The following is a 72,089-nucleotide window of genomic DNA, read 5'->3' as shown; positions in this document are numbered from 1 at the left end:
TTCAAAGGGTCTGCGGCCTGAAATCCGCATAAAGATGTGTTGTGCTAGCATTCCCAATTATGCTGAGCTAGTGAACATGTCCCTGTGAGCCGAGCAAGATGGAGACAGACTATCTCAGACCGTATGCCCATGGGCCCGAGACCTCGACTTGATTTGTCAAACCGACCATTCCCCGGTAAAAGGCCACGTACAGATTCGCTCCCTAGGCTTATGGCTGCACCAACCCAGCCGAGGTGATTAGATTTGTGATGCACCTACTGTAAGAAGATAGGCCATACAGACACTTATTGTTTTACCAAGATGAAGGACAACGGCTTGATTAACCGCCAGCTGTCACAAGCTATCTCGGCTCCACCTCTACGATCAGCACCACCAGCACAGCCTTTTTATAGACCGAATGTACCTCGAAATAGGCCACCTCAATGACCTATGGCAGTGCAACCAAATTGCCCTCAACAAGCTCATGTGCACTCACTTGTAGCTGAAGCATCTGAGACATAACCAAAGCACCATCGGCTTTCAAAGTCACAACACATATCCAAGGTACAGCAGTCTTCTTGTTGGTAGACACTGGGTCAACTATTTCGATAATATCGTGTTCTATAGTCAAGTGATTAGGGTTAAGCACTACCCTTATGGTTGGAGAGAGAGTCCTTACCGCGACAGGGACTTTCTTCGACGCTACCAAGCTTTGTAAAGATTGCCTGATACACTTAAGGAGCAGAACAGTGCGCATTGACCTAATTGTCAACCCGCTGTATCATTAACATCATCCTTAGTATGGATTGGCTCACCGAGATGAAGGCAGAAATTGATTGCGATACCAAATTGGTGACAGCTCATGCACCTAAGGGCACATCCTTTACTTTTCCAGTTCAGGTTAGTTGGCCTTGCCACATAAGTTGTTATGCTTCTTTATTGGAGAATGTTGATGGTCTGACACTTGGGGACATGCCCGTAGTCTAAGATTTCACAGATGTGTTTAGGATGATACCTGGATTACCTCCTCGGTGCAAGATCGACTTTACTATTGACCTTGTGCCTTGTGCGACACCCATTTCACTACCAACATATTGCATGCCTCCATGTGAAATGGAGGAATTAAGGAGACAGATCGATGATCTGTTAGATTCAGGTTTCATATGACCAAGCATATCTCCTTGGGGAGCGCCTTTATTGTTTGTAAAGAAGAAAGATGGATCACTGCGATTGTGTATTAATTATTATAGGTTGAACCAAGTGACAGTGAAGAACAAGTATCCTTTGCCTATGATAAATGATCTATTTGACCAGTTGAAAGGGGCATGTATTTCTCAAAAATCGACTTGCAGTCAGGGTATCATCAGTTGCGCGTCAGGGATGAAGATGTGCAGAAAAAGACATTCAGAACCAGTTTTGGGCACTATGAATTTCTTGTGATGTCGTTTGGACTTACAAATGCACCGGCTGTATTCATGAACCTCATGAACAGGGTATTTCGGTCATATCTGTACCGATTTGTCATCGTGTTTATAGATGACATTTTAATATACTCCATAAGCCGAAAGGATCACTAAAAACACATGCGAGCAGTCTTTGATACTCTCAGGAAGAATCAATTGTTTGCTCAGTACTGAAAATGCGACTTCTAGAAGGAAGAGGTAAAGTTTCTGGGACATGTAGTGTCCAAGGAAGGTATCATTGTGGACCTTGCTAAGGTGACCGTAGTTCAGGACTGGGAGCAGCCCGGTTCGGTTACAGAAGTGAGGAGTTTCCTCAGCCTTGCAGGCTACTATCGTCGATTTATTAAAGAATTTTCTAACATAGCCATACCGTTGTCTCAGCTCACTTGAAAAGATCTTAAGTTCACCTGGAACGAGAAAGCAGAAGCAGCTTTTCAGGAACTGAAGGACAATTTGACATTCGCATCCGTGGTAGTATTGCTAGAGCAAGGGGTTAGATATACAATATACACTGACACGTCTCATGTTGGTTTGGGTTGTGTTCTTATACAAAAGGACAGAGTGATTGCCTATGCATTGCGACAGTTGAGGAAACATGAAGAAAACTATAACGCCTCGAATTTTGAGGGTCAAGTGAAGGCCCAACTCCTGAGATCCATTACATTACTTATGCAACATAGATAATGATGATTAAATGTTGTCTGTATTAGTGCATTAAACATGAACGGGATTACACTAAATCAGCATATCATACTCCAGAAACAATTAGATTACGCAAGCGGAAGATTATGATAATATATAAAACACATAAGTGGTTGTAAGTCCCCAGAGTATGAACATGTCACTAGGCTAAATAATTACATGTATAGTTTCAAAATTTGCAAAATGATAAAATGTAATGGTCGTCTAATCCATATCCCTATAATCCTGGCGACGTAACTCTAGGTCTACATAGACCCGCCAGCATGTAGGAGAACTCCTCCTCGTTGTCATAAAAGTCAAGCTCCACCTTATAATCCTCGCCATCACCTTCATCTACAACAGAGTCTAGTTGGTGTTTTAAAACACCGTCCCAGAGTGGGAGTGAGTGATTAACTCAGTGGAGCTATAAGGCAAAGGTTAACATTTTATCAATTCAGTCAAGCAGTAATGATAAGGCAATACAACAATCATATCCTAAGTAATCTTATTAATGCAAGAATGGTATGCAATAATGATGCATGCCCTTACCTGCACTCCCTCAGTGACATCATCTCACGATTGCGCATGCACTACTCCGGACGTGCGCTTCCTCGCCAAAGCACATACAATGCAGTGCATGGTCGTGTTAAGTAATATTTAATTAGGCTTATTCATACAGTAGATTTGGGAAGTTAAGGTACCTCCCGTTATATCATTTACTCAAATAATGATCTATCTAGGGTCATTAATCCTAATTAATCACATACGATAGGCAAGTTATAAGGCAATATCACCCTTAATTGAAAAGCAGTGGATAGGCAAGTTGAAGTCGCTATGGAGAGGCTCGTCACCTCAACGTAGGCCTAATTTATACTCAGGGTCACTACGGAAAGGCTCATCACCTTAGCGTAGGCCGACAGCTCGAATACAGTGTCCCATACTATCGTATTTGGCTTACGAGTTTGGGTTGCTCAGTGGACACTACCCGGAGGCTCGTCACCCCAGCGTAGGCCGACAGCTCAACCTCGGTGTCCCGTACCACCATGCCCAGCTCATGAGTCTTAACGAATCGTGGTACCAAGGTTAAACGGGCTTTTCACTGATAAGTGGTACTTTAGATTCAAGCAGTAGCATCCATACATGGTGAACATACATTAGGCTAATCGGGTTACTTGATAGCTCGACTGGTACGAGCGCACGTTAAATTAATCGACATGGAGCGCATACGCACTCCTCGTGGCCCAACCACTGTCGATGATCACCGTATGACTCGGATTCATCGAATGTATTCGTTGTGGAGAAACTAGTTCGGCCACTGATCATAAACCGTTACCGATTGCCTGGATTATGTATTAGTCCCAATCATACTCAAATACAATAAGCATTCATATGTCATAGTAAAAAAAACATGTGACAACCAATTCAAATATAAATCTCATTTGAGCATTTTAACAAATACATAGTGCACATGTTATCATATATAGGCATTTCATCCATAAATCACGTAGTAGCGAGATAGGTTACATGAAGGAAACTGTAACTATAGATACAATAATTGACAATCCTATCTCAACGCCCTTATTAAATACATTTCAACAAGCAACTTCTAATTCAGACATTTTATCAAACACTTAGACTACACATATTAACATACATGTAATAAATTAGTTATAACATATCTTATAGCAAATCCTTTCACAAAGGAGTTGTCACACATACAACAATCATGTATTCTCAATTAATAATCATGGCAAGCACAAATCATAATTCCATCTTCATTCAAACATTTCAACAAACACACGGAATGCATTATATTCAACATAGTTTGTATATATGTGTAATACATGAAAAACATCGCATCTAAGTACATGTGACAGCAATCAAGTTAGTCATAAATCATTAACTGACATTGAAAGCCTTGAAAACCATAACTTAAACGTTTATAGTCCGCACCTTTCGTCGGTTTACTCGTTATGAACTCGATTCGTACACTACGTCTTTGTCTATGGCACAATGGCTACCTAAACATTGAAATGGGTTGGCTATTTCACTGATTCCTCTATTTGGATTCCAAGAACGAGATTAGGGTTAGTATTTCTTACCCAATTTGTACCTGGAATCGTCGGTGTAGCGATGGTGGGGAGGTGATTCAGTACGTGAAGTCGTGGGAGTGAATATCAGCAACGATCTCCCTCTCTCTCTCTCTCTTTTCCTCACTTTTTCCCCCTCTTTTATCTCTTCTCTCTCCTAGGGTTAGAGAATTCGTATGAAATAAGAGAGGGGTAGGTTTAGGGCATTATATAGGCCAAGAAGTGATGTCATTGGCGCTAAGGCCACGGTATACTTAGGATATAGCCAAAAGCATCTGTTTCGGGCCAATGCAGCTCATCTAAAGGTCCATTACCTACATACGGTCCAGAGAAAGTTTCCTAACAATGGATCTATGTCAGGTTAATATTTTAGTCCAATAGGATTTGTGGATCAACCGTGGAGGACCAGTTTCAGTTCAACGACTATCGTCACTCGATCAAGGCCACAAGTACAATGTCATGTGTAGGGAAATTTTCCTAATCCAAGGGTGTAGTTGCATCAGAATTTGACGGTCCGAAACCTTAATTTGGCCTACAAGTGAACGGCCCAAATCACTTAAGTTTGAGTTCATTTTCTAAAGATATTTGCGTTTCTCACACACTTCGCTACGAGTTTAAGTTGTGCGTTTCTGGATACTATTTGGATTTGATTCCCATAATGGTTATCAAGCCCAGTAAGGCAGTCATAATCGTATAGTTTCGCGGTAGTCAGACTTTCGACGCGCGGTCCAAGTCCGATACGGAGTTTCAATGTGCTCCCGAGAGCAACTGGGTTTTGAGACTGGTCCTAGGTTTCTTGGTAATGTTGGGCTAGTGATTCTAATGGTTTTGTGTCTCGCAGTTCGTATAGAAAGTAGTTCAAGATAATCCTCCGATTTATTTAGTTTAGTACTTAATTAATTCTTCACTTAATTTCTACAGAATTCGATCCTTAGCGATTTCTACCTGAGGTGGTACTCGGGTCTTTGTATGCATTTTTTTGAAACGTTACAATATACCCCCCTTAAAGAAAAATTTTAACCTCGAAATTAGTACCTTTTCATACTCCTCGAGAATCTGAGGGTAGTTTTTACGGACCTCAGCTTCTATTTCCCAAGTAGTCTCTTCCTTAGTGTGGTGTGTCCACAGTACCTTAACAAGTGGAATCACTTTACTGCACAACACTTGTTCCTTCCTGTCTAGAATACGCGCCGGTCGCAGTATATAAGTAGCATCTTCACTCAACTGTACCTACTCCCATTTGATAATGTGGGAAAGATCAGGAACGTATTTCTTCAGCATCGATATGTGAAATATGTTGTGCACGTCTGCGAGTGGGGTGGGTAAAGCAAGGCGGTATGCTACCACACCCACTCAATCTATAATCTGTAACAGACCAATAAATCAAGGTGTGAGTTTCCCCTTCTTACCAAATCGAAGGACTCTCTTCATAGGAAAAACCTTAAGAAACACATGGTCCTCGACCTCAAACTCTAGTTGTCGTCATCTCATATCGGCGTAGCTCTTCTGTCTACTCTGTGCTGCAAGAAATTAACACCTGATAATGTCGATCTTCTCTAAGGTTGCTTGTACTAACTCTAGGCCAATCAAAATCTTCTCACCAACCTCTGCTGTAACGCCCTGAAATTCGGGGGTCGAGCATAACTCAGCTCTCGAGTTTCAAAACATCACTTATGCAACATATTTAATGATGGATGTATGTTGTCTGTAAGAGTACATAAAACATGGAATAGATTAAGCCAAACTACAAACATAATTCAGGGATAAGTGAAGGACGCAAGCGGAAGACTTAAAGAAATATATGTGTATAGGTGTAAGTCCCTGAAATACGTATACATGCCAGGTCATACTTACAAGTGTTGCTATCAAAAATACAAGCATCAAATGACATTATCTATTCCAAAAGAAAACCCAGAATTCCCGCACATCAGGACTTGGCTCACAAGAACCCGCCTGAGAACTGCATAAAAGAAAATGCGGCCTCATCATCCTCAAACTCCTGCTCTGCCTCAGGGGTCGCATCAAGATCTGCATCTAAGACAGAGTCTGGTTGGTGTTTAAACACCGTCCCAGAACATGGGAGTGAGTGATCAACTCAGTGGAACAATAAAGCAAAGGTTAACATGTTATCAATTCAATCAAGCAGTAATGATAAAGCAGAACAATCAAACATATCCTAATTACTCTTGTTAGTGTAAGGATGTATGTATAAATGATGCATGCCCTCGCCTTACTCCCTCGGTGTCTTCATCTCACGTTACGCATGACATCCTCCCGTAGTGCCAACGACTTCCACGCACATGCAAATGCGGTGCATGAACATGATTACAAGTTGTTATTAGTCCTTTTCATACAGCAGGATTGGGAAGCTAAGGTACCTTCCTCATATCAATTTCCACACAGTGATCCATTCTAGGGTCGTCAGTCCTAGGCCATCTCATACGATCATATGGTTTTAGGTCACTGCAAAGGGCTCGTCACCAATCAATGCACGCTTATCATACCTCCATTACTACTCTAAGACTCGTCACCTTAATGCAGTATCAAGGTATGCTCGAGGTCACTACAAAGGGCTCATCACCAATCAATGTAGGCCGACAACACGAATATAGTGTCCCATACCACCATAATGGGCTTACGAGTCTGGTGTGCTCACTGGTCACTACGGGGAGGCTCGTCACCCCAGCATAGGTCGACAGCTCGACCACGGTGTCCCATACCACCATGTCCGGCTCATGAGTCTTAGCGGATCAAGGTACCACGGTTAACGGGATTTCATCGGTAAGTTTGGTACCCTAGATTCAAACAATAGTGTCCATACATGGTGAACATACATCGGACAATCGGGTTACTTGACGAACTCGACTAGCAAGAGCGCACGTTGGGTTGAACAAAATAAAGTGTGCAAACACTCAGTGTGGCCAAACCACTGCCGACAACTCTAATACGACTCGGGTTCGTCAAATCACGTCCTTTGTGGCGAAAGCAACCTCAGCCACGAACTCAAGGCCGATTACCGATTTCCTGGACTATTTCATAGTCCCAAACACATTCCATTATAACAGATATGCACATACAATCTAGAACAGTAATGGAACAATAATTCAAGTCACACAGTATGTGAGCCTTTGAAGAATATCACTTAACATGGATTTCAACATAAGTAGTACTTGAAATTAAACAACAGAGAATGTGACTTGCATGTAGGAAATCATACACACCAATAGGAGAGTTGAGAATCGCTTCTCAACGCCCGCAAATAGGATAATATATTACACATTAGCCCATTCAAACATTTCTACAAACACTTAGACTACATAGTTCAAATACATGACGTATGTTGGAATACACGCATTTGGACAATTCCTTTTGCCAAGGAGTTGACACACATACAAGTAGCACAAGTACACGACAAATAATCATGGCAAGTACATGTTCATATTTTATACGTATACGATACTTCCTACATATACATAGAATACACAAATCTCAATATAACACATACATATCAGGAACGCAAAATAAACATAGCATTTGGCATGCGAAATTGCACCCACAACAAGAACAAACCATTATCTAACATTGAAAGCCTTGAAAACCATAACCTATACGAATATAGTCCGCACCTTAAACCAGAAAAAGAACACCGAACTAATTCAGACGATATGTCTTCGTCAACGACGACAAGATAACCTACGGCAAGAATAGAAATGAGCTACAACAACACATAGACTATTCTAAGCTCTAAAACATATTAGGGTTAGATTAACTTACCCAAGAAGGAACTTAGAATCGCCGGAATAACGATTCAAAAGTGATGGTTTAAGGATGTAGAGTAACAGGAAAGAATCTTAAGATGATTCACCAACTTCTCTCTCACTTTCTCTCTCTTTTCCTCTCTCTTTCTTAGCTAGGGTTAGGAAATTCGTATGGAAAAGAGAGTGAGGGTTTTAAGGTCTATATATAGGCCTAACATTGATGAAAATAGCCCCAGGGCCAAGGTATACTTAGGTTATAACCAAATCAGGCCTCTCTCGATCCAACGGAACACTTCTGGTGGTCCCTTCTCCACGTGCGATCGGACTTAAGCTCACTGACCATGGATCTAGGTCAGGCTGAGTTTTCGTACATATCGGATTTACAGATCAGTCATGGCGGACCACACTCAATTCAACGGTTACCGAAACTCGATCAGGTCCACAAGCATGATGACATGCCTGGGCCATCTTCCCTGATCCGAGGGTAAAATTGGGTTAGAATCCAACGATCAGATTGCTTAAAATCATCGCGCAAGCGACACGACTCAGATTTCATAAAATTATATTTAATTTCTCACCGTTCTCACACTCTTTACTCCGGACCCACGACATCATCTGGACTTGATTTTTGAGGTGATGGTCAAGTCCAACATGGTGACCATAATTGTCTAAGATCATCGCTTTCGAACTTTCGACACGCGGTCCAGGTCCGATCTAAAGCTTCTAAAAATTCCCAAGAGCAACTAGATTTAGCGTTGAATCCCAGATTTCAGAGCAACATAGCGCTAACGATTCTGCAGGTTTTGAGCCCTGTAGATTAAATTTAAAGTGATTGATGCTCATTTCACAAGCAATCGAGTTTAGCACTAATTAACCCACAAATAATTTCTATGGAAAATAGAGGTAGTACTTGGGTCTTGGCACGAAATTTTCTGTTCATTACAATCTACCCCCCATTAAAGAAAAATTTCGTCCTCGAAATTCATACCTTTTCATATTCCTCAAGGATCTGAGGGTAGCTTTTTCTGACCTCAGCTTCAGTCTCCCAAGTAGCCTCTTCTTCACTATGATGCGTCCATAGTACTTTCACAAGAGGGATGACCTTGCTACGCAATACCTGCTCCTTCCTGTCTAGGATACGTGTCGGTCGCAGTACATACGTGACATCCTTGCTCAACTGCACCTGCTCCCAACTAATAATATGTGAAAGATCAGGAATGTACTTCTTCAGCATAGAAACATGAAATACGTTATGCACGCCCGCAAGTGGTGTGGGCAAAGCAAGGCGGTATACTACCGCTCCCACTCGATCCAGAATTTAAAATGGACCAATAAATCTCGGCGTGCTCTTTCCCTTCTTACCGAACCGCAGAATTCCTTTCATAGGGGAAACCTTAAGAAATACATGGTCTCCAACCTCAAACTCAAGCGGTCGCCGCCTGGTATCAACGTAAGTCTTCTGCCTGCTCTGGGCTGTCAGAAGTCGACGTCAAATAATGTCAACTTTCTCTAAAGTCGCCTACACCAACTCCGGGCCAATCAAACTACTCTCGCCAACTTCTGCTCAGCAATGCGGTGCTCTGCGGGTGACCATACAATGCCTCATAGGGAGCCATGCCGATACTCGCCTGGAAACTGTTATTATACACGAATTCTGCATAAGGGAGACAATCATCCCAACTGTCCTTGAAATTCAAAACACAAGCTCGCAGCATGTCTTCCAGAATTTGATTCACATGTTCCGTCTGCCCATCTGTCTGCGGATGAAACGCGGTGCTAAACTTCAATTTCACACCCATCGCTTCTTGGATACGAGTCCAGAAGATAGATGTGAAACGTGTGTCTTTGTCAGACACAATCTCCAAGGGAACTCCATACAGACGTACAATCTCCTTGATGTACAATCTAGCCAACTTGTCTGCAGAGTTTGTGACTCTGATCGATAAGAAATGAGCTGACTTCGTCAATCGGTCGACGATCACCCAAATAGAGTCATGTCACTTCCTCGTTCTCGGCAACCCTGAAATAAAATCCATAGAGATGAAGTCCCACTTCCATTCTGCTATGGGCATGGGCTGAAGCAGCCCAGGAGGTCGGCGATGCTTTGCCTTGACCTGCTGGCACGTGAGACAACGAGATACAAACTCAGCAATGTGAACCTTCATATTCTCCCACCAATAAGATCTTCTCATATCCTGATACATCTTCGTGCTACCAGGATGCATCGCAAGCTTAAAAGTATGGGCTGACTCGAGAACCTCCCGTCACATAGCCGGCCACGAAATCGTAGGCCCCCATCTTAACTAACACTCTACTCGGAGTTCTCATCTGTATCAACCCGCTCTCTCATCTTCGCCAAAAGTTCATCATCTGCCTGAGCTGCAACGATTCTCTCGTCAATGAGGGGTTGTACACGAATGTGTGCGATAACCTCATACAGCTCTTCCACTGTAAGTTTCTGCTCAAAGTCTTGCACAAACTCCAACATGTCCCACTCTGCTATCATTAGCGGAGCCACAAACTCTATAGCCTTCTTGCGACTCAACACGTCTGCCATTAGGTTCGCCTTGCCCGGATGGTAAGAAACATTGAACTTAAAGTCTTTCAATGTTTCCATCCATCGACGTTGCCTCATATTCAAGTCACGCTGCGTGAAAACATACTTAAGGCTCTTGTGGTTGCAAAAGAGCTCGAACTCCTCTCCATAGAGGTAATGTCTCCAGAGCTTTAATGCAAAAATGACACTTGCCAACTCCAGGTCGTGTGTAGGGTAATTCTCTTCGTGTTTCCTCAACTATCTCGAAGCATATGCAATCACCCTATCCTTCTGTATAAGGACACAACCCAGACTAATGCGAGAGGCGTCAGTATATATCGTATACTTAACCCCTTACTCTGGCAATACTAGCACAGGGGCGGACGTCAGCTTGTCCTTCAGTTCATGAAAAGCTTCTCCGCCCTCTCATTCCAAGTAAACTTCAAATCTTTTTGTGTCAACTGAGACAACGGTTTAGCTATCTTCGAGAAGTCTCGTATGAAGCATCAATAATAGCCTGCTAGACCCAGAAAGCTTCTCACCTCAGTAACTGAACAAGGCTGCTTCCAGTCCTGAACTGCAGCTACCTTAGCAAAATCGACAGCTATCCCTTCCTTGGACACCACATGTCCCAGGAACTTGACTTCCTCTTTCCAGAAATTGCATTTCTTGAACTACGCAAAAAGCTGATTCTTCCTGAGAGTATCCAAGACCACTCTTAAGTGCTCCTTGTGCTCTTCCCGACTCGCAGAATATATCAGAATGTCATTGATAAAGACAATGAGGAATCGGAACAAGAATGGCCGAAACACCCTGTTCATCAGATCCACGAACACGGCTGGTGCGTTCGTAAGACAGAACGACATCACAAGGAACTCATAATGGCCAAAACTAGTCCTGAAGGCGGTCTTCTGCACGACCTCATTCTTGACGCATAACTGGTGATACACTGACTGCAGATCAACCTTTGAAAAGTACCGCGCCCCCTTCAACTGATCAAATAAATCATCGATCCTACGCAAAGGGTACTTGTTCTTCATAGTCACCAGATTCAACCTGCGATAATCAATACATAATCGCAAGGAACCATCTTTCTTCTTAACAAACAGGACAGGTGCTCCCCAAGGAGACACATTAGGCCGAATAAAGCCCAAATTCAATAAGACATCTATCTGCTTTCTCAATTCATCCATTTCACTCGGAGGCATATGATAGGTGGGCAAAGAAATGAGTGCCGCACCAGGCATGAGATCGATAGTAAAATCAATCTCGCGCTGAGGGGGTAATCCAGGAATCGACTCGAACACATCTTCAAACTCCCGAACTACAGGCGTGCTTTCAAACGTCGATCAAGAAATACTCTCCAACAGAGAAGTATAATAACCAAGACGAAAAGGGTAACTGACCTAAACTGGGAAAGTAACTGTCTCGCCCTCAGGTCCATGGATTATCACTGACCTAGTTTCACAATCAATCTCTGCCCGCATCCTCGTGAGCCAATCCATACCCATAACGACATCATAATGATAAAGAGGTGCGACAAAAAGGTCAACAAGAATCGATCCACTCCCAAGATTAATCAAACAATCCATACAACGCTTGTTCATAGCAGAGGAGATCCCTGTAGCGGTAGTGAGCGTCACTCCCTTCATAGTGACAGTGCCCAAATTCAGACGCCTAACTGCCGCATATGATATAAGAGAGGTAGTGGACCCTATATCCACCAACATAGAAACGGGAATACCTTGGATGTGAGCAGTAACCTCGAAGGATCTCGGTACCAAGTCAGCCATAGGCGCTTCAGCTGAGAGCGGGTGAACTCGAGCCTACTGCTGACGATTCGGCGGAGGAACCATGGGCCGCTGAGGTGCCCTGAAGCTAGGTACAGAAGGTCTGAAGGATGGATGAACTGGCACTGAACGAAGAGGTGGAGGTGATATAACCTGAGGCATCGGACGGCTGATCCTCTGTGATGGAGTAAATCCACTATCCCGCATACGCGAAAAACAAGTACGATCCGAATGCCCCATCTTCCTGCAATACGAATAGTGAAAATCAGCTCGCACCTGCTGAGCAGGGGGTGCTGAACGCCTCGGAGGAGAATCTTCCCGCGGCCTCTTGCCAAGAGATGGTGCACTCTGAAAGTCAGGTGGTGGTCTGGGAACCATAGGTGTTCGCATACTGGATGACCTGTCCCCGTCCTGCTCAGCTCGCAGGGACATGCTCACCAACTCCGCATAGGAAGATATGCTAGCACAACACATCTTTAATCGGATCTTAGGCCTCAACCCCTCAGAAAAATGCCGCATCCGCATCGGCTGATCACTCAAAATCAAAGGAGCATAGCGACCTAGCTCAGTAAACCAGTTCTCAACTCCGTCACCGACATCCCTCCCTGACAGAGGCGAAGGAACTCACTCTCTTTCTCATGTCAGTACGTAACCGGAAAATACTTCTCGTGGAAGCGTGCCTCAAATGCCTGCCACGACTACTCATACCCTTCCTCAACAGTATGAAGAACACTGTCCCACCATAAACTGGCCTCCTTCTCAAACATGAAGGAGACAAGCTCGACCTGCTCGACCTCAGAACAGTGCAGCGGTCTCAGCATCTTAGAGATGCGATCAATCCAGTACTCGGCCTCCTCGGGTTTATGAGAACCCACAAATGTGGGATGCCGTAAGCGCTGGAATCACTCAAATGTGCCGCTCGCACTAGCGCTCCCAGATGGGTGCATAGGTGAACCAGGTGGAGTTGCCCCCACCGACTGAGCAAAGATGTCAGCCATGGAAGATAGAAATTGTTGCTGCTACTACTGCTACTGAATCTGCTGCTGCTGCATTAACAGCATCATCTGGTCAAACCTATCAGGAGGCGGAGCAGACGAAGATGCATATGGCATCGACGTAGATGCACGGTTCGGCTCAGGAATCGAAGGCGTGACTGGAGGAGCCATAGGTGAAATCACAAGTGTCGGCCCAGCATCAGTATGAGACGGGCCCGACTATGGATCCGTCTGGCTATTGCTCAGGGGAGAAACCCCGACGAGCGACCGACCAAAGAGAGACGGGCCGAAGTCTTCGAACCCTTAGGAGGCATACCCTACATTCAACAGAGGATGCAACCTGTAAGATTCAACATCCACATAATCCACCCACACAACATTCACAGCACAACTTCAACGATAAACAACATGCATTTCATTTAACAAAATTATCGTAATACAAGAAGTGCAACATTACATGAATTGTGACAAAGAAAGCATGTGAACTAAAACATCTAAAACTTCAAACAACAAACAACTTCCAACTACAATGCCAACAATGACAAACAACAAAATAAAGCAAAGAACAACTACAACTGCAGCTACTCGTCAAAATCAGGAGATGGAGGCGGGGCACCCTTATCCTACAAACAGCACAGGATAGACTTCAGGGTTCGAGTCACCTTCTTAAACTTATGCTTCACAAGGCCTCGAAGATCCATGATATCCTGGTAACCTTCCTCAAGCCGAGTGATACGGGCATCCCTGGCAGCCTGATCTGTGCTCTGCTCTGGTGCCACAGGAGGAGAACTCTCACTCGTATCCTGTGCCTCTACCTCTTCCTCGTCCTGCTCTTCTCCTTCTTCAATCTCAGCTCCACCCTTGCCATAACTCTCTTCCTCATCGTTCTCTGTCTCATCCTCACTTTCTGAGGCTTGTCGTCGACGAGGCCCAATTTTCATTTGATTTAGGGTCGTCTCATTAATGTAATGAATAAGAACCGGCTTTTCCTCCCTAAGCCTGAAGCCAAACTCATGCGCAAGCTTACAAATGAGTCGGCCAAATGGGAGTGATTCGGTCCTCCTGTTCGAACGAGCGGTAAGGATAATCTAACGCAAGATGTACGTTGGCACACATAACTTCTCTCCTTGCCCCACCTGATACAGAAAATCTACCATCAGGCGCGTACACTTGCTGCGGTTGCTCCACCTTAGATAAACATTGAATGTACACATGTGGTGAAGCAAGCGGAAGTCGTCCGTCATGTTGGTAGCTAGAAGGCTTCTATTAGGCTGTCATTCGACCAGATGACCACACAGGAGCCACGTGCGGTGATCCCTCTCGCGTGCATTGCTCAAATTCTTCTCACTGGCATGCACCTCACCAAGCGGTACATTCAAGAGTCGGGATATCAAAGCGACGTTGACCGTGGCCTTCCGATCGCTTCCATAAGGGATCTTGAACTACAGAGGCTCCAGCGAAGGATCACGAATGATGACGTAAAAAACTCGAATAGTGCTCGCATTGACTCGATATTCACCCTCAAACAAGGGACACCAACCGGCCCCTTCCAGGCGCTCCAACAAGAGAAACTTGCCAAATAAGCATGGATCTACATGAGCCTAAAAAAGGACCCTATGGCCTTCATAGACTCCATGAGATAGCTCCGCCAACAAGGTTCTTCCAATGGGAGCTTGAGGATCAAGCTCCCGCTTGGTCTGAAACTCACGGGTGGCGGTCGTGCTCAAGGCGGCACCTCTCGGCCTTCATGCACTGGTTGGGCGGCTAGGCCCGGCTTCATCCATGGGCGCTCTCTTCTTCCCCATTAAAGAGAGAAAGGTGGAGATGGAAAATATGGCCGTAATAAACTCCATTAGGGCCATGGAAAATGAGAGAAATGGGAGAAATGGGAAGAATGGTGAGGCTTCCACACACTTGAGATCCCAAAGAAGGATTTGAGAGCTCAAATGAGAAGAAAAGGGAGTGAAAACAGCAATGGGGATGGATTTTTGAGATGGTTTGAATGGGTGTGCACGAAAATGGAAGAAGAAGGAGATTGGGGAGGGATTGTGGTGGAGTTTTGAGAGAAACTTGAAGAAAAAGAGAGCTTGGGAGGGTAGTTCATGAAGGAAAGGGGTTTTCGAAAGACCTAATATCATGCAACCATGGAGGAGTGGGCCACACTAGGCCCCAACGGCATCGGCCCGAGCCGGCCCGCTGGGCGGCGAGGGCTAGCCGAATTGGCGAGGTCATCGCCGGTCTCTAGACCATCCGGCGATGAATCGTCATTTGGGCAAGGTCCTCCTGACCCCCTAAGTGCAAAATGATGTGGGTCCCCCTGAAATTGCCCCGATCGGCCCCTTAGTCTGATTCGATGCATATCGGGCCACTCGGGTTAAAATCTGATACAAACACAGGTTTGCTGACATTTTAAGGGCTGAGATGGGAAGATAAACCATCTAAACTCATTAATAGACGGTCTAGAAGAGATTGTGGGTCGCTGTGGGTCATCAGGAGTGCGCACAGACTCGATCTTGGTGATCCTTTTCAGTAAACTTTCACCGATAGAAACAACGAAAACACATACACAAATTCTACAATAAACTCGCACCCTTCTACACTAAGGTGGTGACAGCGTGCGGTGTGTGACCATAACTCAAGTCCGGTTTAATCCAATTCATGCTCTGATACCAACTTGTAGCGCCCTGAAATTCGGGGGTTGAGCATAACTCAGCTCCTGAGTTTCAAAACATCACTTATGCAACATATTTAATGATGGATGTATGTTGTCTCTAAGAGTACATAAAACATGGAATAGATTAAGCCAAACTGCAAATATAATTCAGGGATAAGTAAAGGACGCAAGCGAAAGACTTGAAGAAATATATGCGTACAGGTGTAAGTCCCTGAAATACGTATACATGCCAGGTCATACTTACAAGTGTTGCTATCAAAAATACAAGCATCAAATGACATTATCTATTCCAAAAGAAAACCCAGAATTCCCGCACATCAGGACTTGGCTCACAAGAACCCGCCTGAGAACTTACCCAAGAAGGAACTTAGAATCGCCGGAATAATGATTCAAAAGTGATGGTTTAAGGATGTAGAGTAACAGGAAAGAATCTTAAGATGATTCACCAACTTCTCTCTCACTTTCTCTCTCTTTTCCTCTCTCTTTCTTAGCTAGGGTTAGGAAATTCGTATGGAAAAGAGAGTGAGGGTTTTAAGGTCTATATATAGGCCTAACATTGATGAAAATAGCCCCAGGGCCAAGGTATACTTAGGTTATAACCAAATCAGGCCTCTCTCGATCCAACGGAACACTTCTGGTGGTCCCTTCTCCACGTGCAGTCGGACTTAAGCTCACTGACCATGGATCTAGGTCAGGCTGAGTTTTCGTACCGATCAGATTTACAGATCAGCCGTGGCGGACCACACTCAATTCAACGGTTACCGAAACTCGATCAGGTCCACAAGCATGATGACATGCCTGGGCCATCTTCCCTGATCTGAGGGTGAAATTGGGTCAGAATCCAACGGTCAGATTCCTTAAAATCGTCGCGCAAGCGACACAACTCAGATTTCGTAAAATCATATTTAATTTCTCACCGTTCTCACACTCTTTACTCTGGACTCAATCAAATCGACCCAGGACATCATCTGGACTTGATTTTTGAGGTGATGGTCAAGTCCAACATGGTGACCATAATTGTCTAAGATCATCGCTATCGGACTTTCGACACGCGGTCCAGGTCCGATCTAAAGCTTCTAAAAATTCCCAAGAGCAACTGGATTTAGCGTTGAATCCCAGACTTCAGAGTAACATAGCGCTAACGATTCTGCAGGTTTTGAGCCCTGCAGATCAAATTTAAAGTGATTGATGCTCATTTCACAAGCAATCGAGTTTAGTGCTAATTAACCCACAAATAATTTCTAAGGAAAATAGAGGTAATACTCGGGTCTTGGCACGAAATTTTTCGGGTCATTACATCTGCCCAGCAATGCAGTGCTCGACATGGGCGCCCATACAATGCCGCATAGGGATCCATGCCAATACTCACTTTAAAGCTATTGTTATAAGCAAACTCAGCATAGGGAAGACAGTCTTCCCAACTGCCTTTGAAATCAAGCACACATGCCAACAACATATCTTCTAACACCTGATCACCTGTTCCGTCGGCCATCCGTCTGTGGGTGGAACGTGGTACTGAACTTCAGTTCTGTACCCATTGATTCTTGGATGCGACTCCAGAAGATAGATGTGAATCACATGTCTCGATCCTACACAATCTCTATAGCCACTCCATGCAGACGTACTATCTCCTTGATGTACAGCCTGACCAAATTGTCTGCTGAGTTTGAGACTCTAATCTGGAGGAAATGAGCCGACTTCCTTAATCGATCCACAATCACCCAAATGGAGTCATGTCCCTTCCTCGTCTTCGGTAACCCTGAGATGAAATTCATATAGATGAAATTCCATTTCTATTCAGCTATAGGCATGGGCTGAAGTAAACCAGGAGGTCAGCGATGTTCGGCCTTGACCTGCTGGCACGTGAGACAATGAGATACATAGTCTTCTATGTGGGCCTTCATGTTGTCCCACCAGTATAAATGCTTCATATCTTGATACATCTTCGTACTACTAGGATGCATCGCCATCTTCGAATTGTGAGCAGCTTCGAGAACTTCCCTTCTCAAGTCATGAAGATTTGGGACGCATAGGCGGCCATGATAGCATAAACTCCATCCGTACCAACTCTCTATTCCGAGTCTCCATAGTCACTAGCTCGCTTTCTCAACTCTGTTAAGCCTTCCTCTTCCTTTTGAGCCACAATGATTCGGTCATCGATAAGTGGCTGTACGCGAATATGTGCGACGCTCTTGAACGACTCCTCTACTGTAAGCTTCTGCTCAAAATCTCGTACAAATTTGACCATGTTTCATTCCTCTATCATCAGCGGAGCTGCAAATGTTATCATCTTTTTGCGTCTTAATGCGTCTGCCACAAGGTTGGCCTTGCCAGGATGGTAGGAGACCTCAAACTTGAAATTTATCAAGGTTTCCATTCATCATCATTGCCTCATATTCAAGTCCCTCTGCATGAATATGTACCTGAGGCTCTTGTGGTCGCAAAAGAGCTCGAACTCCTCTCCGTAGAGGTAATGTCTTCAGAGCTTTAATACAAAGATGACGGTCGCTAACTCTAAGTCATGCGCAGGGTAGTTTTCCTCGTGCTTCCTCAACTGTCGCGAGGCATAAGCAATCACTCTGTCCTACTGCATCAGAACACAACCCAAACCAACACGAGACACATCGGTGTATATCATATATTTAACCCCTTGCTCTAGCAATACTAGCATGGATGCAAATCAACTTGTCCTTCAGTTCCTGAAAGGATGCTTCTGCTTTCTCATTCCAGGAAAACTTAATATCCTTCTGAGTGAGGTGAGACAATGGTCTGGCTATCTTGGAAAAGTCCCTAATGAATTGACCATAGTAACCTGCCAGGCCAAGGAAACTCCTCACTTCAACAACCGAATTGGGTTGCTCTTAGTCTTGAACTGTGGTCACCTTAGTAAGGTTCACAGCTATTCCTTCCTAGACACCACATGTCCCATGAACTTGACTTCTTCTCCCTAGAAGTCACACTTCCTATACTGAGCAAACAACAAGTTCTTCCTGAGAGTATCAAAGACTGCTCACAGGTGCTCCTCGTGATCTTTCTGACTCTTGGAGTATATCAGGATGTCATCTATAAATACAATAATGAATCGGTATAGATACGGTCGAAACACCTGGTTCATCAGGTCCATGAATATGGCCGGCGTGTTTGTGAGTCCAAACGACATCACAAGGAACTGGTAGTGCCCAAAGTTGGTTTTGAATGTTGTCTTTTGCACATCCACATCCTTGACGTGCAACTGGTGATACCCCGACTATAAGTCGATCTTTAAAAAATATTGTGCCCCTTTCAACTGATCGAATAGATCATCTATCCAGGGCAAAGAATACTTGTTCTTCACCGTCACTTGGTTCAACCTGCGATAATCAATACACAATGCAGTGATCCATCCTTCTTCTTCACAAACAACACAGGTGCTCCCCAAGGAGATACACTCGGTCGTATGAAACCTGCATCCAACATATCATCAATCTGTCTCCTCAGTTCCTTCATCTCACATGGAGGCATGTGATACGTTGGTAGAGATATGAGGATCGCACCAGGCACTAGATCAATGGTAAAATCAATCTCACGCTGAGGAGGTAATCCAAATATCTTTCTAAACACGTCCATGAAATCCTGAACTATTGGCGTGTTCCCAAGTGTTGGACCATCGACATTTTCTAATAAGGTAGCATAACAACTAATGCGGTAGGGCCAACTGACCTGAACTAGAAAAGTAAAGGTCGTGCCCTCAGGTGCACGGGATGTCACTAATCGAGTATCACAATCGATCTTTGCCTTCGTCTCGGTGAGCGAATCCATACTGAGGATGATGTCGTAATAATATAGTGGGGCAACAATCAGGTCAACGAGTACAGTTCTACTTCCTAAGTTTATCGAGCAATCCTTTCAAATCTTGATAACGTCTAAAAAGGTCTCTGTGGCAGTAAGGATTCTCACCCCCTTCATAGGAGTAGTTTCCAACACTAGTCACTTGACTGTTGCGTATGATATTATCGAGATAGTGGACCCGGTGTCCACCAATAGGAAGACTGGTGTACCTTAAATATATGTCGTGACTTTGAAAGCCAGTAGTGTTGCAGTTGCTGTCTCGGACGCCTCAGCTAAAAGTGACTGCACATGAGCTTATTGAGGATGATTTGGCCATGGTATCATAGGTCGTTGTGCCGGCCTACTATGAGGTACATTAGGCCTATAGAAAGGCTGTGCTAGTGGTACTGAACGCAGAGGTGGAACCGAGATAGCTTGAGGAAGCTGGCGATTGATCTTCTGAGGTGGCAAGAAGCCGTTATCCCTCATCTTGGTAAAGCAGTAAGTATCTGCATGGCCTGACCTCTTGTAGTAGGTGCACCACAGATCTGATCACCTCAGCTGGGTCGGTGGAGCCGTAAGCTGAGGAGGTGAATCTGCTAGTGGCCTCTTGCCGAGGAACGACTTGCTTAGTAAATCTGGTTGAGGCCTCAGACCCGTGGGTATGCGTGTACGGGATAGTCTGTCATTGTCCTGCTCAGCTCGCAGAGACATGTTCACTAGCTCAACATAGTTGGGAATGCTAGCGCAACACATCTTCGTACGTATCTCAAGTCGCAGACCCTCATAAAATCACCACATTTGCATCGGCTCATCAGCCAATATTCAGCCTCCTCGGGTCTATGAATACCCACAAAAGTGAAAGGTCGGAAGTGATGGAATCGCTCAAATAAGCCATTGGCATTCAAGTTTCCAGCAGGGTGCACAAGTGGTGCAGTCGGAACCACATTCATGTTCTGGGCAAGGGCCCCATCGATGGTGGTCCAAATCTGCTACTACTACTGCTATATAAGGAGCATCATCTGCTCTAACCTATCAGGAGGAGGAGCCACCTGAGGCATGTGTGGCACTGATGAAGACACACGGTTCTGTTCTAGAACCGGTGGTGCAAAAGATGTCGGCCCATTTGTGGGGCCAGTGGCCGGCTGAGAATCCGGCATAATCTCACGACCTGGGCCCAAACTAGGGTCCGTATGGCTATCGCTTGGGGGAGGTGCCCCGTCAATCGATCTGCCAAGTGCAAGACGTGCAGTGCTCCGAGTGTTCTTTAGGGGCATTTCCTATATACAACATAGGGTGCAACATGAGTGAGATTTAGCATAACAACACTCAATTTCTCAAGCATTCCATAACAAAAGAAGCTTCATCCATTTCATTTAACCAAAATTATCACAATACATGATGTTTAGTCTTACATGGATCATGACAGAAGATGCATGTGAGCTAATTTAAACAAAGCTTTAAATACTAAAACACACCAACAACTCTACCCTACTACTAAGCCTATCAAGGCTATAACATAGAAAGCAAGAAAACAAAGAAAACTTAAAGACAACAACAACATATGACTAGTCGTCTGACTCTGGCGAGGGCGGAGGAGCACCCATGTCCTGCATGCAGCACAGGAGGGTCTTCAGAGTGCAGGACATCTTCTTGAATTTTTGTTTCATGTAGGCCTTGTTCTCTCAAGCTCTTGCTTCACTTCGGCCTGAGTCTCTTTGACCTCCTGTCTTAGGGCGACTTGGCTCCTCAATCTGAGCCAAGCGAGCTTATAGAGCAGCCCGATCATGGTGGTGCTCATGTGTAGCAGGTGAAGAGCCCTCATCAGAGTCTTGCACCTCCTCTTCGTCCTCTTCCTACTCTCCCTCTTCCTCACTTCCTTCCTCTATTTCATTTCTATCCTCTTCTTCATCACTTTCTTCCTCTTCACTTTCCATCTCATCCCGACTCTCATCGAGTTGGGCTTGACATTGTCGAGGGCCAATTCCCATGTTGTTGAGCATAGTGTCATTAATATAGTGGATCGGTACAAGCTCTATGTCAAGTCGGTAGTCAAACTCTCGAGCAAGCTTGCATATGAGTCGGCCAAATGGGAGTGAAATATCTCCCCTAACAGAGCGTGTAGTCTATACTATTTGTAACAGGACAAATGTATTCAGACACAGCTTGTCTCCCTGCCCAGCTCTGTATAGGAAGTCCACCATCAAACGCATGCATTCGAAACGATTACTCCACCTATGATACACATTGTGTGTGAATATGTAGTGGAGTAGGCGGAAGTCATGAGTCATCTTGGTCACTGGGAGGCAGTTGCCTCGATTCCAGTGGATCAGTTAGCTGCAAAGAAATTATGTATGGTGATCTCTTTCACGCACACTCTTGAGATTCTTCTCGCTAGCATGAACCTCACCACGCTCCATCCCCATAATCTGAGCTATCACACTAACATCAACTGTGGCTTCCCACCTTCCCACGAGAATAGTGAACTGTAAAGGCTCTAGCAATGGGTCCCGTATGTGGGCATAGAAGGCTTGGACAGTACTCTCACATGCAAGTGACTTGCCTTCAAATATGGGACCCCATCTGGCATTCAACAGGAGGTCCATCACCGGATATAACCCAAATAGCTTTTCATCCATGTGTTCTTCACAGAGAACTCGACGACCCTGGAACCTACCATGTGCGACACCCGGCGGTAGGGCCCTTTCGAGCGAAATTTGGGGATTGAGATCCCACTTCGTTCTCTACTCTCGTGCAGTGCTTGTACTTGCTTTGGCGCCCGATTTCTTCCTTGGACGGGTTGGGTGGCTAGGCTCAGCTTCATCTGGGGAAGCCCTCTTCTTTCTTATGAGGGAAAGAAGTGTGGAGAGAGAGAAGATCGCAGCCACTAGCTCAAAAAGAGCCATAGAAGTCGGAAAGGCTTGGGAATAGGGTGGATTGTGAGGCTTGTATGTTATGAGACACAAAGGTGTAGGATTTGTGCTCAAATATGTAGGAAATAAGGAAAATGGGGAGTTGAATGAGATGGGTTTGAGGAATATGATGTAGGGTGGGTATGTAATGAAGAAGAAGAAGAAGAAGATATAAGAATGGTAGGGAGATTTGAGAAGAAAAGTGAGATTTTTGAGAGGTTTGGAGGGTGTAAAAGCTAGGTGGGGGTTGAAATGAAGCAAAAAGGGACAAATAGAGGGTCCCACAAGATTTTGTGGCCCCCACACGAGTGCATAAGGTTGGCTCACCATGGCTCGCTGCGGCCCGCTGGACCTGGACCGTGAGGCCTCGCGGTAAGCGTGATGTCATCGCAGTCCGTTGGACCCTTGGGTGATGGCTCACCTTGGGGCCAATGGCATCCCCCTCCCGGGGTGCCAAAAATGCATGGGGGCCACTTTGGTCCCCCCCCCCCCCCCCCCGATTCGTGTCGTTTGGGCACCCTGAGTCCGTTTGGGAAGTTTTCGAAGTCCATCTTGCGTATATTCACGCTTCCGAGTCAATTAAGTATGGAATACGTCGAATTATCATCTAAACCCGTCAATTGACGGTATATAATGAAATTAAGATCATCCCACATGATCACAGATGCATATGGGTCATATTTTAGTGATCAGTTTCGCCTGTTGGCGAAACTTGGAATCCCACGACTGTTTCTACGTTTCATCGCCCCCTCCTAAATCAAAATACGTCAGTGTGTATCGTGTTACCATAACCCAGGTCCAGTTTAATCCAAATCATGCTTTGATACCAACTTGTAACGCCCTGAATTTCGAGGGTCGAGCGAAGGCTCAACCCTCGAGATTCGTTGCTCACTTATGCAACATAGATGATGATAATTAAATGTTGTCCGTATTAACGCATTAAACATGAATGAGATTACACTAAATCATCATATCATACTCCAGAGATAATTAGATTACGCAAGCAGAAGACTGTGATAAATATATAAAGCACATAAGTGGTTGTAAGTCCCCAGAGTATGAACATGTCACCGGGCTAAATAATTGCATGTATAGTTTCAAAATTTACAAAATGATAAAATATAATAGTCGTCTAATTCATATCCCTGTAATCCCAGCGACGTAACTCTAGGTCTACATAGACCCGCCAGAGAGTTGCAAGTAGGAGAACTCCTCCTCATCATAAAAAGTTAGGCTCCATCTCATAAGCCTCGCCATCACCTACAGCTACAACAAAGTTTAGTTGATGTTTTAAAACAGTCCCAGAGTGAGAGTGAGTGATCAACTCAGTGGAGCTATAAGGCAAAGCTTAACATGTTATCAATTTAGTCAAGCAGTAATGATAAGGCAATACAACAATCTTATCCTAAGTACTCTTATTAATGCAAGAATGGTATGTGATAATGATGTATATCCTCACCTGCACTCCCTCAGCGACATCATCTCACGATCGCGCATGCACCACTTCATACACGTGTGCTTCCTCGCCAAAGTACACGCAATGCGGTGCATGGTCATTTTAGCCAATATTTAATTAAGCTTATTCATACAGCAGATTCGGGAAGCTAAGGTACCTCCCTTTATATCATTTACCCAAACAATGATCCATCTAGGGTTGTCAATCCTAATTAATCACATACAATAGGCAAGTTATAGGGCAACATCACCCCTAATGGAAAAGTAGTGGATAGGCAAGTTCATGTCACTACGGAGAGGCTCGTCACCTGAGCGTAGGCCTAGTTTATACTTAGGGTCACTACGGAAAGGTTCGTCACTCCAGCGTAAGCCAACAGCTGGACCTTGGTGTCTCATACCACTATGCCCGGCTCATGAGTCTTAGCGGATCGTGATACCGAGGTTAAACAGACTTTTTACTGGTAAGTGGTACTTTAGATTCAAGCAGTAGCATCCATACATCGTAACATATATTAGGCCAATTGGGTAACTTAACAAGCTCGACTAGTATGAGCACACGTTAAATTAATCGACATGGAGCACATACGCACTCCTCGTGGCCTAACCACTATCGGTAATCACCGTACGACTCATATTCATTGAACATATCCGTTGTGGCGAAACTAGTTTGGCCACTGATCGTAAACCGTTACCGATTGCCTGGACTATATATTAGTCCCAATCATACTCAAATACAATAGGCATTCATATGTCATAGTCAAAACAGCATGTGACAACCAATTAAAATATAAATCTCATTTGAGTATTTTAATAAACACATAGTGCACATGTTATCATACATAGGCATTTCATCCATAAAACGCGTAGTAGCGAGATAGGTTACATGAAGGAAACTGTAACTATAGATACAGTAATTGAGAATCCTATCTCAACGCCCTTATTAAATACATTTCAACAAGCAACTTCTAATTCAGACATTTTATCAAACTCTTAGACTACATATATCAATATACATGTAATAAATTAGTTATAACATATATTATAGCAAATCCTTTCACAAAGGAGTTGTCACACATACAACAATCATGTATTCTCAATCTATCATCATGGCAAGCACAAATCATAATTTCATCTTCATTCAAACATTTCAACAAACACATGGAATGCATTGTATTCAACATAGTTCATATATATGTGTAATACACGAAAAACATCGCATCTAAGTACATGTGATAGCAATCAAGTCAATCATAAATCATTAACTGACATTGAAAGCCTTGAAAACTATAACCTAAACATTTATAGTCCACACCTTTCGTCAGTTTACTCATTACGAACTTGTTCGTACACTACGTCTTTGCCTATGGCACAACGGCTACCTAAACATTGAAATAGGTTAGCTATTTCACTGATTCCTCTATTTAGATTCCAAGAATGAGATTAGGGTTAGGATTTTTTACCCAAATCGTATCTGGAATCGCCAATGTAGCGATGGTGGGGAGGTGATTCAGTATGTGGAGTCGGGGGAGTGAATCCCAGCAACGATCTCCCTCTCCCTCTCTCTCTCTTCTCCTCACTCTTTCCCCCTCTTTTCTCTCTTCTATCTCCTAGGGTTAGAGAATTCTTATGAAATGAGAGTGGGGTGGGTTTAGGACATTATATAGGCCTAGAAGTGATGTCAATGGCCCTGGGGCCATAATATACTTAGGATATAGCTAAAAGGCATCTGTTTCAGGCCAACGGAGCTCATCTGGAGGTCCATGACCTGCATACAGTCTGTATAAAGTTTTCTAACAATGGATCTATGTCAGGTTAAGATTTTCGTCCGATCGAATTTGTGGATCGACCGTGGAGGACCAGTTTCAATTCAACGGCTATCGTCACTCGATCAGGGCTGCAAGTACACTGTCATGTGTAGGGAAATTTCATTGATCCAAGGGTGTAGTTGCGTCAGAATCTGACAGTCTGAAACCTTAAATTTGGCCTGCAAGTGAACGGCCCAAATCACTTAAGTTTGAGTTCATTTTTTAAAGATATTCGTGTTTCTCACACACTTCGTTACGGGCTCAAGTTATGCATTTTTAAATACTATTTGGACTCGATTCCTGCAATGGTTGTCAAGCCTAGTAAGGCAGTCATAATTGTATAGTTTCGCAGTAGTCAGACTTTCGACGCGCGGTCCAGGTTCGATATGGAGTTTCAATGTGCTCCCGAGAGCAACTGGGTTTTTAGACTGATCCTAGGTTTCTAGGTAATGTTGGGTTAGTGATTCTAATGGTTTTGGGTCTCGCAGTTCATATAGAAAGTGGTTCGAGCTAATCCTGTGATTTATTTAATTTAGTACTTAATTAAGTCTTCACCTAATTTCTACAGAATTCGACCTTACGATTTCTGCCTGAGGTGGTACTCAGGTCTTTGTACGGATTTTTCCGAGACGTTACAAAAACTACCCTATGCATGACCTGGAATTGGCAGCAGTTATCTTCACATTAAAGCTCTAGAGACATTAACTCTACGGAGATGAGTTCGAGCTCTTTTGCAACCACAAGAGCCTCGAGTACATATTCACACAAAGAGACTTGAATATGAGGCAACAACGATGGATGAAAGCCTTAAAAGACTTCAAGTTTGAAGTCTCTTACCTTCCTGGCAAGGCCAACCTTGTGGCAAATGCGTTGAGCCACAAGAAGATAATAGAATTTGCAGCTCTGCTTATGATAGAAGAATGGAATATGGTAGAGTTTGTGCGAGATTTCGAACAAAAGCTAACAGTAGAGGAGCCGTTCGAGAGTGTTGCATACATCACGTACAACCACTTATTAATGATCGAATCATTGTAGCTCAGAAGGAAGATGAACTATTGGTGAAGATGAGGAAATGAGCGAGTGACAGTGAAGACTCCGAATGGAGGGTTGGTTTAGATGGAGGTTTGAGATATCGTGGCCATTTGTGCATCCCGAATCTCCATGACTTGAGAAAGGAAGTTCTAGAAGCCACTCACAATTCGAGGATGGCAATGCATCATGGAAGTAAGAAGAGGTACCGAGACATGAAGCGTTCATACAAGTGGGACAACATGAAGGCCTATATAGTAGATTATGTATCCTATTGTATCACGTGCCAACAGGTCAAGGTCGAACATCGCCGACCTCCTGGATTACTTCAGCTCATGCCCATAGCTGAATAGAAATGGGATTTCATATCTATGGATTTCATTTTCGGGTTACCAAAGACGAGGAAGGGACATGACTCCATTTGGGTGATTGTGGACCGATTGACAAAATCGGCTCATTTCATTTTGATTAGAGTTTCAAACTCAGTAGATAATTTAGCCAAGTTATACATCAAAGAGATCATACGGCTGCATGGAGTGCCTATGGAGATTGTGTTGGATCAAGACACGCCATTCATGTCCATCTTCTGTACTCGAATCCAAGAGGCAATGGGGGTGAAACTGAAGTTCAATACCGTGGTCCACCCACAGACCGATGGGCAAACGGAATGGGTAAATCAAGTATTAGAGGATATGTTGTGGGCTTGTGTGCTCGATTTTTTTTAAAAAAAATTGGGATAACTGTCTTCCCTATGTTGAGTTCGCTTATAATAACAACTTTCAAGCGAGCTTTGGCATGACTCCCTACGAGGCCTTGTATGGGCATCCATATCGAGCATCACATCGTTGGACAGAGGTTGGTGAGAAAAATTTGATTGGCCCAAATTTAGTATAGGCGACCTCAGAGAAGATCGACATTATCAGGCGTCGATTTCTTACAGAACAAAGTAAACAGAAGAGTTACGCTGATACAAGACGGCGACAGTTAGAATTTGAGGTTGGGAATACGTATTCCTTAAGGTTTCCCCAATGAAGGGAGTCCTCCGGTTTGGTAAGAAAGGGAAACTCAAGCCGAGATTTATTGGTCCATTCTAGATTCTTGACTGAGTGAGTGTGGTAGCATATCGCCTTGCTTTGCCCACACCACTCGCAGGCGTGCACAACGTATTTCATATATCGATGCTGAAGAAATACGTTCCTGATCCTACTCATATTATCAAGTGGGAGCAGGTGCAGCTAAGTAAAGATGATACCTATGCACTGCGATCAGCACATATTCTCAATAGGAAGGAACAAGTACTACGCAGTGAAGTTATCCCGCTCATGAAGCTATTGTGGACACACCACACTGAGGAAGAGGCTACTTGAGAAACAGAAGCCGAAGTCCGTAAGAACTACCCTCAGATCCTCGAGGAGTATGAAAAGGTTCTAATTTCGGGGATGGAATTTTTCTTTAAAGGGGGTAGATTGTAACGTCTCAGAAAAATCCATATAAAGAGCCGAGTATCACCTCCGGCAGAAATCACTAAGGACCGAATTCTGTAGAAATTAGATAAAAATTAATTAAGTACTAAGCTAAATAATCAATGGAATTAGCTTGAACCACTATTTATACAAGTGGTAAGACCTAAAACCATTAAAATTGCTAACTCAACATTACCTAAAAACCTTGGGGAAATCCCAAAACCTAGTTGCTATCGGGAGCACATTGAAACTCTGTATCGGACCTGGACCACGCGTCGAAAGTTCGATGACCAGGAAACTTTAAGGTTATGATTGCCTTATTGGGCTTGACAACCATCACGGGAATCGAGCCCAAATAGTATCCAAAAACACACAACTTGTGTCGTGTGCGAAGTGTGTGAGAAACGCGAATATCTTTAGAAAATGAACCAAAACTTAAGTGAATTGGGTCGTTCGCTTGCGAGTGAAATTGAAAGTTTTAGACTATCTATTTCTGACCAAACTATACCCGTGGATCAATAAAATTTTCCTGCACTTATCAGTATACTTGTGGCCCCGATCGAGTAACAATGACCATTGAACTGACACGGGTCCTCCACGGTCGATCCACTAATCTGATTGAACCGAAATCATAACTTAGCTTAGATCCATCATTAAGGAACCTACTTCATGTCGTATGCAGTAATGGACCTCCATATGGGCCCCCATCGTTAGAAACAGTCGCCCTTTGGCTATAACCCAAGTATACCATGGCCCCGGTGCCATTTACACCACTTTTGAGCCTATATAAAGCCCTTAAACCACCCCACCCCTCTCTCATGTGAATTTTCTCAAACCCCATGTGAGAGAAGAGGGAGAAGAGGAGAAAAGAATGAGAGTTTGGGAGATCGTGGCGATGTTTCTCTCCCACGACTACACGCATTAGATCGCTTCTCTATTACGCTACACAACTCGTTCCAATGACGATTTGGGTAAGAAATCTAAACCCTAATGATGTAGTTAAGGTATAGAATAGTTGTTTGTCAACCTAGCTAACGAATTTCCTGATTTAGGTAATCGTTGTTCTATATACGGGGACGTAGTGTTCGAACCGAGTTCGAAACGCACAATCTGACGAAAGGTACAGACTATAAATGTTTAGGTTATGGTTTTCAAGGTTTTCAATGTCAGTAATGATTTATGTCTGACTGGCTGCTGCCATATGATCTTAGTTATGATGTAATCGATAAATTATACATGTGTGTGAACTATATGAATATATAATGCATTTCATGTGTTTGTTGAAATGTTTGAATGAAATTGAAAGTATGATTTATTCTTACCATGACTATTAATCTAGAATACATGTTTGTTGTATGTATGACAACTCCTTTATGAAAGGATTTGCCATAATATATACTATAACTAATTTAGTTCATATATGTAGAAATGCGTAGTCTAAGTGTTTGATAAAATGTCTGAATGAGAAATTGCTTGATGAATTGTATTTAGTAAGGGTGTTGAGATAGAATTCTCAACTACTATATTAGTATTTATAGTTTCCTTCATGTAATCTAAATTGCTACTATGTGATTTATGGATAAAATGCATATGTATAACCACATGTTCATTGTGTTTGATAAAATGCTCAAATGGGATTTATATTTGAATTGTTTGTTAAATGCCGTTATGTTTATCACATGTGACTACCTATTGCATTTGAGTATGATTAGGATTCTACGTAGTCCAGGTAATCGGTAATGGTTCCTGATTGAGTGGCCGAACTAATCTCACCACATTGGATACGTTCAATGAATCTGAGCTGTACGATGATTGTCGACAGTGGTTAGGCCACATGGAGTGCTTATGCACTCCATTTCGATTAATTCAGTGTATGCTCGTACCAATCGAACTTGTCAAATAACCCAATTGGCCTATTGTGTATTTATCATATATAGACGCTCCTGCTTGAATCTAAGATACCGCTTACCAATGTAAAGCCCATTTCAACCATGGTACCACAATCCGCTAAGACTCATGAGCTAGGTATGGTGGTGTATGGGACACCGTGGTCGAGCTCTCGGCCTATGCTGGGGTGATGAGCCTCCCCGTAGTGACCAGTGAGCAACCCAAACTCGTGAGCTGAATATGGTGGTGTATGGGACATTGTATTCAAGTTGTCGGCCTACGTTTAAGTGATGAGTATAATTAGTTGAATTTACCTATCCACTACTTTTATTAGGGGTGATGCCCTACAACTTACCTAACGTATGTGATTAACTAGGATTGACAACCCTAGATGGATCCCCGCTTGGGTTAATGATATAAAGGGAGGTACCTTAGCTTCCCAAATCTACTGTATGAATAAGCCTAATCAATTACTTGGCTAACATGACCATGCACCGCATTGCACGTGCTTTGGCAAGGAAGTGCACATTTAGGGAGTTTGCCATGCGCGATCGTTAGATGAAGTCGCTAAGGGAGTGCAGTCGAGGGCATGCATCATTACTGCATACCATCCTTGCATTAATAAGAGTAGTTAGGAATGATTGTTGTATTACTTTATCATTACTGCTTGATTGAATTGATAACATGTTAACCTTTGCCTTATAGTACCACTGAGTCGATCACTCACTCCCACTCAAACACCAACCAGACTCTGTTTTAGTTATAAATGATGATGAGGCTTACGCGACGGAGCCGGATTTCTTAGACGAGGAGGAGGAGTTCTCCTACGTGCAGCTCTCGGGTGGGTCTATGTAGACCTAGAGCTACGTCGCCTGGATTACAGGGTTATGGATTAGTTGGACATAATATTTTGTAAATTTTAGAACAATACATGTGTATATTCAACTTGGTAACATACTTATACTCTGGGGATTGAAAATCACTTATATACTTTATACATCTATCTCAGTCTTCAGCTTGCTTAATTTAATTATCTCTTGAGTGTGATATGCTAATTTAGTATAATCCCACTCATGTTTAATACACTATTATGGACAACATTTAAATATCATTATCTATGTTAAATAATTGATGCGTTGGATCTCGGGAGTTGAGCTTTGCTCGACCCTCGAAATTCGGGGCGTTACAATTTCGATTGTCAATTCTGACTCCGATTGAGGCCGATTGCGATTGTCGATTCTGATTCCGATTGTCGAGGCTGATTCCGATTGTCGATACCGATTCTGATTATCGAGGCCGATTGTTGAGGCCAATTCCGATTCCGGTTATCGAGGCCAATTATTGAGGCCGATTTCGATTCTGAATTTCGAGGCAGATTCGGATTGTCGAGGCTGATTCTGATTCCTATTGTCGAGGCCGATTGTTGAGGTCGATTCCGATTTTGATTGTCGAGGCTGATTCTAATTCCGATTGTCGAGGCCGATTCCGATTATGATTATCGAGGCCCAATGAGATGCATATGGGGTCCGTATTTGAGGCCTATTGTGATGTGTATTCAGCCAATGTTTAAGGCCTAATATGATGTATATGAGGCCTATGTGATGAGGCTAATTGTGATGCATTTGAGGGCTAAGCGATGGAGCCTATCGTGATGTGTATTAAGTTCTTGAGCGAGGCCATGAGTCCATTATCTGTTAAGCTCTATATGGGCCATTCCTTGGGGGCAATGTTGGTTAAATGTCCACATTGTCGAGGTCGATTGTCGATGTCGGTTATTGATACCAATTATGAGTATGTGATAGCATAACATCATGATACATGCCCATACGCATCATCTACATGTTTGTTATGAGATATGATTGATCATTGCATATGCCATAGTGCCGGTTGTTATGAGACTCCCTGATAAGCGGAGATTGTCTCACATGAGCACATGGTATGTGCACGATTGATGCATTACTGGATTGTATAACTCATGCATTTTGCATTTGTGTTGTGATTACTGTACGCCTTAGCGACATCAGGGTCGTAGCCTCCACAGGTATATCGTGGATGGCCAGATGGGACATCGAAAATCTATTTTATATGAGATGTTATAGATATCCCTGGGTGAAAGTCTCAGAATCCTCTTGGTTCTAAAGGTTGCTCTAACATCTAGACCGAGTGGATGCATGAGCGCATGAGGGTCGTATACCATTAGGTTGCGTCTCCCACTGTCTCGTGGTCGGTTAGAAGGGGGTACGACCTTACCTGCCTGAGAGGAGGGGGCAATGCTGGGCTGACTCTAACCAACTCGAGGAATGGGTCCGCTATCGATGAGCCGAGCTCGATATTGGCAGGTAGATAATGAGGTCTCTTTTACTCACATTGTTGCGCGCGATAAGGTAGCAATCTAGTTTGGAGTGTTATAGACCCCGGTGATATCCTAGAGAGGAACCGTACTGATATGTGGACTTATTGAGTAGGAGTTGCATATTCATGCATTCATTTCATTCACTATCCACTCGGGCTAGTGGCGCACAACTAATTGTTGTGCACCTTCGCAGGACTAGGATTTTAGTTGGGCGTGCGACTAACTTGAGATCAGGAGTCTACCACATTAAGTCTGACTATCCAAATTTAGGTATGGGACTGATTTAGATAGAAGTCCTTTGTGATAAACCTCATAGCTTGCGATACTACGTACTATCATCCCGCCTTCACACTCCAGCTTGGTTATTCCATTCGCACCGCATACTGCATTACATCCTCGGCATTTGATATTGGCTTATTATGTTTTTACATCACATGGCCTTGATATGGCCATTAATATTCATGCCTCGCATCGCATAGCCTTGGTACGATTGATAGCACTCATGGGCTTACCAGTATATTTCTACTTACTCTGATATCATATGATTCATGATCTTGTCAGTATTTTCACTTATTTTTAACATTGTATGATTATGACATTTTATTGAATACTTGACACTTATCTTGTGCACACACTTTTACCATCCTCTAAGATTTCTATAAGCTTATGCATGATAAATGCGTGCAGGTGGTGTCAGGTTATAGCAGCGTTGAGCTTAGAGTGTGCAACAGACTTTTGGAGCTTTGATTTTTGACATATGTATTTCCCTTTTAGCACTGTATTCAAATATTTATATTAGTGGATATGTGATAATGATGTTGGCTTTGTGATTTGGGTAAACTTGTAGTAATGTTTGTTATAAAACAAATGTACGTTAAAAATCCTCCTTGTAGGATCCCAGGATCAGAATTCTGGCGTATGGACGTTAGAAGCCGAAAATGGGGTACTACAGAGGCTGTCGGCACCGGATTCGGCAATCAAAAATTTTATGAGCTCGGTTTCCGAGTTTGGGGCGTGACACTTAATTTTCTTGCTTATTTAACATGCCCCATAAACTTTTTCTATTTTTTTCAGTTTGGGTAGGCCACGTAAGTGATCTCTTTTGCTCAATTTATATAGATTTCTATAGTTTACATGTCTAAGACATTTATGTCATAGTTCAGTCTCATCTGTTTGGACCATGTAACATGAAAGGTTTATTGAGTAAGAGTTATCAATTATATAACAATTTTTAGATGTTCTATGGTCATTTAATATTACACTTCCTTTCTCATTTATAATCTCACAACCGTGATCTGAAAATTTTACACTATGCTTATTATCACAGATTGAGATATGTTCAGAAGATTATGTTTCAATCCTTCAACATATAGAACATTTTTGAAAAGAGGTAAGTTAGGAAGTTGTACATTACCTTGGCCAATTATCTTACGGTTGCTTCCATTTCTGAATGGAACTGAGCCGCCATTTACTTCATTGATGTTTGAGAATATATCCTTATCACTTGTCATGTGTCTCGAATATCCACTAACCAGATACCATCTTGAATGGCTAATAGCTTTAAAAGTTGTGTGGACAACAACACACTTAACCTTTGGAACCTATTTCATTACGGTTCTAGGTTTAGGAGGACCTCTTTTTTTTCACTATGTTTGGGAGTTAGGATTTCTCCTTTTTCTATATACTCTAGTTTTATTAGAGTTAGATTTCAATAGCTCTTTAAGCAAGTCCGCAATTTTTTCAGCTAAAAGAGGTTTATTAATCCCTTGATATTTATAACTGATGGCATTATTATTTATTTTAGAGACTTGAAAAGATTTTGAGTTTTTAAAGTCATTCCTTATACAGTTAGAATCTCTTAGTGTCTTAGCTTTAGAGTTTGAGGATTCTCTTTTTACAAAGGTATGAGCAGAGTCCTTAAGTTTCAAAGAGTTGTTTTTAATATGACCCAGACCAGACTTGTCACTACATCACCTTGATGAGGTTAACAATTTTTAAAGTTTCTTGCTACCAAGGGCATATTTCCAAGTGTCTTTTGAACTATGAGGGAAGAAACTTCAAGTTTTAGTTTCTCATTTTCGGTTTTAAGTTTTTTGCAATTCAAAATACTTACAACTCAAATTTAATTTTGTTTTTTCAAAACAATCGGAAAAACGAGATTTTTCTAAAACAACTTTTCCAAGTTCTAATTTTAGTTTAGCATAATTTTCTTTTTTAATTTTCAATTTGACAACAATTTTACAACTTTCTCTGTATAGGGCATTATAAGCATCTTGAAGATCATCTTCATTTTCAGGGTCGCTTCTTAGAGTTTTATAGTCAGACATATCACAGCTATCTGAAGAAGTAACTCTGGCTATCATCATAAAGGCTTTCAAATCGTTTATATTTTCTTGGTCTGATTCATCAGATTTAAAATTAGTTTCAGACTCTGATGATTCATCTCAAGTAGCTATCATGCATTTTCTTTTAGATTTATCATTTTTATGACATTAAGAAGCCAAATGCCCATATTCATAATAGTTGAAACATTGACTGCCTTTCGTTTTAGATTTCTAAAATTTTGATTTTCTTTTTCTTTTATCAGATGGTTTTTGAAAATCTGTTCTTTTCTAATTTTTGAAAATTCTATAAAATTTCTTTACTAACATTGCCATATCATCTTCATTTTATTCAAAATCAGAATTTGCATTAGTTTCTTTTGAATTAGATTTAGAAGACTTAAGAGCAATGGACTTAACTTTATGAGCTTTGAAATTTAGCTCATAAGTTTGAAGAGAACCAACTAACTCCTCAACTTTTATAACATCTCTATCTTTTAATTCCTGTATAGCAGTAACCTTTGAATTAAACCTATCAGATAGTGATCGCAGTATTTTTGTGCAAACTTTTCTTTTAGGAATTCTATCTCCAAGACCCCGCATTGAATTTACCATGTCATATAATTTCGTATAAAAATCCATAAAAGACTCATTTTCTTCCATACAAATCCCCTCAAATTGGTTGTGAGGATTTTAATTTTAGATTTTTTTTTTACTATAGTAGTTTCTTCGTGTGTCATTTCGAGAATATCTCATGCTTGCTTAGTTGTATCACAAGAAATAATTCTTTTGAATTCATCAGGCGATAAAGCACAAGTTATAACATTTAAGGCTTTTGCATTTGCATTGTTTTCACTTTTCTGAACCATAGTACAAAAAGCAAATGCAGTTTCTTTCATTGATATGGTTCCATTATCGGCTACTACTTCCATCATAGGAGGAATCCATTTAGATACATTGGCTTGCCACAAACTTTCATTTAAGGATTTGAGGAAAATCCTCATCCTCGCTTTCCAGTATGAATAATTAAAGTCATCAAAAAGAGGTGGCCCGGTAATGGATAAGCTTTCAAATTTTGACATATTAAAGCTCTGAATCTACCTCAATGAGGTAAATCTAAAAAATAAAAAGAGCAATCAGCTTTGATACCACTTCAAAATAAAAGCTTACGATGTCCTAGAAGGTGGTGAATAGGACAATTTCTAATTATCGAAACAAGTGCTGAATTGGTAAATAAAACAAAGATCTCAATTACTTAAGTATTGAAACCTTAATTCCAAATAATTTGTACGACAACCTTCACCTAAAGTTTTAGGCAGGACAACCTGATTTCACAAATTTGTTTAAAATAAAAACCTCAAACTAGCAAGATTAAATTAAAGAATTACAACATTTAGCACATAACTGAAATTAAGTAAATTCAATCCACCATAAATAAAAATAAAGCACTCACCACATGACACAAAGAATTATAGCGGTTTGGTGCCTTAAAAAAAGCCACACCTACTCTACTATTCCACTCACAAAATTACTTCCCTCATAATTTTGGCTTTTGGCTTTCACTATGAAAAGGTTTTCTCAAGGTCACCTTAACAACTTATACAATTCCTTGTGATTTTCACGGGCTATCACAATAAAAATTCAAACTCAGAAATTACCAGACTATCTTAGATAAAACCTTAACTGAGATTTTAAGAGGATATCTCAGAAAAATCTAAAGAGAGTCTATAGACGGTATACTGATCTTCACCATAGAAGACGTAGCAGAAATACCTCTTTCTTGAATGTAGATGGTTCCGTGTTCAATCAGATGGAAAGGGTCTAGGGTTCTAAATCATGGTTAAGGCTAACCCTAGCCTCGAGCTTAGAGACACAACTTCGGTTAAAGTATAAGTTAAACATTCATCATACAATCCACATTCAAACCATACAAAAAATAATAATAATAATAATAACTATTGACCTTTATTCAACTTAACCTTAGGAATATAAGTTATTTATCAATCTCCCAAACATCCATGACAAAGAAAATAAAAGTAAACCAAATTTAATAATGTTTTGTCGTAAAATCCATCTAAAGTAAATGATCCAAGCTATCGGTCTTGTCCGACCAACTTCGAAGTGTCTCAGTCTGCTCTTTAATCTGTGATTTTTCCATTAATGAATGGTACGAGCCAAATTGCCTAGTAAATGGTCCTGAATACAAGAAATAGCAAGAGTTTTGCAAATATAGAGATTTATCACAACTTGAGTATAGTTGATCAGTATAACACTAGGGTTAATTCCCTTTCAATTGGTCTAATCTCACCCATCACTCAATTCACTCTGCATGACTCATCACTCAGCATTACTCATCACTTATATTCACTCATCTCAAGTTGAACATACAGGTACCTAAATTCCTGTCCACAATGAATTCCGTAAATGAGTCATTTACTCGTAGCGATTCATCTCAATGGACACACAGTCCTTACACATAAATCATTCACTCGTAAACATATTTCATACTCTTTCAATATACTCATAAACCTCACATTCTCTCTTGAAATAACCTCACTATCACTCATGAGAATCACTCTTGAGTATATCCTCTCTGTCACTAATGACGTAACCTCACCATCCCTTATATAAGTCACTCTAAAAATAGCCTCACAACCACTCATGAATAATCCTCACCTTCACTCGTAGAATTTCATCTCTCTAGTGTTGTTGGCACAAATGAAAGCAACTTTTTAAGACAAACCGTTTTCTTCGTGTAACTTTTCTGCCGTCGTAACCTTCCAAATATCAAAACTTCTAAAAAACAACTTTTCATAATAACAAGTTTCACAAAAAACTTTCCAAATATCGAAACATTTCAAAAATAACAAGTTCCATAATAACCTTCCCAAAATAAAAACTTTCTGAAAAATAAAGCATTCCATAATAACTTTTCAAAATTAGAAACTTGCCAAATATAATTAAGTCAGAAAAACATAAGTTTCTTGGATTTAGAACCACTCACCAAAATGTTCTCACATGCATACAGCGTACACCCATTAGGTTCGTTTATGTATACTTCTTGATTAGTTTCTTTTTCAAGCTCCTTTTTCTTATCAGATGACTTGAGACGTCTTATCACCTCAATCTTGTCCTTTCGTGCTAATTCAATTTTTTTTTTTTTTTTTTTTTAAAGTAGACCTTCCTTATTGGAATTTCTTTCTAAATCACTTTTACATAGAAAGCATTCTGAAGTTTGCCCCACGAGTCCTCCATCCTAACCTGGAGTTGCTCAAGTGCATCAACCGTATATTAGTCTCACCCTAAAGACTATCTATCTTAAATTACATTTTAACTTAGTTACCTCTCATACCTTAGGTCCACATAGGTGTAGTTATGGCAATTGAGGTCCAAAACTAGCTTTCAAGTGTTAGACTGTCCTTATAGGTGTCCAAACCCACATATGTTCATTCTTGGGTCCTAAGTTGATGTCTTGGGCCATTAGTGAGCTTTTGATCAACGTGGCCCAAAACCATGATGGCTTGGTTAAATTGTGTCATTTATATGAAAATCATTAATCAGTCTCCAATATTCTTTCTAAGTCCACCAAACGTCCAATTTGAAATCCTAGGCCGAAAAGTGGCAACTTATACTTAAACGTCCAATTATTGTAAAATATGATTTTTTTATTTTTATTTCCTAAATTGTTCATGTAAACGTAATAAAGATATATGGTATTGATTGTGGGAATATTGGTGGGTCCCGATCAGTCCATAAAGTCCCCTAGGCCTATTATTAAATAAATTAATTAATTTTTTAAAAAAGGGCTAAAATGTGCCTTTTTAGTCTAGTGGGCTTTACATACTCCCACTGGGCTTAACATGGTTTCCATTTGCTGATATATCATTTTTTTACTTATTTTCATATGTTCCCACATAATGGGAACCACTCTAATGTTCCTTGATCACCACAATTACATTCAAACGACCATTTTACTAGGTTATCCTTATAATGGCTAGTTTTACCAAAAAACACAAAAATACATACGCAAATGTATAACTCGACTCAAAGTTGTAAATCCACCAGCTTTTTAGGGATAGCATTAGGCTCATAAAAGGGGTTTATAGTAATTTTGTAAATCAGGCCCAAAACTCATGTTTATGTCAGCTGGGCCAATCCAATGTTTTATATATGCGTGGTTTGGATAGGTTTCCACTTCTATGATCTGAAATTGTACTTTTTGGCCCTCATGCTGGTTTGATTATTGATCATGATGGTAGAATTATTATGATGCCAAACAGATCCCCTCTGCCAGAGAGGATAAAACACAAACATCATGTGGGCCCTTGTGAAGTGAATAAAATACGTGCATCATGGTGGGCCAGTGCTAACTAACGGTGGGCCCACGGCCAGGACTGATGGCCAATAAACATTATAGTGGGCCTAGGCATTTTCAATGGTAGGCGTTTAATCAACACTATTTCCTACAGCGCGGCCCATCCGAGATTCGGATCTACTTCATTTACAGGATCACACTTTGAAATGAGCTGTCATAGCGGATGGACGAAGTAGATATTAAACACATTCATCAAGGGTGGGGCCCACAGAAAGGTCCCTCCCTGCTGGACAATGTGGACAGCTTCCAACGTTGTCCATTTGCCCAGCAGGAATGGACGGCTTGGATATAACTCGTACATCAAGATAGGTCCCCCACAAGGGGACGATCTAGATTTAAGGCACATACATCAGGGTGGGTCCCACCTCTAGAAGGCCACCCAAAACGGACTGGAAAGATGGACATCCTGGGTGGAACACAGAAATCACGGTGCTGCCCAGGGAGCTTTTAACGGTAGTCATTCAAACTCCATTGTTTCTAGAAATGGGGCTCGCTAAAGTTCTGGAGCAAGATGATATTCGTGTGGGTCCTTCACTTCAGGTCTTTGTGACCAAATCAACAAGTTGAACGAAAAATAAATATAAAAAATGAGCCACAGCATGGGATGCACGCTATCTACAGCGTGGTCCACTTGTGAGCTCCACATTAAAATAGAGAAAAAGAAAGAGGGGGGAGAGAAAAAAACACAAGACGGAAGTGGGGTGGGTCCCGCCACCACGGGCCCACATCCCTACAATATATACAACAAGGTGGGCCACACTCGCTGTCCACGTCGGACAGCGTGGACAGGGTGGGTCCCACCCTTACACACGAATGAACGATGTGGAAATATAATACATACATAATGATGTGGGACCCACCATCTAAGGAAGCTAACACGTACCATGAAGGGACCATATGGTTAAAATTAAGCGAACATGGGGTGTGTGGGGGCTATTGTTCACAACTCGAAGTACGGGGCTGCATCGTAGTAATAATCTCAGTGTGACCAAGGTCGAATCTATAAAAACTTATCTTGTACGTATTTTGAATTAACTGGGATTAGAACTAAAATCTAAAAACTGAAAATTTAGAGAGAAATTATTGTGAATTAAATCTATCAAAACAATAAAAACTGAAGCACCAAGAATCTACTTGTAGTTATTATGATTTTACTTTAGTTAATTCAACAAAAGTACAACTGGAATCAAAGTCCTATTCTATCCAGTCGGATGATGGAGCAATTAAAATATAATGTGGTGTTGAACTTTATTGGCTTAGTTCACATATGAAGCACAAATCTCATGATTGCAGGGAATTTATGCATCAACCATGCCCATAAACAATGCTGGATCATGAATTTTACAGATCACACGACTGTAAAATAGATAATAATATATTAAAAGCTTCCCCAGCATCTACTGTAATTTCAATAACAATAAATCATAAAAAACTAAAAATATTCCTTCATTCAAACTAATATTCGATGAAAGTTCAACGTAAATTTGAATTAAAAGAAAATACTCATCAAAATAAACTACAAGCTTCACCTCTTAGCTCTAGTTAAGAGAATAGTCAACCAAAGACATGATTAAACAAAAATCCTAAAGAAAAATATGAAAAATTAGCAAGAGAAAAAGAAAGAACTTCTTGGAAGATGCTACCCCCTTGGCTCTACTCCTCTAACCCTAATTCGTGTTCAGAATCCTTCAGAAAATCCAAATATATAGGCTTTTTTTTGGCCGACTTTGTAAACCGCCTCAAATTTACGCACTTTGCGTACATTCGATGTCATCGTCGATGGTGCTTCGATGTCATCAAAGGTATGAAACCCGATTATATTCAAATTTGGAAACTGCGCACTCTTTCGCATTGCGTAAGTCATCAATCTCATCACCTAACCTTCAATGTCATCGAACAATTCTCAATGTCATTGGAAATGTCCAGAATTGTATAGCGAGTTAAGCTTGAAAATCCCAAAATTCTCGATGTCATTGATGAAATCGAACCTTGCCTTCGATAGAATCGAAAATTACACCTTTTAGTCCAGCAATCGAACTTCATTTCCTCTAATTTTTCGATGTGATCGAGCCTCCTTTGATGGCATCGAAGTGTGTTTGATATCATCGACAGTCAAGTTCAGTAACTTCTGAATTCTGCACTTTGCAAACTCGATTCTCTTCCTTCTTCACTTAGTATTCTTGGATCTTGGACTCTTAAAATCTTCAATCTTGGTCACCATATGTCCAATCCTTGCTTTGGCAATTCTTAAGCATCAAATCCATGCTTTTAAACATTCTTTTCACTTAAGCTCTCGAAATCACCTCACAATACAAATATGCATAAATACGTCGATTAAGCACTATCATGTTTATAAAACCAAAGTATAAATAAGGGGAAATATGCAATATTCGACACTCAACACACCCCTAACCAGCATTTTGCTAATCCTGAGCAAAACATGCATGAGCAATTTTTAGATTCTCAAATTTCAAACCTCCTTCTGAAAACAATCTTTGGTGAAATCAAATATGAATAAGTAAGAATCAAAGATGAAAGAGTAATAATTTTAAAAATCTATAGCCGAATCTCATGGGTAAACAATTGAATTAAGTCTTCCTACATCAATTAACTAATAGAATGGGTTCCAACATCAATTTTCTAATGTGCTAAGTGAATCCTAACTCACTTTCCATAGAAAATAACTAGGATTTCATAATGTCAGCCATGCTCATCACCTTAAGGCGGATAAATCAACACAAGCACTAATTCTGAACCTATCCCCTTTTCACTTCTTTTTCCAACTTTCAAATTTTATATCGACGGCCCTTTTTCACATTATGTTCAATCTTTTCCTTCCTTTTCATTGAAACACACACACACACACACACACACACACACACATATATATATATATATATGGCATTTTTATCAATTTAATTGTTTTCTAGCTGGTTCTTTTCTTCATTTTCATTATTTTAAAGGTGGATAAAGACCTCCAGACTTGGTTCCTAACACTTTTCAATGATATGCATGTTTTAATCAGAAAGTTTAGCATTCTTCACAAAAGACAAGTATGAATTGTGAATTAGATTCAATTTGATGTTTTAACTTTCTATTAATTAAATCATTGAAAGAACTTAGCCAATAGTTTACTCAGTTGATCAAACTCCAACGATTCAAACATTCAGCTCTATATCTTATCATAGTACTCAAAATGTGCTCAATTACACAGATTTTCACTTTCGAAGTGAGTTTTGAAATTGAAAATTAAAAATTTTGCTGAAGAACTAAGAAAACACAGATTAGTCTACCTAATCTCACACCCCCAACCTAAAATCTATATTTTCCTTAACGTAAAAGATGTAACGATCAATTCATAAGAGACAATGAAAATAATATGGGAGTGATGGAAAAATAGTACATGAATAATGAGAATTGAAGCATTTCAAAAGTTCTCATCATGTAAAAGGATTTAGCATGAAAACTAAACAAACTAAAACAAATATCCTAATTCTAAATCTTAGGAAAGCAACAAAGCTAACTACACCTCCATTAGACTAGAAGGTCAATCCTGGTACACAGGGTCAATCAAAAGGATGGACGTATCCTCTGAATTATACTTCTCAACGAATGGCTTGAGATGATGCCCATTAACCTTAAAGTTGTTGCCATTCATTGGATTTTCAATCTTAATAGCCCCATGAGGATATATAGTTCTAACAATGAAGGGACCGATCCAATGAGAGCGAAGCTTACCCAGAAAAAGATGTAATTAAAAATTATACAAAAGGACCTTTTGACCCGGTGTGAATGATTTTCAAAGAATGTTTCGTTTGTGAAATGCCTTCATTCTGTCCTTGTAAATTCTTAAATTTTAAAAAGCATCGTTCTGGATTTCTTCAAGTTCATTTAATTAAAGTTTACGTAGCGAGCTAATGTTATCCAAGTTGAAGTTCAATTTTTTAATTGCCCAATTAGCATTATGTTCCAACTCCATAGGTAAATAGCAAGCCTTCTTATAAACGAGTTTAAAGGGAGACATTCTAATGAGGCTCTTATAGGTTGTACGGTTGGCCCATAAAGCGTCGATCAACCTAATTGACCAATCCTTTTGGTCAGGATTCATCATTTTTTCTAAAATTTGTTTGATTTTTTCTGTTGGAAATTTCATTTTGACAGCTTTGTTTGTGGGTGATAGGGGGTGCTCACTTTGTGTGAAATGCCATATTTTTCATTAAGTTATCGAATACCTATTACGAAAGTGTGAGCCACCACCACTTATGATGGCTCTAGGTGTTCTAAACTGGGACAAAATGTTCTCCTTTAAGAATTGAATGACCATGTGATGGTCATTGTTCTGGCATGGAATCACCTCAACCCATTTAGTAACATAATCAATTGCTAGCAAAATGTAATTATGTTCGATTGATTGATTAGGGGAATGGTCCAATGAAGTCAATGGCCCAACAATCGAATGCTTCTATGATTGGGATGGGGTTTAGTGGATCATGTTTCTACGGGACAATTCTCCGAATTTTTGACAATGCTCACATGCTTTGTAAAACTTGTGAGCGTCTCTGAACATAGTGGGCCAATAAAAGCTGCATTGTAGGATTTTGACCGTTGTCTTTTTGGAAGAAAAATAAGCTCCACAAGCCTAAGTGTGATAGAAGGAGATTATGCTGTGGTATTCGTTGCCTGGCATGCATCTCCTTAGAATTTGATCTTGGCAGTATTTGAACAAATATGGGCTATTCCAGATAAACTTGTGTATCTTAACGTAGAATTTTTTCTTATCTTGCACAGTCTAATGTGTGGAGTGAAACCTGTGGCAAGATAATTTGCAATATCAGTGAACCAAGGTAGTCGGGAGAGTTTAAACAATTGTTCGTCAAGGAACATATCGTTTATTGGTGTTAGTTCAAGGGAATCGGATATGACGAGTCTAGAGAGATGGTCAGCCATTACTTTAACACCCCATACTTTTCAGTACTCGAGTGTTACTGTGTAACACGACTTATTATAAATTCAAACCTAACTTATTCGAACGCTTACGTTCATTCTAGTCTAAATCCGACTATTGAAGAAATCCCCACCTATAGATCAAGCGATCCATCTGTTAATACTCAAGATGGACCATCACGTCTTTAGAGAAACCTATTTTAGGATTTCGATCACTTTGATGAATAAATCAGACTGTCCACCTTGAATTCTTAGACCCGGATCAATAGACCCATTAATCATCTAGCTTTTGAAATTCCCATAGATGATACATCACTTAATCATTATGATTAGGCCACTTGATCACTAAACTTACTGATGATTTTCACCTAAGCTAGGCTGAGAATCATAGGAATCAACAATGATCACATTTAGAATTGATCTGACCGTCATATATTCATAAATCGTAAAATAACCCTATGTTTAGAAAGCATGGCCAACTTGAGCCTTAGATATGCCTGATCTTCAATCAAAGGCCCTGCTTAAGAACCCCGAGGTGGAATGGACAGTGTGGATTGTACCCAAACATCACATATGGGTCCCACCTTGCAATGCGAGTGCACGAAAGAAATGTGCACCTACTGCTCGTTGGACCAAGAACCTCGGTCAAAGTGGGTTTGACCAATGCTACCTGAAGAGGAAGGATTCCTTCCTCCTTTTTCCCGCTCGGTTAGACTTTAAACAGTCACCGTCTGTGTATTTGGTTTGTGGCCCACCATCAGGATTCGATTAGATAATTGGAACTATCCATCGAGTGTGGCCCTCAGTTCCAGAAAAACCTCAACAAAATCATCCGCCATTTCCCACATACGAGTGCACAATGTCAGACACAAACAGGCATGCGTGCAAGTGAAATCTACTTCCTACCCCTCTAAAACCGAGCCACCGTCACCAATGCGGGCCACCTTAAGCTGATCTAAACCGTTCATTTGGTAGAGCATCCTCGTCTGACCAAAACCATGTCATCCATACGAACCCATGCACACGTGCACGTGCACAATGATAGGTGCAAGTAGGGTGTGCACGGTTGGGAATTTCTGAAAACGGAAATCTTATTTCATTTTCTGCCAATTGTTACAATCCGCATGCTCTCCCTTCTTTTCATCCCAACCCTCCGATGTAGCTCGATCTCAGCCCTTCAGACTAGGGCATCCTCGAGTATTATTTGAGGGTTTCCCTCTGACGCTGCTGTTGAAACCAAACCATTAGGAAACATTAATAACCGTTCACTGGGTGGGTCCCATAGTGATCCTGGGACAAATCCAAACTGACCATGTGTTACTGATCGTAACATTAGCCGCTCGGTGATGACCCACCATTAACGATTAGTCATCTCCTCCGTCTATTTGAAGACCCATCACCTAATGATGGGGCCCATTTGAGGATCTGAGCTATCCGTTAACTGGGTCAAGGTACCAGAAACTTGCTCCTGGTGTCAGACCATGCAAGCTGTTTAAAGAAGCCCGACTTGGATCAGCGGAATCTCACCGTATTAAGTCTGAGATCAAAACTAGCTTAGCAAAGCTAATCTAGTGCTTAGTTGTAGTCGAGATTTCAAGGATGAGATTAGTGTGGCTTATAAAAGCCACTTTTTAGGGCTTTATTTCCAAAAACAGAAAATGAGAGAGGGGTGGATTTTTTCTTCTTCTTTATTCTTGTCGCTGGCTCGCTGCCTCACTTGGATCGACCTGATCGAGTTGTCGGGCAGAGTTGCTAGCTGTTACAGTAGAAGAAAAGGAGAGAGGAAGCAGAAGAAGAGAGGATGCAAAAGAAAAAGGAGAGAGAGGGAGTCAGGGGAGCGACAACCGAGTGGTGCGATCGAGCCAACTCGTCGGGGCTGCTGTGTCACATTGAGTCAAGTTGATCCAGTTTAAGTTGTGCATCTGGTTTGGGTTCTTTTAGGGATAGTGAGAGGGATAAAGAAGAGAGAAGAGAGGAAAATAGATAGGAGAAAGAAGACATGACAGAGAAGTAGTGGGTGATGCACCACCTCAAGTCAGGGCGAGTTTAGGCCGAATCGAGCCTTGCACTCCTTCGAGTCCTGCTAAGTTAGGGACATGCTTGAGTGTAAATGTTGCTGGTATGGCTGAGAGAAGTAAGTTAAAAGAAGGGAGGAGAAAGGGGATGAGTGAGAGAGAGAGAGAGAGAAGGGAGAGTTGTGCCACATCAACTCAGCCTGGCCGAGTTGTGGGATAGGTTAAAATGTTGGGCACATTTGCATGGGCCCTGTCTGAGTCAGTAGTTACCGGACTTCCAGTAGAAAAAAAAGAGATGAAAATAGAGAAAGGAAAGAGAGAAGAGGAACAAAGAGAGAGAGAGAGAGAGAGAGAGAGAGAGAAAGACAGAGACCAAGCGGTTTGCAGCACTGACTCGACTAAACTCACCCGAGTCGTTGGATGGGGCTGGTGTGTTTAAGCTGGGTCAAGATGGGTTTGGTAGCCATTGTTGTACCTTTTATAGCCAGAAGGAAGATGAAAAGAGAGAGGGAGAGGGAGAGGGAGAGAGAGAGAGAGTCATCGGTCAATTGACACAGGGCTGAGTTAATTCGCTAAATATTGAGTTAGGCTGTGCTCAACTACTGCAGAGGTATAAACTCTCTACCATCTTGTGTTGTAATTTAGATTTGATTATTTAATTAGACGTTATCACTACGAAGCTTGTATTTCTCAAAACCCTAACCTTAAGTTATAGTGTGGGTCAATGTCCACTAGATAACATAATCAAGATACAAACATTGACCCTAACAGTAGATAGTTTTTAAAACTTTGAGCTAACTGTATGATTTACAATTCATGGTAGGATACAATTTTAAGGGTGTGCACTCCCTATCAACATCAGTTAACGATTCAACTCATAAGGTGATGATTTCTTCCCCTTAAGCTTTCCACTTTCTTATTAGTTTAAGTGATAGTTCATGTTATAAATTTAGTTGATAATTATTGTCTCTATTTGATTATTGCTTTCGCTAATTGTTGGATTTGACTTTTAACTTATATGCTCGATATTTATCTTGTATAAACATATATATGTTGCACTTGTAGACCTTCTCATGCTCGTGGATTACTTATCGAACTTAAACTGGTACATCTACCAGTGGGGAACGCCACTTATGAATGCGCATCCAGACTTGGGATGTAACTTGACTGATTGTGACTATAATGGGCTCCTGACCTAGTGGCCATTTTACCTAAGTTGTTGTGGACTTACCATCTTACAGAACCTTGTGCCCTCTGTGGACTTTATGTGAGGTTTGCCCTTTTGCTTCTTTGATATAATATTTGCTATTTGCAGCTTTGATATGATATTTGCCCTATGTGGCTTTCATTTGATATTTGCCATAAGTGGCTTGATGGATTATTTTTGTATATCTATACGATGGTAAGATCTACTTGTGGCACTATGATTTGCCACTAGTCGAGGAGGCTGCCATTAAACATCCTAATGTTGGAGTCTCATGAATCGGGGATGGTGGTATAGGACCTATGCCCAAGCTGTCGGCCTACGCTGGGTGATGAGCCCCCTGTAGTGACCTTTGAGCTTTCTTAAATTAGCTGGTTGTAATCGAAATAATAACGGTTTGGCTAATCATGCATTCATAGCATACGAGCGATGACAGGTGGCTAATTGTGGATGTTATAGCACGTGCCCTTAGGCCTTAGTGTGGTATCATTTCACTAGCTCCTAAACCATCGACTATCAACCCATGTACATGATGTACGATGGCTTGGTCACTGTGCTTGTATGTGATGCACACATGTGATGTGCTTTATTGGTGAACGACCATATGCATGGGTGATGAGCCCGAGTCCAACTAGATAAGCATTCTCAGGTCGATGTGCATTCACGCATCCATGCATTTAAACAAGACTACATCATATATTGTTTTAGATGCTTTATCTTTTTAAATTATGTTTGACTAATGCGGTGCTGTGTAATCTTGAGGAGAATTCACAGTAAGCTGGCCACTCATTCATCGACTATATAACCATATAGGTAGCGTATGTGGTTTAAATAATATCTTTCCAAATTGATGAAGAGTAGAGTATAATTATCAAGGATGTGTGGTTGTATCTGCCAAGGGAAGCTGCACAATCTTGCGACTCAAGTTTATATGCATTTATTATTTCTCATGTGTTAAATTATGTAATTCTTGTATTTGTTAACATAGATACATTGGTTTGTATAAGTCATTTGGGTAGCCGCTTATATATTCTAAATGTAAATGAAAATTTTCCTTTATATTTGATTTGTCCATCTTCTGCTAAACTGCTAAATCTGAATAAAAAAAAAAAGAGGAAAAAAAATCCGAATTTGACTATCTTTAAGGGTTAACACTCGAGCTTTTGGAGAACGAGTCATATACTCGGGTTTTGAAAACTCGGGGCATTATAACTATGTTCTCTACCCCTTTTTTATTGCGTATTTCAATATTAAATTATTGGAGTAAGAGGACCCATCTTATCAAACGAGGCTTGACATCCTTCTTAGAAAGAAGATATTTAAGCGCCACATGATCGGTATAGATAATGATCTTGGATCCAATCAAGTATGACCTAAATTTATCCAAAGCGAATACTACGGTTAAGAGTTCCTTATACGTAGTTAAGTAATTCACTTGGGCAAAATTTAGAGTTCTACTCGCGTAGTAAATCACATACGGCTTCTTCTCCTTTCTTTGGCCAAACGCCACCCCAATAGCATAGTTGGATGCATCGCACATAATTTCGAAAGGAATACTCCAATCGGGTGGTTGCATGATAGGAGTGGTAGTCAACATAGCCTTGAGCTTAGAGAAATCTTCCTGGCATTCTTCACTCCACTCGTATGGAACATCCTTTTGGAGGAGATTCCATAAACGATGAGAGAGATAATTAAAGTCCTTAATAAACCTCCTGTAAAACCCAACGTACCCTAAGAAGGAACGCACATCACATATGCTTTTGGGTAGAGGTAGGTTAGAGATTAAGTCAATTTTAGTCTTGTCTACCTCGATTCCTTTAGATGAAATTATGTGTCTGAGAACTATCCCCTTGGGAACCAAGAAATGATATTTTTTCCAATTCAACACAAGATTTTTTTTCTTCACATCTCTTTAACACATGTTTAAGACTTTCAAGGCATTTGATGAAGGATGGAGGGAAGATAGAGAAATCATCCATGGAGACTTATAAATATTGCCCCACCATATTAGAAAAATGCTCAACATACATTGTTGAAATGTGGTAGGAGCATTATACAGTCCAAATGGCATCCTTTGGTAAACAAAGGTGCTAAAAGAACATGTGAACGTGGTTTTCTATTGATCTTAAAGGGCTATCTCTATTTGATTATAGCCTGAATACTTGTTAAGGAAACAGTAGTAAGAGTGACTAGCTAACCTTTTTAATATTTGATTAATGAAAGACAAAGGAAAGTGTAAGTGCTTATACTTAAAGCACACTTAGTGTTGTCAAATTTCAGTCCCGGATGGATCACAAACACTTATGAAGATGTTCTTCAACAACTCATGAAGATCACTTAAATACTACCTCAGTATCTCAAGATCGGCTCGGCATCTCAAGCGTTAAAGACTTTATATAGTTTAAGACTGAAGCACTTTGTATATGTCAACCATCAGGTGGTATAACCTTAGAATGACCTTAGGTTAGTTGTTTTTAAATCATGGCCATATATATATATATATATATATATATATATATATATGCATAATGTAAATCCACCAAAGTTCGCCCAGCCCAACTTCTAGTTTGGCCAGCCAAACCAAATTCAACTAGCCTAACTGTTATATTCGGCCAAGTATACAGAAACATTCAAAAAATCTGTTGCAAGTTTGGCCAGCTTAACTTCGGACTGGTCCAGCCCGTAAATTCGTGGGTCAATTTTCTAGCAATGCATTTCTTCATAATTCAGGGAGATTCAGCTAGCCAAACTGGAGGTTCGGCTAACCAAATTTTGGCTTGGGACAGATAAATTTTTGAAAATTCTTATCCCACGAAATCCGAGTACCATTGGAATGATATCATTAGAATTCGACCAGCCGAACTGAAAATCAGGCTATCTGAATTTCCAAGACATTTGGCTATAAATAGAGGCCTTCTCCCATTCATTTAAAAAGAAACAAATTGTGAGCAATATACTCAAGCAATGAGAGAAAGTCAGGGCCTTCTCAAGCTATTTGTATGGTAAATCTGATATTTAATTTAGCTTATTATATTCTCTTTCTTAAGTTAGTTTTAATCATTTTTAATAGAGTAATTCATACTCAAGAATTAGAGAATTGAATTTGCAGCATTAGTGTTTTTGTTTATTACTTGAAAATACATTAGATCTCTACATTCTTTTTGGGTTAAACACATATACGTCTTCATCAATATCCCAAGAAAGAAGATCGTTGCAATCAAACTATAGTTACGTCTTCGACTCAGCATTTGAAGATAAGTATTGTATTTACTTTTATTTCATTTTTGTTTTTCTGAGATGGCCCTGAAATCTCAGTGGGTTGTTTTGTGGTAAGCTTGTGAAAATCACAAATTGGGTTTTGTTGTGATAACCCATGAAAATCACAAGAACCGTATAAGGTTGTTAAGGTGAACCTATGAAAACCTTAAAATAGTGAAAGCCAAAATTACAAGGGTAGTAATTTTGGAAGTGAAGTAGGTATGGGTTTAAGCACCGAACCACTATAACTCTTTGTGCATTGGCAATGATTGTTTATTTATTTATTGCTTTCCTCGTGTTGATTGTCTCATGCTAAAGTTTGATATTTTAATCTCAAAGACGTCGTGAAATAAGGTTGTCCTGCCTAAATCTTTGAGGTGAAGGTTGTCGTACGAACTATTTGGAATCAAGATTTCAATACTCTAAACAATTGAGAGAATTTGTTTTATTATTCTGCATTATATCAAAATATATTGTATTTCCTATTCACCCCCCCTCTAGGACATCCATAGCTTGTCCTTTCAGAAAGTGGTCTTTCTTTGTGACGGTATTCAATTTTCTATAGTCAATGCACATCCTCTAACAAGTAATGACTCTAGTTGGCACGAGTTCATTATTGACATTGGCTACAATGGTGATTTCAGACTTCTTAGGATCCACTTATGTTGGACTCACCCATTGACTGTTGGATATAAGGTATATAATACCCACATCCAATAATTTAAGTACCTTGGCCTTAACTACTTCCTTCATTTTTGGATTAAACGGCGTTGTGGTTGTCTGGAGCTTTTCGCAGATGAATGCAGTGAGTACAAATTAAAGGGCTAATTCCCTTAAGGTCCACAATTGACTATCCAAGGGCTCCCTTATGTTCTTTTAGAGTAGCAATAATCATACTCTCTTGTTCTTTTTCAAGGTGGAAAGAAATCACCACCAGGTTTGTCTCATCTTGACCTAAGTACATATTTTTTAGATCGGCGGGCAAAGGCTTTATGTCAAGCTTCAATGGTTTGAAACTAGACGATAGAGGCATTATATCAGTTTGGGGCAAAGTCTCAAACTGTGGCCTTCACACCTCCACCGGTCAATTTCAAGTACTGGCATCGCATCAAGCAATGCATCCATCCTCCTAATCATGCCATCATCCAAATCAGGGGAGTGGGTCAAGCACGTCTCTAAAGTGTCGGAGTATGGAGTCAAAAGTGCTCTATCTTCCACGAACGAATCAATCATGTTAACATCGTGGGTTTTGTGGACATCATCAGGCCATTTGCTCATATTGTAAAAAATATTCAACTCTAATGTCATGTTTCCAAAAGATAATTTCATAATTTCATTCCTATAATTTATGATAGCATTTGATGTGGCGACCAAGAATGACAAGAATCTGAGTGTTTTCTTCAATGATGGGCTGAATGTCTAGAACGGTAAAATCAACTGGATAATAGAACTTATTGACCTGGACAAGCACATCCTCGATCATCCCTTTCAGTACACAGACTGAACGGTTAACAAGTTGAAGTGTGGTCCTGGTGGGTTTTAATTCACCAAGGCCAAGTTGTTCGTATACCGAGTAAGAGATTAAATCCACACTCGCTCAAAAATCAAGAAGTGCGTGCTCGATCCAGTGATCCTCGATTACAAAAGAGATAATTGGGCTACCTGGATCTTTGTACTTTTGCAACACATCCTCAATCAAAAAGATTTTTCTTTGTATGTTTTGCCGTCTTTTGGTAGTGTATAGATATTTTATGAACTTAGTATGTAAGGAAATTTGCTTGATGACATCAAGAAGAGAGATGTTAACTTTCACTTATTTAAGCACCTCTAAAATATCCTAAGTGTTGGTCAGAGGCTTAGGCTAAATCAACCGTTGTGAGAACAGCACAACTGGCTTATACCGTGTGTCCGGTTCTTTCTCATGTGAGACATCGCTAATTCTATCATCCATTTTAAACTCTTCTGAATCCTTAGTCTTCTTAACCCTTGTTGGGATGGTTTTGTTGATTGTCTTCCCACTTTTAAGAGTAGTGATAGATTTAGCTTGTTCAATATATTGGTTCGAAGAGCTTGGGTCACTTATTTCACATTGCAGTTTCAAATTAGGGAGAGGTTGGGCTGGAAAAGTCCATTTTCTCCATAATCGCTAAGTGTGACTCAATCCTTTGAATGGACTTTCTAAGGTCATATAATATTTGTAAGTATTTTAATTGAAGAGCTCGTGGTTTTGAATGTGTTTGAGAACCAAATCTTCTTGGGGTCTTTATTAATTTGAAAATTGCGGAAAGACCCCTTGAGGATTTTTGTTTGTATTGGTTGTTTAACTATTCCTTCAACTGAAGTTGGGATAGTTCTTCCAACTAGTGTTGTATGTGTTTAAGATGGGGGTGCTGAAGGTCATTGGTAGTTATTTATGGAATTTAACTCCTCATGTAACAAATCCCGCATACAACTTTAACAATCTCCTGAGGTTTGACCGTCTCTACTTTCTTTAGTTCCATGGCCTCAATTTTTTTCATAAGGTTGGCCACCCTTGCACTCATGTCGTCTTCTTCTCATAATACATAAATTATACCTTTCTCTCTTGATTGATTTGGCCTAGAAGTTGAGGTTTTTGAGGAGGTGTCCCATGTCTGCACATTTTCAGCGAGTGAGTCAAAATAATCCCATGCTTCATCAACCTCTTTATCCATAAACTCTTCATTGCACATCATCTCTATGAATTGCCATATGGTTGAAGTCAGTCCATAATAGAGAAAGCTTATGACCCGCCATATTTCGTATCCATGATGCGAGCAAGAGTTTAGAAAGTCTTTGAATCTCTCCCAACATAGGAAGAAGGACTCTTCCTCTTTTTGGGAGAAAATCTTGCTCTAAGCTAACCGTAGTTGTAATTCCCTCTAACGAACAATTGTACTGTGTAGATTACGTTTTTAAGTTTGTACAAGTGGGGCCCATGGTTTAGCAATTAAGAGGTTGAGACTATGGGACTCATGTGTAAGGCCCATGAACTAATTGTCTGGAATTCGATCACGTGGTACACGTGTGAGATTTGTGGACATACCTAATCAATTCGTGGTATGATTCAAACCAAACACCCCTAACCCTTAGTGTTAGGATAGAGAGGTGTCTAGTTGAATGGTTGGAAGATCGACGGTCTATTCCTCCAACTCTCGAGTTCATTAATTAGACGATTTGTGGAGATTGGGATCTTTCTCCAATGAGTTCTTTTTTTTTCCTTGAAAACTCATAACTTTCTCCTCAAAGTGTTGGTCTTGTGAACCGGGAAGAGCTTTTTAAGAAACTCCAGGGTCATCTCAGCCCAAGTCCCTATTGATCGTGTTCGAAGGGCATATAACCATGACTTGGCCTTCTCTTTCAAATAGAAAGGAAATAATTTTAGCCTCACAGTATCATCAGACACATTTGGGAAGTGCAAGGTCGCTACTATCTCATTGAACTATTTGAGATGTAAATATGGATTTTCATAATCAAGTGCATAAAACTGCAGAATTAATTGGATCACTCTTGGTTTAAAGTCCACGTTTTCAATATTGTGTGGAAACACTATGCTGGAAGCTGTACTTACCCTCACTGGTTGGAGATAGTCTTGCAATGTTCTTGGTGCAGGGCCATTATGGACCTCATTCTCATCTTGGTATTCCTCAACTGGTTAGTGAGGTTGATTTGCAGCCATCATTTCTATCAACTCATAGGATCTTAAGTGGTGTCTAAACTAGTGATGAATAGGGAATCCTTCGACCAATCCTCCTTCACTTAAGAGACGCAGACTGTTGTCACGTACCCACTTTGGCATGAAACACTACTAGCCCTCAAGTTCTAAAACTAAAACTAAATCTAAGAGGAAACTAAGTAATTTGAAAAGCGAGAAGGTTGGAAAGAAGTTACCTGATTGGGAGTGCTATATTAAATTTGTACAAAATAGAAAAAAAGTTAGTTCTAAAAATAACTCTAAGAAAAAGACAGCAGAAAATAATCCTAATCCTAACTAATTCCAATACTAATCAAGTTTAGAAAACGCAATCGAAGTCCCTGGCAATGGTGCTAAAAACTTGTTCACAACCCAAGTGCAGGGCTACGCTGTAGTAATAATCTCAGTAAGATCGAGGTTGAATCCATAAGGACTTACCTTATATGTATTCTAAATTAACTAGAATCTAAAATTTGAAAATTTAGAGAGAATATTTTGTGAATTAAATCTATTAAAATAATGACAACTAGAGAGCCAAGGATCCACTTGTACTTATTATGATTTTACTTAATTCAACAAAAGCACAATTGGAATCAAAGTCCTATTCTATCCAGTCGGATGATGGAGCAATTAAAACATAATGTGGGGTTGAACTTCATTGGCATAGTTCACACATCAAGCACCAATCCCATGATCACAAGAAATTCATGCATCAACCATGCCTATAAACGATGCTGGATCACGAATTTTACAGATCACATGATTGCAAAATAGATAAGAAGATATTAAAAGCTTCCTGAGCATCTACTGTAATTTCAGTCATAATAAATCATAGAAAACTAAATATATTCCTTCATTTAAACTAATAATCAATGGAAGTTCAACATAAATGTGAATTAAAGTAAAATAATCATCAAAATAAACTACGAGCTTCACCTCTTAGCTCTAAGTAGGAGATTATCCAACCAAAGACATGATTAAGCTAAAACTCTTAAGAAAAACATGAAAAACTAACTAGAGAAGAAGATAGAGCTCCTTAGAATATGGTACACCCTTTGCTCTACTCCTCTAACCCTAATTCTTGTTTCGAATCCTTCAAAAAACTGAAATATATAGGGCTTTGTTCAGCCGATTTTGTAAACTGCCTCAAATTTACGCACTCTATGCACCTTCAATGTCATCGTCTATGGCACTTCGATGTCATTGAACATATGAAATCCAGTAAGATTCGAATTTGGAAATTGTGCGTTCTTTTACACTATATAAGTTGTCAATGTCATCGAAAAACTCCTCGATGCCATCAGAAATGGTCCAGAACTGTCCAACGAGTTGAGTTTAAAAATCTCAAAATTCTCGATGTCATCGAACTGGCTTTAATGACATCGAACCTTGCCTTCGATGGAATCGAAAATTGTGCCTTTTAGTCCAATCGAACCTCTGATTTTCCAATGTGATTGAGCCTCTTTTGATGGCATCGAAATGTGTTCGATGTCATCGACAGTCAAATTCAGCAACTTCTAAATTCTTCACTTTGAAAACTCGATTCTCTTCCTTCTTCACTTGGTTTTCTTGGATCTTGGACTCTTGAAATCTTCTATCTTGGTCACCAAATATTCAATCCTTATTTGACAATTGTTGAGCATTAAATCCATGCTTTTAAGCATTCTTTTCACCTTATGCTCTCGAAATCACCTCGGAATACAAGCGGCATAAATATGTCGATTAAGCTCTACCATTTTCATAAAACCAAAGTATAAACAAGGGGAAATATGAAATATTTGACACTCAACAGCTATCCGCATAGTCCAGCTTGGGACCCACTCGAACTGCATAAGGGAAAGGATTGTAACCCCTAATTACCACAAATAAAGGTAGGGTCCACCTCCTTATCTCCCAAAATGACCACACAAAAAAGGCAGAGCAAAGAGATCTATACTACATATGGTGACAATTTAATCATGTACTCACTAAATCAAATTCTTTAAGTCTTAAGAAGGTGGAAAACCACAATTAATGGAGAACGATCAAGCTTAAATCCTTTCCTTCATCTCTTTCTTTCCTCTCAGTCCATTCTGTTTATTTCTCTTTTCCTTTCTCATTTTCTTTTATTTTTCCTTCGTGTGGAGGTTGGAAATTAGTTCCCATGCATTTTTGTCTTTGTTTTTAGTGTTGATGGGAAGATTTTTACTAAATATAGTTGACTTATAGTAGCCACTATCCAATTTACTCAAAATCTCATAGTCGGCTTGATCTTTTAGAATCTATGAAAGCTAGAGAATCCAAGGACTTACTTAAAAGTGACTCCTAATTGTGAGTTGGGATTCTAAGTAAGGGACCTCAATTACATAGAGGGAAGGTGTTAGGTGCCCTATCTATCGTATGAATGTATAGTCTCTACTTCATGTGGTTAATGATTTTCTATGGAATAAGATGATTCTATTTTAAATGTGGAAATACTAAAACTGGGGAATAAGCATAGTCAGATTTATAATGTGATAGGATTCGAAATTTTGATAAGTCAGAGAGGATACGTTCGGAGAATGTCTAAAAAAGCAATGGGGTTAAGGGAAGATGTGATAATGATAGAATGATTTGCAAAAGACTAAGTAACCGCAAGTTTCTGATGTGATAAGATTTAGAATTTTGGCAAGTCATAGAGCATACACTCGATAGAGCCCAGGGAAGCAAGGATGTTAATAAAGGAAGAAATGATGTAATCAATGAAGTATGAATGAAATGATGATGGCTCAATCTTTAGTTTGCAACCTGAGATGGCTTGGATGAACTAGGTGCACTCTTGTTTAAGACTTGTAGCCGGGGGGGGGGGCTATGTAACATCCCGAGCATCTTAATACCTGAGTACTGAGAGTTCTTGAGTGTTAATGTGAAATTTAATCTATTAGGAACACGTGCTTGATACCAAACTAACTATGTTAACCTTTACATACATTCTCCAATGCGAATCTGACCATTGGGAACAGTTTCCAACTAAAGATCAAGTCATCTAACAGTTAGATCTTCTTGGATCACAAGATAACCCTGTCATTTAAAATCATGGCTCACTCGAGTTTTAGACCTCCCCCATCCTTTGGGCTAGGCCGTAACATGAGCTGATAAAATAAACAAACTGAATGGATCCGTGAGATTGTTACTGCAGACCCCACTCTAGGTGGTGCGCGTACACAGTAGGCGTACACTTGCACTGTACCAAACCAGGAAGATGGTCAAACCGTGTTTGACCCATAAGAAACAAAGAAGGTTTCCTTCTTCCCATTTTTCCCACTGCAAGGAATTTGAATAGATGACAGCTGATATCGTCATGGCCCACTAATTGGCCCATATGAATGATCTGAGTCGTCCATATGAAGCGGATGAGATCTCCGACCAAGATCCAGCAAGCCTCACCAGGAATGAATCAGAGAACGTCCCCACACATCCGAACGTTCGGATCATCATAGCAAGACCAACTCGATGGGCCACCCAGAACTTAAATCAAAATCATCTCCTCCTAGGCCAAGATTTCACGACGAACCTAATAGAGGAAGTGGATTTCCCAGACATCCATGATCATGGACCCCACCATTAATGCAAATAGAGTCTTCCGTAGCAAACGCGAACGATGAGGAATTCAGATCAAACCCACATCTCTGCATGCTAGACGACCAATCTCTGGATCACAATTTCGATCTCGACCATCCAAACCCTCCAAGAAGTGTTCTGACTACTTCCACGAAGACAGATCGAAAAGATCGGATCGATGGCCACTCCGTTTTCTATCATTATACAAGTCGTCTTTCCAACTTCCATTGCACGAGAAACAAAGCTATGTAAATCCATATACAAGGGGGCCTGCGAAAGGTTTCGCATGAAGAGTCTAGAAGACTCACCCCAGCACTATAAAAGGCAATACTCATCCAAGTTTGGAAGAGGCACAACAATAAGAGAGGAAAGAAAGAGAGAGAAGGCAGGAGAAGAGAAGGGAGAGACTAGGAAGTTGAACATCCTACAGATCAGTGACCCGCCGAGTTACCGAGTCCAGCTAAACAGGAGGTAAACCCCACGTTCAACCCTTTCCCTCCATTCTAAATAGTTGGATCTAAAATCCAGTGTAAACGCATCAAACTCGACTAGAAGGCCTGGTTGTGGACTCGGGATGGATCGGTTAGAGTTATACACTAACCAAAGAACTCCACCTTACTAAGTTCACATCCAAACAGGTATATTGGTTAGACATACCCTAACCCAAATATCAAGTCAAATCATAGTACTCAACCATAACCAGGTAAGAAAGATTATGCAGAAAATCTAACCCCTCAAGCTGTTAAACATTAGGTTAGAATTCAAATCCTACAGCATACACTCACGCTTAAGGAAGAAACAACATTAGAGGTGAGGGTTTTTATCCTTTAAGCTTACTTGATTTAAAGATGATATTATCTTGACATTTACATGCTTTCATAACACTGTGAAGTTCCTTAAAATTGTTTAATTTATCAACATCCATTATTTATCCTTTGAGAATTTTAGGTATGACTTTAATTATGTGTATCTTTAATTATGTGGGGCGATGGATGCAAGCCTTGCCCTTGCCTTTACCAATTTGTTGAGTTAGCCCTTGCTCCTCTTCTCTTTATTGAGTTGGCCATTGCTACTCTTCCTTTTGTTGAGTTAGCTGTTGCTACTCCCCATATTATTTTGTTGGCCATTGCCACTCACCTCTTTGTTAAGTTAGCTATTTCTACTCTCCTCTATATCTTATTAGCCTTATGCTATTTACCTTCAAGGCTTGGGCATGTGCCTTTATATTCCAGAAGTCCCACAATTCAATTTACATTCTCTTTGATACAAGTGATGTATTGAAGGTATCACAATTAGTGATTCAATTATTATATCATGGATGTAATGCGCTTTGGGTAGAGACCCTCTTACTCGTTGCATAATTTCATGGGTTTTTGGATAGTAGTGCATAAATCGATATAAGTGATTCACAATGCGTGTTATGTTAAGGGTCAAATATTGCATATTATCCCCAATTTATATCTTAGTTTTATGAATATGATACTTCCTCCCCTATTTTACTCATGTTTGTGTTGCAAGGTGAATTTGATAGCTTGGATTGGAAAATATGTTAAAAGTATGGATTTGACGCTCAAAGATCACCAAGGCAAAGAATGGATCTTAGGAGAAAAAGATTGAAGATTTCAAGTTCTCAAGATTTAAGAAAACCAAGTGGAGAGAGAAATAAGTCAAAAGAACAAGTGCAGTAGTCACATTGATTGTGTCATCAATCACCATTCGATGATATTAAAGATACATTCGACGACATCGAACATGAGTCGATGACATCGAGTTTATGAAAGGAAGTCGAGTTAGTCGCTTGACAAATTGAAGACATTCTTCGATTACTTAAGGACTTGGTCGATGACTTGAAGACCTACTCGATGACATTGAATTTATTAATGAAATTGAAATAACGCACTGGACTGTTTTGGACACATTATCGATTTCGTGAATGACATCGAAGACACCTTTAATGACACCGAAGGTAGGTTCGATGACATAGAAGATTACGTAGTCCGAATGAAGTTACACGATGCGAAAAAAGTACGTATAAAAGGCACCTTCGATGACATCGAAACCATTTCGATGTCATCGAACCACTTACGTAGAGTTGCGTAAAATTACGCGGAGTTGATAAATTTGAGGCAATTTTCAGATTTTTCGAAGGAGGTGTGAAAGGAGGTGTTGCACAACTATAAATAGGAGTCCCCAGGTCATCCTTGGGCATCTATCTAGGGTTTGGAGGAGCAAAGCACAAGGGTAGAGAGCCGTCGCCAAGCGTTTTTCTTCTTTCTTCCTCAGTTTTTCATGCCTTCTTCTAGGGTTTTAAATCCAATCATGTCTATGGTTGGCTAAACCTCTTAGCTAGGGCTAAGAGGTGAAGCTTGTAACGTGATGGGATATTTTTCTTTGCTTTAATTCATGTTTATGTTGAACTTACTTTGATTCTAGTTTGATATTTAAGGAATACTTTCAGTTTTAGTGGTTTATTGTGACTCAAATTACAGTATATCTGCAATAGCTTTGAGTATCTTCTTTCCATGCATTGAGATTGTGAAGTTAGTAAATCCTGTTGCTCACCATCATCCCTTGGACATGGTTGGGTGATGGAATTCATTATAACCTTCACAATTCTCCTATGTTTGATTGTGGAATTGGTATAGCCTATTTTTGTCATTGTCTCTTGGGCATGGCTAAGTGATGAAATCATTTCCTGTGAGACTCGTATCCTAGTCCGTATCATTCCATAGACTTTCACAGTCCTCCTAGTCGAATTTCGACAACCCGCGACCTGTAATCGTCATTTACGCGCATCCCTGAGTTATATCCTATCAATCTGAGTCAGCTTAACCTGAGACTTACACCCTTGCGACAGCACCATCACCACGGTTCCAACGCCGCGTCTCGCGCACGGAGGTGATACCCAGGGCAGGAGATGTGAGCCCACGTTTAGTTCGAGGAAAACGCCGTGCTTTACAAAACCCAAGAGAATTTCTATCAAATCAATCAAGAGCACATCCCATTATGTCAAGTACAAGAGCAACACCAAAGTCAACTCTCTCTCTTACAACCTATACATGTCAAGTACACACCCATCACTTCCCATCACTCCATCACTCACTCACACCCATTGCTCTCTCTCTTTACATCCCATCCTCTCTCTCTCTCTCTCATTTTCTCCATTTTCAAGCAAACAACCCACCATCCAAGCTAGCTCCATGGGAGAGAAGCTAGGTCTAGCCCACCTTCCTACCACCCAATCCCACCATCCAAAGTCCATCTCGACCGTTGAATCGCACCCCTTAGAACTTTAGATCGCATTGGAGAAAGATGGAAGAGGAGATCGACGGTGGGTGATCTTGTATTTACCTTTTTGTGATTTAATGGCCCACATTAGTGGGACCCATCTTGGTGTATGCATTGTAAAGGGAGGGCCAATAGTGGTGGGGTCCCTCCCCTTCTCATGTCTCTCTCTCTCTTTGGTGATGATGTGGCCCACCTAATCAGTAAATCCATGCCTCCAGCCGTCCACCTGGATATGCTGGGTAGGGCCGACCGAGATGTATGGGTTTTATCAACTCTGTCCATCCATTAGACACCTTAATGCATATGCCGTATATCCCTGCCGTCCATTTGTCCACCGCGTAGGACCCACACGTGATGCATGTGTTTTGCATCCTGGCCGTCCATCCAGGCCTAGATGTTGGATGCTAGACTGGAGCCCCTTATATATATATTATAATATAATAATTTAATATTATATTATGGTGGGCCCCATGTAGGACTCACTTAGATTGAAATCTGATTGGCTGGTGCGTCCCACACCAGCTATATACCTGCTGAGGACATCACCTAATCCTGTGGGACCCACCTGATGCATGGATTCCATCCACGCCATCCATCTGTTTGGATGGAGCCCACCGTGATGTAGTCACCTTAAATCCACACCGTCCAGCTGTCTGGACGGTGGATGCCACGCGGTGATATATGGGTCTTATCCACATCATCCAAATGGCTGGACGGTGGGACCCACTCCATGATGTATGTTTTATACCCCACACCGTCCATTTGTTTCACATCCTGACTGTCCGCCTGATGGACAATGGGCCAGCACCCGCAGCTGGCAGTTGTTGTAGATAATGTCATCATAATTCTGTGGGTCCCCCAATGACGTCAACATACTTCTGTGGGCCCCACGTATGGGGCATGTGTTGTATCCACAATGTCCATCTAATTTGGAAATATCATTTTAAGGTATGAGTTTAATACGAGACATGTCCAAATCTGGTGGGCCATGTGGATGGTGGTAACCCACCGTTGATGTATGTATTGTATGTCCACGCCATCCATCTGCTCGGCCCCACCTTAATGTATGTGTTACATCCAAACCGTCCGTCCATTTTGCTGGTGGGCCACACGTGTGGACCCCACCATGAGGTATGGGTTTTATCCAAGCCGTCCCACTGTAGGACCCCACCTTGATGCATGTATCGTATTCACACCGTCCATCTGTGCTGGACGCACGTGATGTACGTGTTCCATCCACCACCATCCATAGGGATGGTGGGGCCCTAGCTTGATGTATGTATTATATTTACTCTGTCCATCTGTACTGGGTAGTTTGAATGGTGCTGTGCTACCCCACTACGATGCATTTGTTCATCAAGGAATCCGCACAGCGGAGTTCACACAAAGGAATCTGCACAATGACTACGTGGCATGTTTACACGTGTGAAAAGGCTATAAATACCCCCTGACCCCTCACTAGGAGGTCATTAGCAACCAATCCAGGGGAAGAAGAAGATTTCGAGAAGAGAGAGAGGTAGAGTCTGCATTCATTGTGCGTGACTGGTGTTGTGCGGCGCACAACACTATTGGCGCACAACGCTCTTGGCGCACAACAAATGCGATCGCACAACACTGCCGAGCACACAACAGCCCAAGTGCATGATAATACTTAGCACACAGCAGTGTTCAGTGCACAACAGTCTTTAACATACGATGTTTCTAGCACATATTGTCTTAGTGCATGATACCTTTATTCGTTTTCTATTACAAGTCATGAACATTCTGTTTTGGAATCAAAGGAAAGAAAAAAAAGGATGTAAAGAGCTTTGAATGAAATAATGATGTGGTTATCTTCTTTATCTTCTTTTGTCTATCACTAAGTGAATGAAATCCCCAAATGGAATGCATTTGTTTCTTGTTCGAAACACTTAACCAGATGTCGGGTTGGCCTAACTTGAGTGTATTTTTACTTAAATGATGTTCATTATAATGCTATGTGAAATACACCTAACCTAAGGTCACTCTAAGGTTATACCACCAAGTGGTTAACTCATATGAAGTGTTTCGATCTTCGAACCATGTACTTTTATGCTTTAAGATGTTAAGTCTTCCTTAAGATGCTTGATTGAGTCGTTTTATAGATCTTCATGAGTTGTTGAAGAATATCTTCATGAGTGCTTGTTCTCCTCATAGGAATACGAAATATGACAATCCTAGTTGTCCTTAAGCATAAGCATTAGCAATCTCCCCCTTTGTCAATTTCGTGACAAAACATACTCCTACAAACATTCAACTCATCACAACATATTACATCATCTCGATTGACTCATCATAGTCATATGATCTATGGTTCAAAGGAATATCTATACACCACCAGTGATATCATATCTTGGATCTTAATACTCCCCCACAAAACAAACATTCGTAACTCCCCCTAAGCACTTACCACGTAGAATATATATCCATACAATCCAATCACATGTAAAAATATGATCATAAGATTCATGTATGTGAGTGCAGGTGCTCAAAATTAAAGTGTGAGAGTTGTGCTTGTGCTCATGCTCATATTATCCATAGCTTTTCTCCCCTTTTTTTGTCAAAAGTTGACAAAGGAAGAAACAAACAAATAAAGTATTCAACCAAATAATCAAGGATAATAGCATACAACATAAGGATAGAAAGTCATTTAAACATTAGATATAAAACTCTAACTAAATCGATGAAAGTACTTTTTCATGTACTTCATTTGTTGTTTTTTAGTCTAAAGTAATGATTCTTAAGATACAAGCAGAGCGTCCACCTTCTTCTTTAAATTCTCCAACCTCTCAGAGAATTGCGAAGGCTTGAAGTCTGAATCATTTATATTAGCAGATTCTTCCAGGTCAGAAAATATGTTGTCCATGTTGACATCTTCTTCCTGATTGCCTCTCTACTCAGGTCTCAAATCAAGCTTCATCATGTTCAAGTTTGCATTACTAAATGGAAGCTTGGATTCCTGTGCTTCTATCGCAGGAATTTTGACTTTGAACTGCAAAGCAAGAGAAGTCATAAGAAATGTAAAGAGAATAGAACCATGACAAGGATGGAGACGATGTTAAATGATCAAATAAGATATCAACGAAGGAAGATAAATACGAATACCAGATACAACAAAGTGTTACACATCATGCAGGAAGTAAGATCACTCTTATTCCCTGCCCTATGATAGACATTAGAACTGAAGAAGCGATGAAGAACGTAATATTTTGGAAGTAAATTGAAAGTAGGGAGAAAGTTACCGGTTCGCCATTAGGCATCAAAACCACATAACACCCTGGTAATGGTCTTTCTTTCTAAATGATACATATCTTCAAAAAGAGTCGGAATAGGAACTCCATCTTCCACCATATCAATATCCATAATGGATGATATGATGGAGTGTGTGATAGTGACAGTGTCTTCCAAAAATTGAACATTAAATGTTAACAGCTCAGAAGAAACTTCACTTATGAATGCATACATCCATTGGGCAATCGACCGGTAAGTTGCTCCTCCCCAACTAAAAATTTTCTCTCATCCTACCTCGGAGAGAATTTCAACTAGACCATATTTACCAATGTGATTAACATTTACAGGTCGCTCAATAATTATACTCAAAGTACGGAAATCCTGTACATTCTCCGAGTTATCGTCTGGTGTGCGAATGGTGCGCATAACCGGAGTAGCAATGCAGGATGAGGAACTAGACAAAGGATGATGAACGGTACACTTAGTCTAATGTTCCATGGAAGAAATGACTAAAGAATAGTAAGGAATAGCAAAGAAATTGATGGGTTTGACTAGATCAGATTTTTTAACAAAATCCACGAAAAATGATCTAGATTCAAGCAAAATGATGGATTTACAAATAAATCACTACTAAGAACTTAAATCTAGAAGAAAATTACAAATAAACCACTTACAAGAAGGATAGGACGATGGGCTGGCCGAAGGAAGCACCGACGAGCCGAGGAAGATGAAGTGGAAAATGAGGCATTTGGGGTTTTTCCCCCTTTTTTTGCCCAAATTGCACTCTAATCAACTAGCCTGAGTATGGTGCTTAGCTGACCGAACAGGTCGGCCAGCTATGGGCTGGCCGAAAGAGCCCAAAAAAAATTTATTTATTATTTTCTTTTACATTTTTCCTTTTAATGCAAAATAAAATAAAATGCAATAAAGGATGGTTAATCAAGTAATACAGCATAATCCAATGTCATTTTTCAAATTGGAAAATCTGACATTGTCTAATGGTTTTGTCAAAATGTTTACAAGCTGTTTCGCAGTATTAATGTATTCAAGCATGACAGTCTTACTTTTAACTAATTCTCGAATATAATGATATTGAATGTGGATGTGTTTTGTTTAAGAGTGTTCAATAGGATTTTTGGATATGTTTATGGCATTGGTATTGTCGCAGTATAAATTCATGGTATCTTGATCAATACCATAGTCTTCTAACATACATTTAATCCACATTAATTGTGTACATGTATTCCCTATGCAATATACTCAGCTTCAACAATGAATATTGATACTGAGTTTTATTTCTTGCCCATCCAAGAGACAAGACAATTTCCAATGTAAAAGCATCCACCACTTGTGGATTTTCTATCATGGACATTACCAGCCCAATTATCATCAGTATGTCCAGCAATCTATAATGATGTATCATGAGGATACCATAAGCCCAAATTAGTCGTGCTAGCAACATATTTGATTATTCTTTTAACTACAAATAAATGAGATTCTTTAGGGTTAGATTGATATCTAGCACATATGCCTACGCTGAAGGAAATATTAAGTCTACTAACAGTTAAATATAATAAAATACCAATCATGCTGCGGTAAAAACGCGGGTCAACACTTTTACCTAAGTCATCTTTAGATAGTTTGAGTGTTATAGCCATGGGTGTTTAAAATTTTTTAGCATTTTCAAAGCCAAATTTCTTAAAAAGATTCATCACATATTTGGTTTGAGAGATAAATATCCCATCCTTAAGTTGTTTCACTTGGACACCAAGTAAATAATTCAACTCACCAACCATACTCATTTCAAATTCTGATTTCATCGAATACGCAAACATAGGGGAAATGTTAGTATTTGTTGATCCATAGATAATATCATCTACATATATTCGAACAACCAACATATCCTCATTATATTTTTTTAATAAATAGGGTTTTATTAACACTTCCCATTTTTAAGTTTTGACTAAGAAGAAATTTAGTTAGTTTTTCATAACATGCTCTTGAAGCTTGTTTTAAGCCATAGAGAGTCTTTTTAAGATGGTATAAATTGTTAGGAAGTTTAGGATCTTCAAACCCTTTAGTTTGTTCTACATAAACTTCTTCATTTAAGTCACTGTTCAAGAAGGCACTCTTAACATCCATTTGGTATATTTAAAAAAAAAAAATTGACATGCGATGGAAATAAATAAACTAATGGATTCAAGTCAAGCAACTAGAGCAAATGTCTCATCATAGTCAATTCCTTCAATTTGAGTGTACCCTTGTACAACCAATCGTGCTTTATTTCTTATAATATTACCAAATTCATCAGATTTATTTTTGAAGATCCATTTAGTACCAATCACATGTTTATCAAATGGTCAAGGAACTAGATACCAAACATCGTTTCTGATAAACCGATTAAATTCATCTTGCATACACAAAATCCAATTTTCATCAGCAAGGGCTTCATTTACATTAGTCGGTTTTATCTGGGAAGTGAAGCACACATGATAGCATATGTTTTCCAATTGTCTTCTAGTCTATTGTAACACCCCAAAAATCGGCACCCGAGTACAGAGACTCCAATCTCGAGTTTCCCGATGTTAACCAAATAAAATGCATGTGTGACTTCGTTCATATTCACACTCATTTTTCACATGAGTAATTAGAGTAGCGCAATTCAAATTAGTGGACCTAAAGCAAGATAAAGATTACAAAGCTAAATAAATATGGGGCTAACAGTAACAATACAATTAAAATATGATATCCGCCCAAATAAGGATTATACAAGACACAATATACATACCAAAAACGATTAAAGTGCAAGTTTTCGATTTGGTCCAATCCTCTAAAACACAACATCTGTAGTGCAAGCCACTTTAAGCCTTTCCGTCTGAAATCTCGATAGTACCTGCATCGATAATATCACCTGGTTCGTGTTTTAAAACACCATCCTAGAGTGGGAGTGAGTGATCAACTCAGTGGTTTCCATTAGCAATAAGTTACACATATTATCAATTCCATAGGCATAATTAATGAAAAGCACCAGCACACAGTTCCTAGCTACTCTTATTAATACATATGCATGTTATTATGATATGATGCATGTCCTGACCATCCAACACTCCCTCGACCGACACCATCTTACGTTCGCAATACCTAACACTCCCTTAGTGCGACCTCGACTGCCGAGTCACCAACCTATGCTAATACAATGCCATGAATATTAATGTTAGCTGAGTATTTAAAGCTGAAACACCTCTATTTTATCAATGTCCTTATCTAGATCACTTAGCCCAGGGTGGTCGTAGTGGCTCTAAGCCTGCGATCCATAATCCAAATTTAGGTATCACCCATTTATCTCACAGATTAATAATTCCAATGGTAAGGCATGATACTCAAAGGTATGAGGATCAACTTGGTATGGGTTGTCACTCAAACACCAAGTATAATTACTCAGTTTCGAGGTGCGGGCTTATCACATAACCAAATCACTATAAGGAAAAGGGCTCGTCACCTAATTTCATTCATGCTCAGGTCGCTCAAATGGTACTTTAGCACGGAACCATCGGCTGGGTAATTTGACGGGGGATGCTCGAACAAGGACCTATCACCTCCTGTGCTCACTAGTCACTACGGGGAGGCTCGTCACCCCAGCGTAGGCCAACAGTACGAACACAATGTCCTATTCCACCATGCCCAACTCTTGAGACTTGGTTGCTCACTAGTCACTACGGGGAGGTTAGTCACCCCTAGGGGTGTACACGAATCGAGTTAGCTTGGTTAGCTCACTCGACTCAACTCGAAAAAGCTTGATTCAACTTGGTACGAAGCCGAGTTCGAGCCGAGTAGAGCTGATTTTTTTGAGCTCGAAAAGGAGTTCGAGCAGGCCCCAGCTTGACTCGACTCGGATCGAACCAGGTTGGTGACTCGGTTTGGCTGGTGGATTATCTTATGTTGCTCACCAACTGTTTAATAAAATGATCCAGCCATTGATCATTTTACCTCATCAATAATCCACACGAAAAGCTCAAATAATCCAACCATTGATGTTGCTCCCCAACTGTTTGATAAAATGACTCAACAAAATGCGGTTGTGGCAAGGAAGGTTTGGTCGGTGGCAAGTAAGGTATGTACATTAAACAAATTCCTTTTTTCTCTTATCTTTTTTATATGTTACTTAGAAGGTGTTTGATAAAATACATGTAAAACCATTACCTCTGTTTGTAAAATAGTGCGATTTTGAAGTTGTAGTTCTGGTGTTTGTAGAAATGCCTCAATGGTGAACTCGGCTCGAGCTGGCCCGAGCTGCTGACCGAACCGAGCCGAGCTGGCCAGTCAGGTTCGAGGACTAATCCGGGCCAAATTCGAGCTGAGGTCAGCCAGTGTTCGAGCTGAGATGAGCTGAGGCCAGCTCGACTCAGTTCGACTCAATGTACACCCCTAGTCACCCCAGCGTAGGTCGACAGCTCGAACACGGTATCCCATTCGACCATGCCCGACTCATGAGTCTTGGTGGGATCGTATCACTAACGGTATCAGTATGCCTCTCAAAGGTATGGGGTACTTCAAATTTAGGCAAGCATGACCATACAAAGTGAACATACATGGTTGGCCAACTAATGGACTAATTCGGCTGACTTAAGCGAACTACGGCGCAACTGGCACTGGGTGCAAGCATCTCGTGTTGTCCAACTGTTGTCGGTTGTCCGTCTTCGGCCTGAATCGGTCAAATTGGCCAAAGGCAGCCGATCTAGTAAGGCTGCCCTTGCAAATCTTTCCAATTTTGTTAGCTAACCCAATTACCATTAAATTAAAATTATATAGCATGCCACAAAAAGTTATACTCAAGAATAAGCAATCAAATTCATCAGTACCTCAGGATATTTTAGCTAATATGGGCAAACAAAACGCATGCAAGTGCGCTGGTTAGCAAGCATTCATCTACATAGTATCTTAATCATCAATCAACACTGATTAACACATATACATCCACGCGCAACCAATAGTAACTAGCACTTGTTAACATGTATCTGTCTACGCACTACATAATCATAAATTGACACTAATTATCATGCATAGGCCCATATATTACCCAAATCCATAATCAACATTAGTTAGCATGCATCCGTTTACGCATTCACGAATCAACACAAACTATCATACATTCATCTATTCACTATATAAACCATTAATTGCAGTATGAGTTTGATAATTAGAAACCTAAGGGTAATGGTCCGCACTTAGAAGTGGTCCGTCGATTTTTAGTGTCACCCTTAGGGTTAGGGTCTGTTGATTAGCGTGTTAGTGCTCTCTCTCTTGTTGCCGGTAAATTTCTTTTCAGGGGCCCACTTCTAAAGGAGAAAAATATCCATATGATAGTTCTATGTATAGGAATCAAAAACCAAAATTTAGTACTCATTAATCGTGCATGCACAAGTATTTGTAAAGGCCCAAACATGAGTGCTTGGGAGAGATGTCTAGAAAAACTGTGCAGGAATGACCGTTGGCTATTTTTGGGCGTGTCCCACAATCATGTAGAGCCACTTTTTGGCATTTCATTAGGTTCCTTTAGTATCCTTATCTATGGTCTTCAAAATACAAATAGTGTGGTTCACTGGATTTGCGCATATGAGTTTTGGCATAAGGCCAAACATAAGTATTTCAATTTTTCTGCGCGGGATTTTCTATACAACTATGCCCGATCTTATTTCAGATCCACTCCATAATTATATGGGGTCCACTACTTTCAAAGGAAAAAAGAGAATTTGGTAGAGTTATATATGTACTTCAAAACCCACAATGTAACGCTACTTAATCATGCATATACAATTTTTGGTGAAGACTTAAACTTGGGTGTTTGGAAGAAATATGCAGGAAATACAGTGCAAAATTAGTTTTAGCCCAGTTTTGAGTGTGTCCCATGATCACAAGGGACCACCTTTTAGTGTGCCATGAGGTGACCTTGGTAGTACTATATATGTACTTCAAAAAGTATAAGCTGGGGCCAACTGGTTGTGCACACATAATATTTGGTATAAGCCCAAACATATGTATTTTAAATTTCTACACATCTGTGCCTTGCTCCATTTTGAGATCCACTCCCTGATCATGTGGGGTCTTATTTTGCCCAAGTAAAATATAATTTCTTTATACATTGGTATAACTTAAAGGTTCCAAGTAGTGGCTTACTCATATCTTGTGCGTGGGGTCCACTACGGAGTCGCAAAGTTGGTACAAAACACAAAAATAATCAAACAACTTTTAGCAATTGGGTTTGTCACAACTCAGGGCCCAATTTTCAAACATTAGAGATCATTCTAGAAAAAATGGTGGGACATCCCATCTCACTGATATAAGAATTAAACATCCCCCATAGTGGTACCCTTAAGTACAGAGCGTGGGGCCTACTACAAGGTGTCAAAGAGGCCTACATACAAAACAGTTAAATACTTAGAAAATTTTTAGCAAATAGAGAGTGCAAAGGAAATGAAATAGATCCAATGGCAAGTGTGGCCCACACGCTAGAAAACCATAAATAAGATACAAAAAACAATGAACATGGGTTTCTAGATTGGATAAACTAATAAAATGTATAAATCATAAGTGGTCCCACACCCAAGTAGGTCAATAATAGGGCTATACACGAGTGGAGCTAGCTTGACAAACTCGCTCGACTCGGCTCGAGTCAGCTCGGATTGACTCGATTTGAATGGCCGATTCGGGTTGAGTCAAGCATTTTTGTGAAGCTAGAGTTGAGTTCGAGCCGAGTTCGAGCTTGGGTCATTTCAACTCGACTCAACCCGAAGCTCGAACTCGAGCTCGACTCGACTCAATTAATAAATATATAATTTTTAATATTATATATATATATATATATTATATTTAATATATATACTTAACTTAAGTTTAAGGTTTTTTTTTTAACAAGCAAAAAAAAAAAACCCTAGCTAACTCGACCGACCTTGCTTTTGGGGCCTTCCCTTTCTTCTCCACTTTCTCTCTACTACCCTACCCCACCCAGCCGCTGCCCGCACGCCCACCCGACCAGCATCTATCCATTCACCGAACCTCTAGGGCTCCCAACACGCTGCCTGCATGCCCGCACGGACTCGTCTCCACTGGACCTCTCTTTCTATAAGGTCAGTATCTTAGTCTGTACTGTTCCTTAGACCCCCGCGATCCTCCCTGTCGAATTCTGGCAACCCGCAGCCTATAGTCGGCATTTGCGCGTGACCCTAAGTCGCACCCTGTCAACCGAGTCGACTCGACCTAAGACTTGTACCCTTACGACCGTGCCGACGCTGCGGTTCCAACGCCGCGTCTCACTCGTCGATGTCATAGCCAGGCCAGGAGTTGTAGGCTCACGTATATTTTGAGGAAACTGTAACATCCCAAAAAAATCTGTACAAAGACCCGAGTACAACCTTAGGCAGAACGTCCCAAGGACCGCAGCCTGTCGTATAATTTAGATGGGATTTAGTT

The sequence above is a fragment of the Magnolia sinica genome, chromosome 11, assembly GCF_029962835.1.
Source record: "Magnolia sinica isolate HGM2019 chromosome 11, MsV1, whole genome shotgun sequence".
Classification (NCBI taxonomy): Eukaryota; Viridiplantae; Streptophyta; class Magnoliopsida; order Magnoliales; family Magnoliaceae; genus Magnolia; species Magnolia sinica.
The sequence above is the reverse complement of the archived record's forward strand: the minus strand, read 5'-3'. Positions refer to the sequence as shown.